Genomic DNA, 70,987 nt, shown 5'->3' with positions numbered 1-70,987 from the left:
GGATAACATGTGCGGCGGAGTGGCGGAGGGTGTCATGAAGTGCTGTGATTACGGCTGTCGGGCTTGTTACAGTTAAGTCATTTATTCCCACTTTGATTGATTGCCGCGGTGGAGTGGATCCAGCAGGCTTTATTACCGGTGAAATCCACCGCGGTGAGAAATGGAAAGGTGAGGTATACTTTCTCCCGTTGCTAATATTTCCTCCGCTTTGATGAACAACACTGCAAAGTGCACCAGACAATAAGCAAACCCGAGCAGAGGAAACACCAGTAAAGCAGTGGGACCTGACAAGGGAGAGTTGGGACGAGCTGAAACGCAGAGCGGAGGCTTTCGCTTAGTTCGGGGTGCTTTGCACGACGCGCCTTTTCGGGCCTCGCGGGTAGCGCCCCCCCCCTCTCCCCCTCCCCGGCACGCTATCGGCCCGGGATGAGGAGAACCTGCGGCTTTGAAAAGGCATAACAGCGAGGGAGAAAGAGTAAAGGCAAACAGAGGAAAGATGGAAATGAGCCACAGAGACGAGAAAGAGTTTCCTGGCCTTCCACCGACTTCCACCATTCGGGGTCGAGTGGGGTTTATCAAGTCGTCTCCGGGGATTGAGGATAAAGCAGGTCAGCTTTTTTTGTGGCAGCGTTGCACCTGCGAGGTTTAAGCGCTTTGGAGGAAGGTTTCTATTAAAACCAGAGATGAGCTTTTCCTTAAGACACAGACGAGCCTTGTTAGAAGCCTGTAATGGTAATATTCAAAATCTTCCGGGTGCAAAAGTCGGCCAGTATCGAGCTAAAAGGAGGATTAAGGTTGCTATGGGTGTTTAAAAGTAGTTGCCTCAGGTTCACACGCACACACACACACACGGTGTTTTTCTCACACTGATAAGGTCTTACATAAAGAGGTTTTCGCCGATAAGGGGCAAAGCTTTGCTCCAGGCATGCCTCGAAAATCCAAGTGAACGTTTCCCATGTGATGCAATCAATTCTGTGAGTTACAGGAGAGTTCATTTCGCCCTTTTTTTAAACCAAAAAATCTTTGAAGGAGGGCCCACAAGCACCTCCTCCCCCCGCATCAGAACAAACGCCGCGTGCAAGAGTTGAAGATGCGAAAGCAGCATCTCGTTAAAAATAAACTGCACCATTAAAGTAAAATCTGAGTGAAGTTCGATGTAATTTTTCAATGAAGAAGAAAATATACAATTGAAAAAGTTTGACATATGATTTAAACAACAATACTTTCCATTCCATTCTTTCATCAATTGCTCGGTCAGATATGTTCAAACCAACCGCTTGTGTTTTGATTCATAACTTTCTCCAAAAGAGTTTTGATTGGCTGAATTCATCTGCGTTACTTAACAATTTGAGGAAAACTGAAAAAACAACATCTTAACTGTCTTTTTTTAAAATTATTCGTGCTCAGTATTAAGATTAATTTATTTCAAAGCTGCATAACTAACTGGTGGTGAAATGCTGCCAAAGGACAGACTCATTCAAGCCGATATCAGAGCTGCTCAGTTAACTCGAACAACGTTTGGATTTTGGCCGCATGGGCAGTTTGTAAATTGCACCAGCGTGTCAGCGTGGGGCTGTGTGTGTATTTGTGTGCATCCATTTCTGGGTTCACCCAGGAAATTGAAAACGGGAGAATACGGTTGCCTTTCCGAGAACTTTTTAGGCGGATAACCTCTCAAAGGGATGGTCTCCTATCCGGGTGGCAGGTGGTCAAAGGATGATGAGTCAGCCTCTCCTGATTAATTGGAGTGCTTTTGCATCGGAGATTTGTCAGTCCGTTCTTGTAATACTCGGTTTTTCCCGACATGAAGTGCTTTTGCTTAATATATTTAAAATGGGTCCACATATATTCCAGCCTTACGGATCCATTTCTCTCTGCGCCCGATGATGCATTCAGAATATTCCGCGCTGATTCAGCGCTAAAGCGTTGTGTAAATGCTCTTAGACAGAGTGCACAATGATCCCCCCCCCCCTTCAACAAATTGTACCCGGATTTCCCCTCCACACAATACCAACTCTTTCTGTGAAGTATAAACCGCTCACTAGTCAGGATGTTTTTACTTCAGCCCGGCCCTCGATCAATAAATAAAGCTTTCAGGGGAGAGACGGAGAATTTACTGAAACTGCGTTGGCACAAAGTTCAACGTTTTTTTTTGCCTCCTTTGTGGCACCAGCGTGTTTGTCTGTCTCTTTTTTTTTTTTTTTTTTTCCTCCTTGGAAAACCCCTCTTTCTAAAGCAAACAGATGGAGCGGAACCCTCGGATGGATACTGAGGCAAACACTAGAATCTCATCCAGCTGGAGGCTCCCGATGACTCAACCTGAGACGTTCTGTTGGGAAACGTCTTTTTTAATTAAGGTCCCCGTGGCACGGTTTTAATTCTGTGCTTGAGTACAACAAACCAGACTTAAAATAACCTCTTTCCCTGATCCTTATCATACAGGGAAGATCTATCTACACAGCAAAATGGACAAACTCAAATTAACACTATCGGAGTTCATTTGAACACTTTTACACTCCACACTGTCAATGTAACACTTTTTAAAGTGTTGTCATTTTAAAACTGTTAATTTTAAGTCTTATATAGTTGAAATTTAACAATTCTCAAGCATAGGTAGAGAGTTAAATTGACTCTGTGAGATTCAATTTTAACTCTAAGCTGGTGTTTATTTTGTCCCAATCTTGTCAGTGTTAAATCAACACTCAATTTAACTCGGAATAAGTGTCAAAATAAATCTGCTCAGTGTTGAATAAGACGTCATTTAGCTGATGCTTTTATCAAAAGCAACTTATGTTGCATTTTAAACACATGGAGTTTACATTTTAGCCCAGGGAGCAATTCAGGGTCAGGTGTATTGCTCAAACATGGGTAAGCCAGGGTTGGAACCAACAACCCTGTGGTTCGTGGCACACCCCTCACCAATCCATGCGCCATATTACATGGAGTTAAGCCTGATACCAAGAAGTGTGACAGTGTACAGTTACATTTCAATCCTATCAAAGAGTTCATTTAACTCTACTAAGAGTTGTAAATGAATCGGATCTTGACTCTGGATCATTAAAAAACTCCAGCTCTTTTGTACAATTGACTCTGTGAGAGTTGAATCTTTTTTGTAGTGTGATTTCAAGACCTCTAAGGATTTTGCTGTGTAACGACATATTTTAAGGCTTCTGATTTCCAACGGATTCGAGAGATCTGCGCGTCGTCTGCGCGCCTGAAGATCCATCTCCTGCTCGGACACGGAGATGTGGCGAGTCTTAAAATTGCCAGTTGTAGATGTCACTGCATTTAAAAAGGAAGGAATTCAGTCCGCCGCCAAGAGTAAACAAGCGGAGGGCGCGAGGGGAAGAGCTCAGTGTGGCTGAAACGAGGAATTAATTGCTGGAAGCCCTCCCGTTGTGATCGTGGCCATGTGTTGGCAGGAGTTAAAACTGTGTGGACGGTAATTGTCTTTGATGGATTTTGTTCAGCTACGGTTTGAGTTTCTGTCGCCGAGGCGCCTCTCTTTGAGTCTTATTTGACTATTTGTAGCTGCTTTGTGTTTTTTTTTTCTTGTCCCTTTGTAGTCTCTTTGCAGCCGATCCACGTTCGTTGGATTCCTTTTGTTATTTTTGTTTCCCCTTTGTGGTCTCTGGTAAGTTTCACATTCTGTGGGTGAAGGTGGGTCACTGGTATTTTGGGCCAGGTACATTTCAGTAATCCATCCATCTGTATACAAAAGCCAGAGAGACCCACGGCTTTTGTATTATTATTACTTAGTGTTCACCATCCACACAAAATGTTGTTTTCTTATTTAAAATCAGCCGCATATGTTAGTATGCTTTCATTTTTGATTTGAACAATTTGAGTCAGTAATCGTTTGGGATTATACAACTTTCATTTGTCTTCCTTTCTACAAAAAACACATGTAGAAATAGGCAATGCAGATTCTTGCAAGAATATTTTTGGCACATTTTAGATTTTTTACAAAGTAAGGCTATTCATTTATAGTGAATAAGTGCTCTGTTATTAGCCAAAACAAGACAAAGAGTTCTTGCTTTGTCGTTTTTTTTTACTGGTGGAATTTGCTCCCCTGAGCTGCCAACCCTCATGTAACTATGACTCAAGCATTGATGTGGCATAACAAATGTGTCTTTGGTGCGTGGAACATTTCCCACTTTCACACCCTGCTCAGCTACTCAGTGTGTGTGTGTGGTTTTTTTGCAGAGATCCGCGAGGCCTTTAAAGTCTTCGACCGCGATGGGAACGGGTTCATCTCAAAGCAGGAGCTGGGGATGGCCATGCGCTCCCTGGGCTACATGCCCAACGAGGTGGAGCTGGAAGTCATCATCCAGAGGCTGGACATGGACGGTGAGGCCCAACCAACCCGCTCTGCTCTGTATCTGCCCAAGGAGCCGCAATAAACTGTCCCTCTCTCTCTCTCTCTTTTTCAGGCGACGGCCAGGTGGACTTTGAGGAGTTTGTCACTCTTCTGGGCCCAAAGCTGACGGCAGCTGGGTTGCCGGATAAGTTCAACGGCACTGACTTTGACTCCGTTTTTTGGAAGGTGCTCGTTATTCAGCCGCTCATTTTCCCGCCTTTTTCAGCCAGACGATGAGACGGCGTCTGTAGCGCAGAGCCACTTTAAGGCAGAAACGCTTCTAATTGCTGCCGTTTACTGGGCCTCTAATGGGACGATAAACTCAATTTTCATGTAAAAATACAGACACCTTGTGACACTTTGACAGCGGGACGACATTAATGGGGTGGTAGTTGCGGCGTAGCGGCGGGCGAGCGGCTGTCAGGAAGTCAGGCTCCGGGTAGAGGAACAGATGATGGGAGAGCGTGGATCGAGCTAAGTAACGTAGATGAGCCACAGAGCCCAGATCGACATATTGACTGGATTTTATTGTACGTTTTGGTCTCAGTCATTCATTAATTCTTTTTTGTTGATTTCTACTTTTACATAGCGCCAGTGGTGTTGTGTAACTGAGTGCCATTAGTCACTCAAGTTAACTTAAATAGTTAATTAAGCTTTGAGGCAAAATGTTATTTATTACTGAATTGTTTTATATAAAATGATATTTACTTAACAGAAACTTACCAGAATCTATTGCTGTTAATGTAAGCTACCTTCTTAACTACAATTAACCGGTTGATATTAAAGGAGGAATCAAATTAAACATTATGAAGTAGTACCCGAATAGTGCACTTTGGATATCGTGCATACGCTTTGTCGATAGCACAACTCCGTTTATTCATGTGAAGTTTTAAATGCAGGACTTACTGGTAGTTTTTTTTTGGAGGGGGGAGGGGGGTATTTCTCCACTCTTTAAAATAATTTCTTCTTTTTTATTCTTGAAGCCAAACCGCCTCAGAGTCATCCGTATTTTAACATCTACATTTTAACTCAACCTGATCTTTAAAACGACTCTTCCTACTTTCTGTTTATTTGTCATATCTTCTAAAAATATAAACTGCATACAAGCCTTGTTCCACGCGCTGTTTTATTTGAGCTGTTATTTTTCACACCCTTTTTTCTGTGTTGTGTGTACGTGTGCCTACATGCTGTATTGTGTCGGTCGATGTCGTGTCCACCAGCCTGTGTCCCAGTTAATGTTCAGTCATGTGTGTCCACCTCCAGTGTGACATGCAGAAGTTAACGGTGGAAGAGCTGAAGAGGCTCCTCTACGACACCTTCTGCGATCACCTTTCCATGAAAGACATCGAGAACATCATCATGACGGAGGAGAACCACATAGAGAATCCCGGGGAATGCCAGGTGGACATAGACAGTAAGGAAGAACTCACACCCTCACAGGGCTTCTGCGGACGTGATGCTATAAAATGTCAAGTTGGAATTAAGCCGGAGACATTACAGTTAGGTTGGAGGCCTCTTCACCCCGGAAGCTAAGATACGCCTCTCTTGAACTTTTCAAAATGTCATTTTTATCTTGGCTTCGGTCACAGTCAAGGGCTGTTAACTTGATCCTCGCGCTTTGTGGGTGTTTTCCTGTAGAATTTGAATGTGTATACAGACCTTTAATTAAGAAGCACTCAGCGCTGTGTGCAGTGACGGGACGCAACCTTTTGACTTTTGCAGACCGCCTTCACCGGCAAGAGGACAACCTTCTAGGATCTGGCCAAACTGTGTAATCACCACTCCTCCTCAAAATCTCCTCCTCTCCACCGATCCACTTAAATCTCTTTCTTTTTCTTAAAATGATGGATGCGGATTGGAGGCATGTGTTTGTTGAAATCACTTCACTGTGTCACTGCTGATTGCAGGGTGATGGAGAGTTGCTAAAGATGATAATGCTTTTAAACAAATATATTCTGTAAATATCCTAATAAATTAAAGTTTTTAAGTCATAACAGTTGTAGAAAAACCTAATTCTGTAGGTTTAATAATTGATGGAACCATAACCAACCTTTTTCACCGATTTCCATTAAAAAAATGACCCCTAAGCCTTAAAAAAAATACAGAAGAATCAAAAACAAAAGCTTTTCTTTAACATCTCGGACAATAAAAGAGGATATATATACATACATACATATATATATGTATATACATATCAGAAGGCAACGCGAGCATCCTTTAAAATGCTAGCCAGGTGCCAACGCATCTGTTTGTGATTCCAAAACTGCAATCATCATTTAAATCTAGATGCATTAACGCAGCACACAGGTGTGGAAACCATTTTTTTTTTGGCACCATTCCTCCATCATAATTGTGTTAGCGTAATTGTCAGAGCCTTGTGATGAGCTTTTCAATCCTGTATCTTTCAATCATAAAATGACACCTGAATAAACAGACCTTCAGGTAATGCTTTTTCTCTTCTACCCCCCCCCCTCCCCCCCACTTCCCAAACAGCTTCCAGCCCGACGCAGCATGTCAAGCAAACATGCGTCCGCAAGAGCCTGATATGCGCCTTCGCCATCGCTTTCATCATCAGCGTCATGCTCATCGCAGCCAATCAGGTGCTGCGGAGCGGCATGAAATAGGAGCGGCGGTACCTCCGGCCTCGACCGCCACCCGACAGGTGGAAAAGAATGACAGATATCAAAGTACACAAAACAACGACAACAAAAGATCAACAAATGAACAAAGAATACAACCAGAGACTCCGGCGTGACAGAGTCGCGGGACTCCACACGTGCAGGAACTTGACTAAACATACATATCACTCTCCGTAATACGACGTTCAGTGTCCATCCGCCATGTGCATCGGAGCCGCGTCGCATTCAGTGCGGTGGAAAGCGATGCAGAGAAGTGAGAAGTGACTGTCCAGTTGTGTGTACCCGGCCAGTTCATCAGAAACCACAGCAGGAAGGAGCCAGAGGCTGGTGGGCTTTGTAGTAGGGTGCGAGGCCTGGAAGCGCACAGAGCTGTGGGGGCTGGGGGGGGCGCTTAGGTGAAGCGGGTTCGACAGTTGTTGTGTTCCCCACGGATCGGTGGCTGGCTGGACATGCAGTATACACACACTCTCTCTCTCTCTCTCTCTCTCTCTCGCTCCACTGCGGGTCTTGGCGGGCCTTCAGAGAATGACCGTCATCTATGCATGAAATGCATGGATTTAGTCGTCTTGACACGTTTGTGAAAAGTTCTTCTCAATGTATGAATCATTGTGACTGTGTAACAGGTGTTTTCAATTCCTCAATGACAACTGTGAGCAACTGTGGGTTCGGTATCGTGGAATCGGCAATTACAACAGAAGCAACGCATACGACTGCATGAAAAACAAGGGCTGCTTTAGTGTATGATCGTAAAAAAGAAAATTTCAAAAAAGATTTCCTGGGTAGCTAATCTTTGGACCCTTTGCCTCGGCCGGGCGCCTGACGACCACCGACTGCAACCCAGGAGTAACCCAGGAGCAACCCGAGAGCCACCCAGGAGCAACCCAGGAGCAACCCAGGAGCAACCCGAGAGCCACCCGAGAGCCACCCAGGAGCAACCCAGGAGCAACCCAAGAGCAACCCGAGAGCCACCCAGGAGCAACCCAGGAGCAACCCAGGAGCAACCCTGGAGCAACCCGAGAGCCACCCGAGAGCCACCCGAGAGCCACCCAGGAGCAACCCAGGAGCAACCCAGGAGCAACCCGAGAGCCACCCAGGAGCAACCCAAGAGCAACCCAGGAGCAACCCAGGAGCAACCCGAGAGCCACCCGAGAGCCACCCAGGAGCAACCCAAGAGCAACCCGAGAGCAACCCAGGAGCAACCCAGGAGCAACCCAGGAGCAACCTAGGAGCAACCCGAGAGCCACCCAGGAGCCACCCAGGAGCAACCCAAGAGCAACCCGAGAGCAACCCAGGAGCAACCCAGGAGCAACCCAGGAGCAACCTAGGAGTAACCCGAGAGCCACCCAGGAGCCACCCAGGAGCAACCCCCTTCAAGATGTTTGTCTTGCCTCGTTTTTCCTTTGTCTGGATGCGTTGCTATAGAGCAATAAATGTGTGTAAAATAGATGTCTCCCAATGCTTTGGACGGACATGAATCCTGAAGAAAAAAAACAACGATGGACCTGTAAACTGTTGAGGTTAAAAAGGTTTCTAATTGCCTTTTCACATTGAGGTTTTTTTTGCAATACAACTGAGACATTGAGCGAAATGGTCCCCTTGTCCGGACAGATGAGTGAGGGACGTGTTCTCCAGAAGCTTCCCAGTGCGTTGAGCTCGGGCCAAATGGTGCAAACCGTTGCAATAAAACATCACTCTCCGTGAAGCACTGCCTGAATTTGATGAAGTAGAGTCGTGCATGCGTCCGAGTCATTATCCATGTGCACTGTACATAGAAATCAACCAAAGCTTCGAGAGGGGGGGGGATGATGGTCAATTGTACTCCCGATCGGATCAATAGACCTTCATCTGTAAAGATACTTGATGCCTAAAACCAGGTAAAAAAGTTTGTTTGTCTGTCTGTTTGTTTATTGGAACATAAAAAAGATAGAGATAAACGCCCTTCGAAACAAGAGACCGCAATATAGAGATGTAAAGACTTCACATTGTATGAATATCTGTGGAACCTTCCAGTGACAACAAAATGAGACCTTCGCCCGGAGCCAGAGTGGGACGACGATTATCCGGCAATTCATCAAAAGTGTCAGCTCTTTGGGGAACGCACTCAAAACAAAAAAGCCCATTTATCAACGGTTTCCATTTTTGCACTTTAACACGTGCTGCAGCGCACAACGGCAACTCACCGCCATGATTGTCCATCCACTTCCTGTTGCATTTTGAAAAGGGACTTTACCATAGATGTCTATTTTTGTGATAGGGACATGAAGGAATCGAGTAATGACTGAATAATACCGTCCTGAACTATTATACGAGGGAGCATTTCATGGGGAATGAAATGATCTTTAGTATAATACACCAATCATATTACTATGATTTATCACCAGAGCAAAATGTACAAGCCAATTTATTTTTACCGATGAAGACAAAACATGTGGATAGTCTCCTGAATGTTCTATTTCCATTGTATTGTACTTTGATACTTGTGTTTGAATCCTGCAAAAATGTTTATTGACTGTGATACGTGTTCATCCACTCAACACGATGTCTGTGGAATGGTGATTCACACAAATAAAATAACCATTACGTGTCTGAGAAACAGTCGTCCATTTGTCGAGACGACTTCGTGAAAGGCTGAGGGTGAGTTTGGCTTCATCGATTGACAGGCTGACGCTCCAGATTGAAATCCGTGATGGATGTTTCAAGGTCAGCTGACTCCGTGGATTGCTTTATTTTCATTTTAAGGAAACCCGTTTGGCTTAGCAGAGGGGTTTGGGGCCCCTTCTGGTCCATTTATCGCAACAGAATAGTCTCTTGTATCACCTACGTTGACCAGCTATTCAGGCCATTCTGTTCTCGCTGTCTAAAAGACTGTTTGCAGCCCCCATTTAATAGAGGAAATGCAGGCTTTATATGTACAGTTATCGCGCATTGCAAAAGGTACATTCAGTAATCACCAACAAACCTACACGGGTACTTTTCCCTTCAGCTACGGTGGCCTGTGATGGCCAGTTAGTGCGAGACAAAAAAAAAGCCCCGCAAATGAGTTTGTAGATGAAGCTGTTAATGCCTCCATGTGTCTAGCAGGTTGCTGCATAATGCAATTTCATTATTGTCTTTTGATAAAACACATCTAGATCGGGACGGTAATTTACACTTAAACCTATATTAGCCTATTGTAGCCTAACCTATTGTAGCCTATATTGGCTACAATAAAAAAATGATGACAACAACAGAACGAGAGGGCCATAAACAGCACAATTCGACTGCAGCATATTTGCATAGTAATTCTTTTTTCATTCCATCTTTGTCACGAACACCATTAAAATCTCTCAAGTGTCAAATCTGCACATTGTTTGAGAGAGTACAACATTCCTGTGAAATCAGACAACAGAACGACAATTGATGTTGCATGTTATTGACGCCTAAAATAGAAAAAGCGGAAAAAGATACGACTGCATTATCCCGTCCCCTCTAGGGAAGTCATACATAAATGAATATATTACAGCAAGAACCTTATGTCAGGAATAGATTCGGGAATGAAATAGTTTTCGGCTGCAAGGACAATTGAAACACAGGTCTAGAGAGCACTTTGTGCGCATGTTACTACCATCATGAAGATTATTTTGTGTGTCCTTTTGTGCCATATTTCTTTCCAGGTTTTCAAATGGCAGCACAAGCCCTTTCCAGAATGAATAACGGTTTTGTCGTTCCTACAGGCAAAAGGAAATAGGAAAAGTGTTTCATTCATTTCGTCTCAGCATTAAATCAGTTACTGAATGCCTCAAGGTGAACACTGGTAATCAAATGACATTCTTCTTTTTTTTTGGTGCGCTGCGTAGAAACCTTTTTGGAGACACAAAAAAAAAAAGAAAAGAGAAAAATACTCAGCCGCCAACGTCCGGCGACTCGTCACACCGGCCCGATGTCGGTTCAGAAGATGAAAATCGCTCCTCAAACACGTGAAGCGTAGCAGTAGAAGAGTTTTCCGCATGGGGCCAGATGAGGCAAAATCATCATCAGTCAGTTTTGATCCCAGATTCCCCCCTTTTTCCTTCCAGTTTACACCACAGTTTACAATAATGACCTCACGGCGTTCCCGAGGGACGGCGAGATAAGGCTTCCGTGTAATATTTTCTTGATGCTGCTTCAGAAGAGGAAGCCAAACATTTATTCCCGCGAGCTCCGCAACCCGTTTGTAGAAGCTTCCTTAATCTACAGTCAAAACAACAAAGTGTTTTCCTCTTCATATCAAACCAGCACTGGGGCTTTAGTATATTATCATTAGCTTAGCCAGTGTGCTTCTCTACTAGTGATGCTCAGACCCATTTGTGCAATGGAACAAGTTCGAGTGCCTGGGTATCTGCGAATCCGCAAAAAAACGTTTTCCCACATTTTCATGCGGGAAATCACTGAATGTTCAAAAGCAGCTGATGATGCAGAATGTTTGTGCAAAGCAGATCGGCGCTTACAGGCTCGGACCATGATACGAATGCACACAGTCTGCATCAGGGCACTTTGCAGCACCAGATGCAAGCAGAGACGCGTCAGGCCACGCGATGATTAGAAAAAGAACTGATTCTCACAGAAAACGCCAGAAAACTGGAGGCATTTCTCTTCCATTACTGAAAAGCGTGTTTGGCCTGCGGAGCTGAAACCAGGGATCCGACCAAGTGGATGGCTCATTATTTCATTCTCAGATTTCAGCAGGGGTAGAGTTGTTTAAATGGGTTTTAGAAAAACTTCTAATAATTTAAATATTTGAATATTAAGTTATTTCGGGCCTTTACTTTAGTTTCTCTGTGCTTTACACAAATTCCATCTGAAAACATTGTTTTAATTGTCCTTTCAAATTCAGAGTCACAATCCGTATCTCCACCTTAGCTAAAACTCCACAATGTCTATAATAAGCCTTTTCCCTTGTATTATTCTAGGCCTATTGGCTGTGGTTCAGAATGGGCTGGTCCCCCCACTCAATAAGTGTTAATAACTCCTACGCCAAGCAAAAAGGATTCAGCGGAGACAGTTTGTTTGTTATAATAGTTTACAACTTCTATGGGTGCTGGAAAATACTTATTTTGCAATAGAAAGGCGGCTTCTGACCAACCCTAAAATTGTACTGATAACAAGTCCCTGCTTTCCCTTCTGCACTGTACATGCACTTATTATCATTATGTCAATTTGACCCTGACGATATGATACGCTTTGGGTTTTCCTTCATCCAAACTGGCCATGGTTAGATGTACAGATACCTCGGAGGGCATTGTGTTAGTCTAGAATTTGTTACGTAGAAATGACCGAATGAATAAAACCGGCTTTTCAAATGTAAACTTAACCAACCCTTAGGAAGAGTTTTGCTATTTTGAAATCATGCATGTAACAAATTAATGCCAAATTCTCTGAAAAAAGGCAACGATTATTAACATTTAATGCTTTCAGGTGAACCTTTACGCAGCGTCCCCAGTGTGCCACGCGGAGATGCAAACGGCTCGGTTCATAAACCTCCATCGCTGAATGTAACAGACCCAAAGCGGCGTCACCGACTCGGCTTATTCAATGCATTTGCTCCCTCGATAAAATATTAATCTGAACCGCATGGTGAGTGGCCATTTAAAACTACCGGGGAGGAGTGAACCCTCACCCAGGTAATCAAACGCAAATTGAAAATGTACAACCATCAGGTTTCACTATTCCCAGCCTGCCAGTGTGATGTCACATTTTCTACTGAGAGCTGCTGGCTGTGAGATGCGTTTTTTAAAATGAGATTTGAATTTTATCGCCCAATGTGTTTTTTTTCGAGGCAGGTAATCGAGGAATACGTATTAGGAGCCGGAAAAAAGGACTCCTCACTTGGATCATTGGAATGGCGTCACATAACTGAGCCGTAGATTTGTCTCCCGTCCCTCCAGATTTCCATTGGCATCCTTCAGTTGCCAATGGAAACGGTCGTGGTGTTGGGATGGTTTTGTAAATGTGTAACTGGCTTAATGAGCTTCCTCACTGGTGAAGAAGATTCTATTAAAAAGGACCGTTTTGCCCGCGAATTAAATAACTATGTTTCGAACCTCTGGTTTATATGCATAGTCAAAAACATCATGATTCTTTGTACAAAACAATAAAATGAAGTAGATGTTTTGAAATAAGGGAGCATCCCGAAGAAATATTGTGATTTAAAGAGCGTGGGAGAAAATAATAACTTAAAAGCAACAAAATATATGAACACAGAACGTTTTTGGTTTAATTGCCACATTATTTTCATATGCAATAAGAGAACAGCGAACCAGATGAGCATTCAATTACACTCGAAGATGGAGAGATGAATGTAAAGAACTTAATGCTCCTGGTTCGGGAGTGTATAACCATTTTTGGTGTATAAACTCAGTTCCCAAACTAAATTAGAGCTTAATTAAAGAGATGTCCAATCTACAAATTAAGGACCTTTGCTTCAGGCAGGTGGAGCTTGAACGAAGAACGATAAACTTTATTTAATGAATTGAGGGAATTTTATCTTTAGCGTGTATGAATCAATCATGTTTTACCTTGATATGTATTTTCTCCCTATGGCCACACACCGAGATAAATGAAATAAGGTTGAACAAAGATATTTGTCTGATATTTCTGCGTCCCTGCAATGAAAGGTGAACGTAATAAATGTGGCGCTCACAGCAGGGCGGGAAAGAAACCAATTTTCTGCATTGCGTTTGAGGTGCTACTGGAGATCGTCGTCGTGAAAGAATAATCAATAAAAGAATAATCAACAAAAGGGGGATTTGGCAAAAGGAAACATAATCAAGCAGAACTAAAACTTTATTTGTAAAGAATTAGCTCATCATAAGAAAACAGAATATCACCAGCCTTATTGGGTCAAACGGATTTCTTCTGAAATCAAAGTCCATCCAAATATTCCTGCTCTGCTGGCAAGAACCCCAAGGACCTGCCCATTTCCATGTGAATGTTTCAGATTCAAAAGCATGCTCAGCGTGAAACTAATTTTTTTCACACCCCCCCCGAGAGGTTTGGCGATGTCCCACATACCAGCAGATGAACCCAAGCAGGCGATGCACTTTCCCGGGAGATGAGCACTAAAAAGCAAAGGAACATTCCATCCCATCTCCCCGAATGGAGCTCCTCCCCTCCTCCGAAAGGAACGCTGCGCACCCCCCCCCCCCCCCACAGCGGGATCACCCAAATGTCACCGCGACGTCTTTGACATTGACATGCTGCCTCCGCCCCATTGTTGCCAAGGCGATGGGGCGCGGCGAAGAAAACTCGGGTCAGAAGGTGCATATCTTCACCACACCAGAAAGGCAATTTTGGTGAGGTGAATTGTGAGGCCAATGTGCCCCCCCGCCCCCCCCCCCCCCACGGGGAATATCTATCCCATTTCCCACCACCAGCTGGTTGCTTCTTCCTCCCCTCCGACAGACAACAGGAGTCCAGAAGGTCTCGTTGGAACCAGGTATCGGGGGGAGGAGGGGGGGGGGAGCCACGAGGATCGTCGGTCTGAGCGGGAAGGAGACGATGTAGCCCAGCGACGTCCCAGTAGCATTTTAAAAATCAATCGACATAAAGATTCATTAGGATTCTCTGCTGTAATTACCGCCGACTAATGAGAAAAAAAAAGGGGGCGACTGCTCTGACGCGTGCAGCTTCATCACGATGGCCTCCTCCCTCGCCGGCGTCTGTCTGCATGCGTCATGCGTCTCCCTTTGGCGTTAAAGAGAGGCCACACGCGTTTTTTTCTCCCCCGGGGCCCGCTTTGCAGCGAAAGAGCAGTCGAGACAAAGTGTCACTCGACACCCTTTGCCACCGAATCACGCTGCGTGTGAAGTAATCATCAGATAATGGGGACTGTACAAAAAAATGACTGCATCACACCGGAACTTAGGCACACTCGGTTATATATGTGTAAACCTATATATTTAGTGTGTATCTGCATCGTTTCTTTGTCTAAATGTCCTCCTGCCGATTGTCCCATTCATTCGATCTGTGTGCTGAAACACCCAAAGCGAGCGGCTTCGTAATCATCGCCGCCTCCAAAAGGTCACGCGCGTGAAATACAAGACGTTCGGAGCGTAATACGTACAAAGAGACGCAATGTTCTGAGACGAACACTGTGTGCCAACCTCCATCTACCATCGTACTCTAAACGGGTCCTTTACGCTCTATGGAACGTGAGACTACCAATTCCAGTTTACTCGGGAAATAAACGACCTGTTTTCACGTAGAATTCTTTGCAATCAAACAAAGAAATAGAAGCAGAGTCATTTCCACGGAGAACTTTTGAGGCACTTTTGCATTGGTATCACCTTTTAGAAAACATTTCCTTACCCCCCGGTTTCCGTGTTTTAACTGTAAGAAAACCCGTAGATAGATAAAGCAAAGTGTCCTGAGCGTAGCAACATTATCACGTTAGCACGCCATCTTCTGAGCAACCTCTCCTCCCTGTGCACTTGTTGCCTGAATGCAGCCTGAATACAAAAGTAGATACACGGACTCTCCCTTAGCCAGCTGGTGCACCACACTAAATAATGTCTCGCCAGCAAAAGAAACAATAGAGCACACAATAGTAGCTGTGAGATTTCTGTGAAAACAAGTGTGACATCCGAACGAGGAGGAAGAGATGGTGCAAGGCAACGAGATATGAAATCGATTTCCTGCAGGTACAGATGATCAAATCACACAACCCTAATATCCACGTGTGGACAGGCGTGACCTTTTATTCTGCTGCCAGAGGGATTCCACGGATCAGCACATGTGTAGCGTGATAATCGGGTCCCTCCTCTGGTCGCGTGCTGCCCCTCTGTGGTCATTAATATTTAACACAATACTGCCGCAGTCAAGGTTTGAAGGGCCTTTAGCACATGCATCCCACTCATGAGTGTCACCACTGTGGGTAGGCAGACAAACAAACAAACAAAAGTACCTTTTAATAAATCCAAAAATCAAAACTCCAAAATTCCAAAATTCAAACTCAAAGTTCCAAGACGAGGGGGGTGGGGGGGGGAATACAAACGAGACGGGGACCAGAGACTAACAAGACACAAGGTTACACACACGATCTGACCTGACCTGATGTGATCTGACCTGACCTGACCTGATGTGATCTGACCTGACGTGACATAAATGCAACGAAGACTACGTCCGTGGACCAACCACAACATGCAAACAATGACAAGAGACTCACATGGCTTGGATACAGGGGGGGGAGGTGGAGGTGATTGGACACAGGAGGAAACAATCATGGACATGGCAGACAATCACAAGGGAAGACAGGACAAGGCAGGAAGTGAAGTTACCCAATGGACACGAGAGACATGACACTACAAAACAAAACAGGTTTATTTGTTGTAGTTTGATGCTTCAATCTTCTGTGTTTCCATCTCAATCCTCATGACAGTTTGACTGACTCAGCGTTGGGTTTGGATATTTAGAGTGGGGCTAAAAAGCCATTTGTCCTCTTGCTAATAAATCAACGGCAAATGTTCACGTTCAAATTGCACAGGCCTCTTCCCAGAGACGTCAAATGCCACCAGGGGTCAAAAGTCACATAGAAGAAACAGCATTGCTGTTACAATGGACCGCAAGCAAGGTTTTACAAAATAATTGAATAGCTGTATATTTATTCTCTTTTGTAGGCTCATTTATAGTAAGCAAATAAACAGAAGTCAACAAAGGTACGTTAACTATGTTACAGCTAACAGCTTGTGTTAATTACAGAGTTTTTTGTATTGGTATTTAACCAGAAAATCCTTCTGCGAACCCATTGAGTTCAAGAGGAGGAAGTTCTCACTTCATGTCTGAATTCATCCTGCAGCGGCAACAATCCCTCAAAGGTTCACCCGAAGGTGAGTGTTGCTAGTTGAGAACATCATGTTTTTCCCCCCGTTAACGGTCCATGTGTCGGGCGGGCGAGGCGGGCAGCACGCCGCGGCGGCAAGGCGACCCGCAGACGGCGCTCATCCCCGCGTGGCCGAAGCTCTCCACCCTGCCGAACTGCCGAACTGCCGCAGGTGGAAGAGCAAGGTGAGCTTTCGGGTCATGGTGCGCAGCGCCAGGAAGGAGGCCAGGACCTGGGCCAGCAGCAGGAGCAGGTACAGGGAGTGGACGGCCCGCTCCAGGGGCAGGACGAGGGTTCCCTCGTCGGTCAGGAAGAACAGCAGCACCGGCACCTGCAGCACGAAGGACAGGAGGCAGAAGGCCGCCAGCTCTGGCACCTGGTGGGTGGAGGGGGGGGGGGGGGGGGGGTGGGTTTACATTCAGGGAAGACGAGTCCAGGGACGGAGATGTTGGTTTGAGTCTGACCTTTTCTTGAAGGTTGCCAACGTAGCCCAGGTAGAGTCGGGCCGCTTCGACGATGGTGAGGAGGGTCACGCCGGTGACGAGCAGGGCCTGGTAGTATCCGGGGAGATAGTGGAACTGGACACAAAGGCGCAGGGCGGGGGGGGGGGGGCGGCGTCATGGACACGTCTTTCGTACTCGCGGTGCACAAGACTTCCCAACCCGATGAAGTGGGTAACAAGCACTCACCTTCACCTCCAACATGAAGACGGCGGAAAACCACCAGCAGGGGAAGTAAACGATGTTGAAGTACAGCAGCATCTGGAGGGGGAGGTGGGACACCAGCTCGTTCACCACTGCGGGACAAACGCCGGGACTCGTTTACATCTGTGACTCGTCAGGGTTTTATTTCACTCATCATAGCAGACACTCGCTTGGTTTTAATTTTCCCGGTATTGCACAGATAGTAAACAGAAGGTCGCTGATTTAAAAGGGACTTTTATCATAACTAACAGTACTTTCAGACCAGAGAGGCAGCATTTGTCAGCTATTGATGAGGTCATGTTATCCAAACCTGTCGTATATGCATTTTTTAGAGTGAATAAATCTTCTAAAACACCAAAGTATGCATCATTTATCGCAGTGTCTTGAACACACAAAGAACGGCGCCATTGATAATAACTTTTCCACGATCGCGCCACGCTGCGGAGGTGTTCCACCTATTGCTACCGGACAGGTGACCAACCGGAGGCGTCCTCCTGCTCCCTGGTGAAGTCGCTGTCCGCCGTCCTGTTGTTGCTGAACACGGAGCCGCCGGCGTAGGCCAGAGCCGCCTGCAGCTTCCCGGGAACAGGTGAGTAAAACACGGGCATGGTGACCGCGGGCCGAGCAGCGCCGAGGCGCAGAGTGGTGTCCAAACGCCCTCGTCTTCAGTCCCTCACAGAGGGGACGTGTGGACGGACTCCAACCGCTAATCAGATTATGGCGAGGGAGGCGGGAGGAGGATTAAGAGGAGACGGCAGCTTGGTTGGGATGTAAGGGGGATTTATTACGCACAGTGGATTTGTTTATCTCTAGAATTGTGTATATGATTTAAATATGTTTAAAGATTCATACCAAATAATGAATCTGCATGGATTTTGCTTGTGGAATTTCTTGGGTTTTTTTTAGTATCATATGGACCAACAAGAACACGGGTGAACTGTACGGCTGACACCTCTGAGAGGAACTCACAAAATAGCACTCTGGATTTATTAACAGTACAGATGGGAGGAAAAATCTTTTCGGGCTGAACACATCTCATAAAACTCAATACTCTTTGATGCTTTGATCTGGTTCATAGTATGAAAACATCGGGCGAGCTTAAAGCGTCAATCCATTTATTGAGATCTCTTACAGGCTTTTTAAATTTTCATTCTGAAAGCACATAAACAGAGCGACGCGGCCTCGACGGACACACTGCACCCAGCCAGCGAGTCCTCAGAGTGGTGCCTGGCCTTTTGGCTTTTGGCCTTGGGGCCCCACTCGTCATTAATGTGAGCGCGGGTGCAGCGGCAGACGTCGGCCACAAGGTGTCATCACAGCTCGTCCCTGGGGGGCCGCAGGGGGAAATGCTGGAACTCCTCCGGCACCTCTTCCCCTTTCTGGGACCTCTTGTAGAAACCCAATGAGTCCAACAGGCTGCTGATCTCCTCAGCCTTCATTTTCTTCACGGGAACAGTCTACACACACACACACACACACACACACACACACACACACGCATGCGTTGAACTCATGGTTTCAGGCGTAAAGGAGCTCACTGTGTTTGCAGACCTACGGTATCCTCCAATTCCCTTTAGTTTATTCTGAAACATTCATTTGGTTGACAAAAAAATAGTTTTTTATTAAAACTTGCTGCTGATATTTATAAAAGTCCCTCATGTGAATTTGTTTTTTTTTGTTTATTTGTCTTCAATCAGTCAGTCTCTGGAGTAAATCTTCATATAAAGTTAAATTACAGTCTCGAAAGGCGGCCACATCATGAAACAATAAATAAAAACAAGAAACATTAGACCCTTAATGAGACAAAAGATGAACTACTCAAGGGTTTATAGGTGAAAATAAAAGTTCAAACCTCAGAGCAAACCCCCCCCCCCCCTCAACTCACCTTCACCACCTCGTCCTTTTCGTTATAGAAAATGAGACGGGGATTCTTCTCCTCCGATGAGTCGTACTCCAAGTTGTGGCTACGCAGGAAGGAGCGCATCAAAGGAAACAACATGTAAGCACATCCGCCCGGTTTCAGGCCCACTCGACATTATCGCAGGTTCTGAAAAAGCTCACAGAGCTGGCATCGGACTCGGCAAACCTGGTAGATACATTGTTTTTCGTTCATTAAACAGATCTTTTTTTTTGGTTTTTAAACCAGCCTGAGGAACAGAAGGATACTATAAAGCCCAGCGCTCCATTAGAAAATGATGGAGCTCGGGCATTTTCTTTATGCCTCATCCGACCACGCTGGGAGCCTGCAGGGACGACACAAACACACGGCCCACCCCTCGTATTACTCGTGTGTGTGTGTGTTTTACAAAGCAGGTGGAGGTGTCCGCGCTCACCAGCAGTTTCCCTCGGGCGATATCGAGCTTCTCTCCGACCGCTGTGCCGTTGTTGTTGTTGTTGTTGGCGTCCGACGCGCTGGCGGCGAGGGCAAAGGTGAGCACCAAGAAGGCCAGCATTCTTCTTCACAGCTCTCTCCCTTCGAGTGACTCTGCACGGGTCACGACTGGCACTGTCTGACCCCCTTCATCCGCATGGGCGCGTTCTCAGGGTGGACGAGACCATGAGGCCTCCCCCGCCCCCCACCCCCCCCGCCGCAGGGGACCAGTGGTCTCCTGCGTTACTGTTTTCTCCCTGTTTCTTGTTGGATTTCAATCACACCCGCCCCCCCCCCCACACATCGGAAACGCAAAAAGCCCCCTGGCTTTGTGGTTTAGTTTCTTCCACACGGGATGTCATCGAGGGGCCGGGGAAAGCACACAACAACACCTGTGTTCTTATCACTTTTTCCCCTCAGAGAGTCGCAGGTGGTCGATGGCCACTAACAGCCAGCCACGCTGTCCTGTCAGCACATCCCTGCATGCGACGTGGGAAACTTCAGGGAAACAATTCCTCAACTTTTTGTATCAGCTAATTATACAAATCTGCCAATCGGACGGGGGGGGAAATGTTGTGTTGTTTAGTTATAGGCTCGGTCTTCAGCAGGATTACGTGTTTGTCTGGCGAGGTTTAATCAGCCAACTGCCCCTCTAGACATTTCTTATTGTTCCATTCATTCATTTAACAGGTTGTCCTAACTCTAACACTTCTTGCCTAACAGGCACAGTGACTTCCCAGAGAAAGCAAAACCCATTTATATCCCAAAACGATTCCTTTGACTCTAAATGATGTATGCAGATTAAATCAATGATATCATTTTAGATTTCTGCCAAAGCAAATCTTGAAACACATCTGTTAAGCTCGCACCGATGTATTCGGTATCCCAAAGCAGTTTCGCAGACCAAAACGTCAGCAACCCGAAACAATGAAAGGACGTGACAGAGCTCTCACAATGTTTTATTCTCGCAGCGTTGCGTGGGGGAGAAATGAATAATTCCTTTGTGTACTCGCGTATCGAAATCAAACCTCGTGACGCCACGGCTCATTTGCAGTGTGTTAACACCCCTGAAGAGGAAAACATCTCTGCCCTCCAAGTTTACACAACTTCTGGCCTCTGAAAAAAAAAGAAAAAAAAGAAGAAGAAGAAGCCTGAAAAGCGCAGTGCACCAGGTCACCACAAGAGGGCGGCAGCAGCCACACGGAGGCTTCGGGGCAGCGTGGCGGGTAAAGTGTGTTCCTGTGAATCCGCAGCCACAGACAATTACGATTCCAACGAAAATAAACCATTCTCGCCTGGAATGCTGAAGCAAAACCATCCCTCCGTCTCTGCTTTTCCAGAGCCCTGCACTCGGCGTGTACTATCCGAGATTTTGTGTCAAATGGCAGTAAAACAGTCCCCCCCCCCCCCCCCTTTTTTTAACAGGGTTCACTCCCCTTGGCAGCCGTCGTAAATCCAGTACACTTCTCTACCTCTGTTTCTTCCCTACTTATTTTTTCTTCTTTTTTTTCCGTTTGCAACTTTGTTTTTTTGAAAATTCCACTCCTGTTTCTCACAACGCGTGATCGGCCCTCGAGGACCTCAAATAGCTGATTGAGAGAACGAAAGGCAGAGTTGATGAGAGAGGGGAGAAAGCACAATGAGTAGCGGTGGGGGGGGGGCTTCTCGGGCCTATGTGCGTGGATGCATACCATATGTGCTCTCATTCAGCATGTTTCAGCTTACATCACGCGGCGCATGCCAACAAAAAAAAAAAAAAGTTGTTGCCTTGAATTTGCTGACAAAGGGGGAAAAAAACGCGGCCATTTATAACCTAGAGGGCCACGGAGCAGAGGAGCGCAGACAACGGACACATTCGCGCCGCGTGTGCAACTCCCACAGTAGGAGCTCTGCGGATAGCGACACTTACAGCTGGCGAAAGATCAAACGCTGAAAACACCCCCCCCCACCCACACCCACCCCCCCCTTGCAGAGCTTGTTATGAGGACACGCACGCTTCCTGTTTCTCCAAAGCACCGGATGCTGCAGCCAGTCGTTTGTGCGTCTGTGTTGTGTTGCGATGTGCTCGGACGTTTGTGAGACGACCCACTCGGCCCCCGGGGGCTGTTTCTCTGTGCTTTAGGGCGGGAGGGGGGGAGGGGGGGTACGTATTTATGTGCTTAAGGATGACCAAGGAAGGTGATGCCATATGGACAGTTGTCTGTGTGTGTTCTTTTGTGTCTGCAGCCTCGGGGGCAACATGTGGGGTGGGGGGGGGGGGGGGGTGGGTGCGCTCCAGTCAGCTTACAAAGAAGAGAGTCATTGTTGCAAGAAGTAAAGACCACGTGGAGGGCTTCATTCAATAAAAAAACAGAATCCAATGCGCTGCGTACTGTACTGGGTTCAAGGCGCAAAACATCATTTACTTTGCTTTGAACTTTATCCAGCTCCAAATACATCAAATAGCATCACATCTGGTTAAGAAAAGAAAAGAGTTACCTTGTGATCATGGAGTAAATAGTCGTAATGATTGTGTTTGCGGTTCTCTGAGTAAAAAACGAACCGATTGAAGCAATTAAAAAAAGGGGAATTGAGTGAAATGTCCGCGTGTGACACCAACCGAATGTAGGATGTAGGATGTAGGATGCAAGATGTAGGATGTAGGATGTAGAATGTAGAATGTAGAATGTAGAGTCCCTGCAGAAGGACGTCACAGAGTTTGAGTGAGTTTGCGGTCGGCTTAAACCCACGACCCAAAAATAAGTAGCTCCAATTCTCCCCACACAGGGAGGCCTGCAGGGGGGCCGCGAGGCGCTGCGGAACAACGGGTGGGGGGGGGGGTGCGGGCGGTGATCTCGCTTGCAGGGTCTTTGTTATGTTGTTGGCGAGGCACCGAGGTTTAGGGACTGCAAGGTTTAGTTCTGATAAAAGCTCCTCTGCACCCAGGTACAAGCGTGAGGTCCAGATGCTTTGGATTCTTTTCGTTGTGTTACATGACGGGATCACGCACTGTTAAACGTCACCATTCGACGCACTGTACCAGATTGTTGCTTCAGCTGATTTGCATCTGTAGTACACTCACCAAGAAATGAGTACGAGTATTTACATAAACTATTTGTTTAAGTAACCAGTCTGTATACAGTGGTATAATACAACAATTTGTGCCGCTGGTAGCAATCATACCGAAAACAGTCATTCTTTTTGTGTGTGTGACAAACTGCCGTGTTGCAACAATGAGTTCCCTCTTCTCAAAAATCGAAACTGGTGTTCATTATCAATGCTGCGGAACAAATTTTTCTTACTTTATTCAATAATCAGTAAAATTTCTGGTAAAAATCCTATTGCTTCCGTGAGGTAAACAATGTTAGCTCTAGTGTGTTGTTGTTTGCACTGTTTTCTCTGCTAGCACCGTTAGCTGCTAGACTAATGTATCCATTTCAGATATTTTGAATGCATGTAAGTAAAGGCCGGTGAGTTTGGACCATTCTAGAGTGTTGATAGTGACGTGAAGAAATCACTTGTGCTTTTGAAAGATAGTTTAACAGTCCGGGTTCGGCTACGTTGCTACTTTGCGAACATTCCAGAGTGTGGCGCATGTCATTGATTGATTTCCACCGCTCTGGTGGCGTCGCTCAGAGTTTCTCTGTGTCGGTCAAATACGAATCACCGAAGCAACAAAAAACACATTCTGAAGTATTTCTGTGACCTCAACAGTGCTTATAAATTAACAACAATAGCTCACCTTCAAGAACACAGCCCTTTTTTTGCACAATGTGTAGGTCCAGAACCAGAGCCCAGGATGAGGCTGTAGCCGGGCCCCGTAGTGACATCATAGTGGTACTTGTAGCTCGTGGTGGTGAGGGGGCCAAAGGCGCTGGAGGGATTTGCACCGATGGACGTCCAGTTGCTGGCCACATCAGTGGAGCCTGGGGAGGGGTGTGGGGGGGAAACCGCTGCTCCCCTCCCCTCTAATCTGTGTGTGGGTAATCAGAAACACATGGCTCCCCCATAATGGCTGCACTGTTTGTCCCGTGAAGTAGAACAGGGCCGTGAGGGCCGGGTACACACCACCAGCACACAGCCACGGTGACGGTAAACATGCAGCTTTCCTTTCACGTGTCAAGGCCCTGCAGCTGCGTGCAGAAGAAAAATACATCCATGCAACAAAAAAAAAAGAAAAAAAAAAAGAGAAGCAGAGGCAGCCTGTGTTATCAAATCGAGCGGCGTGGATCAGAAGGGGTGTGAACAGACCTGACCCGGATGGCCTCTGAGTCACGGGGAAAAGCTGATGCAGTTTTTAAAAAAAAAACAGGGGAAATGTTCTTGCAGGAGAAATGTGTGGAGTGTAAGTGCGCGTCTCGAAAAACAACGGCGTTGTGTCGCGGAGAGGCCTGGACGTAGTGTAGTTAAAAACATGAGCCTTTTTTGCTTATTTTCCTCGGGTTTGGGCAGAAGCATTTGGTCTTGTGATCATTTTCCCCTCTCGATATGTATCTGGAATAAGCGCTCTGCCTCTTTCTCCACAACTGCAGGTCGGAGTGAGTGAGAAGCAGTTAGGAAGGACAAAAAAGAAAAGAAAAAAAACGGTTGGATCAGCCTGTGGAATTATGTGAAAGCCGAAACCTCCAGCCACATTATGAAGTCTGAGGTCCCACTTTTACCGAACAGATAGCGGATGGATGGTTGTGAGTTGGAATAAGGGGTGAATGAGGGGGGGGGGGGAGGGAAAAACAGAGAAAAAAAAGCGAGAGAGTGAGAGAGAGCTTAAAAGAATGAAAGAAAAAAGAGAAGAGAAAGCAAGAAAAAGCCTTTTAACTGATCTGCTTTCTATTAACCATCCAAATCTTCCCCACTAATACACTCATTCCACACAATAACGCTGACCAAGGCGGAAAAATACGACGACTTTCTGCACTCCCCTTCGTGTGAAAGAAAGAGGGGAAAAAAGAAGAAAAAAAAAGAGACAAAAATCCCCATCTGGATGGAGACAGCAACTGTGGCTTAATTACTTTTCTGGCCATTTCTATTTCTACCTTTACAGTTTTTGTCTTCCAGAAAGCTCTTACGTCCTCACACTGCCGGCATGATGACGCGTGGGTCCATCTCAAAGCAGTTTAATGAGGGGACCTGGTTTTCTTCCGTGTGGCAAACATTGAGCACAAAAGCCCCCCAAAAACACAAGTGTGTCCTTCAGCTCCTTTGACCTCGTGGAATAGCGTCATTTTGTCTCAGTGTCCCATCTGGGAGGCCCTGCCGTTGTGTGGCAACCCCTTCATTTGACTTAAATTAAGAGTCGCTCCTCTCGGGTCGGTTGGGTGTTTTTCCGGGTCTCTCGAATCGCACGCAGGCCGAGCAGATGTCACTGGAAAACATGGGATGCCTTTCGCCGCCGCTGCAGCCTCTCCGCCCCGTTGGGGTTGTGCGCCGGGGCCTCAGCGCTCGGTGGTTTTGGCTCGAGGGGGAAAAAGCACCCAGCTCCATTTCCAGTAAAATCTCCTTTCATGAGTTCACTGCATTTCCACAGTGCTCTGAAGCAACAGAGCGTTCGACGTGTGAGCGGCGCTGCGATTAGACGCCGCTTCTCGCCAGGGGATAAACATCATTTTCTAATCTCCTCCGGTTGTTTGTGATGTGGAGAATCAGTCGGGGGGGGTGTGAGTGACGCAGCAGCAGACTCGCACATCCATGTCAGGCCACCCTTCAATTTCGCTTGGGGACTGCGAGCGTTTCAGCTGCAGGTTCTCACAACAAAATCAGGGGAATTGCTTCCAAGGCCGCAGGAAATCACGGCTTTGTTTCTTGAGCATATATATATATATATATAAAACCGCGCACACTAATGGAAGTTACTCTCCACTGAATGCCTCTTTAAAAGATCTTAAGACAGAGTAAAGTTTAACCCGTTGGCCACATCTTACACGGGCACCGAAACACTGCTGCCGACCACGTCCATGATCAAATTCATATTTTCAAACCCCCTTGCAAGTGTAACTCGACTCCACGTCTTTTTTTCTTTTCTGCTTTGCATTGCAGAAAATATTTGTCTTTTCCCCCCTCACTCATAAATTTCTCTCTTCCGTTTCTTGCAGGGACCGAAATGGCTACCAGATGTGGCTCCAATCTGTTCCCGTTGCCGTGGAAACGCAGGGACTGGAATAGGTTTTCTGAGTCCAGGGCTTTTGGCTGACTCACGGGGCCTGCGTCTTCAAGCCTGCCGCTGCCTCCGCAGACCTGGCACAATGACAGCGCCCCGCGCTCCGAGTCATGTTAAGACCGGCAGCCCCCCCCCCCCCCCCCCCCAACGCTGACCCTGCGAATGCAGGCGGGGTACGAAAAGGCCGAGTTTCACCCTCTCTCCGCTCAAGTCCATTCACAGGCAGCCGGGCCACAAGAAATCCATCCACACACGCGCAGGCTAAATCAGCAGCGCTGATTCATCTTGAACACGCCCAGCGCATCTCTATCTGAGCCGGGACCTTCTCACAACGTGGGAAGGATTTAAAAGCCAGAGAGAGTCTTCTCCATCTGATCCAAGTTGAGGACGGGCAGATGGAGGCAGTTGTGTCAACATTCCTCGTCGTCCCTGGACATGAATCAGACTCGAGAGCCGTGGTCACGTGAAAAAAACGGAATGATTGGGAGTGGGCTGGGATGGTGGGGCGGGGGGGGGGGGGGTTGTTGTCTGACTGTTTACAAAGTGAAAAGCAAGATTGCTTGATGGAGACATCGGGGTCGTAAGGGGTGGAGTCCGACTCGTCACAAGACCATCCTGTGTTTATTTGAGCGAAATGGAGCATGTCACCGTTGCAGGTTTATAAACCTTTAGCATGTGGCGCATTCATGCACGTTCCCGGTCGTTTTTGGGGACGCTTACATTTGCTAATAGGGAACATGAAATGCAGATGAAACGTTCACTTACAGGACCTGGGCTGTCTGCGCTCTATTTTGTGCACATCCATCCAGTAGCTGTTGAGTAATAGGAATAAAAGAGTCAAATTTATGGTGATGATAGACGAAATGTCTTTGGATAACCAAAGTTGTCGAAATGCTGATGCTAAACAGTTTGATCTTGCTCTAAAAAAAACCCAACAAGGAAAGGCCAAACTTTCCAATGATTTGTATCTACTTTTATATACTTGCTTCATCAAAGCAGGCAAATCCCTGGCGTGTTTAAAAAATGGATGAGAAATCAGACTTAAGGTCCACAGTTGTGAAAAGTCTTCATCCAACATTTTTGTACAATCTCCACAGCGAGTATATCATCATGTCAAAAGATGAAAAAACCTAAAACGAAGCTGCTTCGCCTCCTGCTTCCAATTACGCATCACATGACCTACCCACCCACCCTCACATCCACACCCATTCATGCTCCCTCTCTGCCTTGTGGCCCGGTCCTGCTTTATCCCCTCTTGTCCCCTCGCCAAACGAGGACACACACACACACACACACACGCAGCGCGTGATTAACTCCTCCAGACAGCGTTTCCACTCGCCCCCCCCCCCCCCCCCCACGCCCCCCCCCCTCATGAAAGGAGGCTTTTGTCACCCCCGTCCTGAAGGAGCCAAATGAACAGTCCCCCCCGGTTCCCTCGGGCTCTTTGAAGAGCCGCCGCGACCGAATGACTCCCCGGAAAAGGTTCAAATATCAATCGGCATTTGTGTGGATCTGTTTTTGAAGGGTCATACAAGATGTGCATGTGCGCCCAATCGCTGCCCTTTGACCTCAGAAGAGTTGATTGCACCCTCGATTAAGACATTTTAGCAAAGGCAAATGGGGTCTTTGTGATTGTGAAGCAACTTAAATAACGACGGATTTCCAAATTTGGGTTTGACTAGAGCTACACGTATTGCTTTTTATTCCAAAGTAAATGAGGAAACAAATTGAATGACCATATACAACATTGAAATCAAAGTTCCCAAAAACAATCCACAAAAATCAAAATATACCTTACAGTTGGTAACGTTTTTTGCAGCTTTTCAGGCCCTTCTTTACAAAAAAATGCACTGTACGCCTATAAAACACAGGCACGGACCAGTCAGATAGAAATTGCCACTTCATAATTACACAATGCTATGGTTTTGAGTATATGCAATTTTTTTCGAAGAGTGGTATCATAGTAGTATTGTACAATCCGTTCTGTTCGACTTTCTTTCTTTTACGGGAGGCAAAAAATAACAACTTGAGGGAGCGAGAAGGTTACAGATTTCCGGTGCAGCTATTAATGCCATATATCTACACTCTGCATCACGCAGCTAAGTGTTACACAAACAATAACATTAACAGGACAATAACAAAGCCAATGTAAACTTGACAAGATGGAAAGTACTCATACTGTAGGTTTGCTTCGGAGCCAAAAATAAGCAACAAATTAAAAAAACGAGCAAAAACAACATGAAAGCCAGTTCATTGAAACCAAGAAAAAGAGAAGAACCAAAACAGTCATATAAGCACAGCTTACAAAGATAATAAAAAAAAGTACACAATGTATACAAGTTGAAAAATAAACAAAATGAGTTGTACCTTAATGAAAGCACTCGAAACCAAGACATTTTTTCCAATTAGGTTTGTTATGCTGTAGTAATATATTCGACTTCCAAAAAACATACCAACGGCATGTTATAATCCTGCCGATCATCCATCCATCAAAAACATTTTCCTTTCTATTCAAGTATCCCCACCCGCTAATCTTTTTGGTTCACTTATTTTAGGATCAACAACATTTAGGAAAACATGGCTTATTTTGCTTAAACTGATCCACAGTTGAGGCACATTTTAACACTCAAGGCCCGGTACCATTTTGTACCATTTTGCACCCTAAAAACAAGAAATGAAGCATCCTTTTGCTTCAGCGTGAATCCACTTAGTTTAAGATATTATGATCCTTGAGGGTCAAAATATCCGGTGCAAGATTTTATTGCCACACAACACCCGGTGGCATAAACAACAACATACGAAAAGAAAGAAGCTCAGCTGGTGATGTTGACCTAGTTTCTGGTGAAAAAACCCCGAATAGAACACATAAAAGACACCCAGTAGTCTCCTTTCGCGGTCGGGTTTGTAGCGAATACTACAAAAGAGTGATTACTTTTGAAAGGCTCCCTTTTGCATCTGATTTGCTGCGGTATGTAGTGCAGAAGCTACAGGTATATGTGATGGAGTTTTAAAGTGAATCACGAGCGCGACATGAAGTGAGGACATTCTGGTAAATTTGGAGTTCGCACAAGTACACGAAAGAGGTTTAAAACACCCGTTTTGCAGAAGTATCAAAGAACATGAATGCGTTTGTCGAGGAAAAAAAAGACTTGTCTGATGGAGTCAAACAAAAGATTGCCAAGGGCTGAAAAAAAAAATAGTTTAAATTCATGCAGGTAAAAGCCTTGAGACCAATGCTGACGCTCAGTGAGTGACTCAGACAATTAAGTCCTAAATGTAGCAAAACTTGCGTACTCTGGGCCGCAAGATTATTTTAATTAGAGAAAATCGTTCCTTCTTTCCTCTAAACCTGAAATGTGCTCGAGCAGAAAGACGGGAAGGCCTTTTTTTCGCTATAAACGTTGTGTTGCTTTTGATTGACGAATTTAAGTTGACCTTCATCTGCAAAGAAAAGGCTCGACAAACAGAAACAAGGGTAACTTAAGGTATACAACTGTATTCATGCTTTTTGGCCCACAAACAAAACAAAACAAAACCAAAAAAAAACCAAAATAGCTTGCAATTCTCAGAGGATCTAATTTTCTTTGGTATTTTTAGTACCCTTGGTACCTTTGGAGAGCGCGCATAAAAAATAACTATTTCTTCGACACCTTAGCAAATTACAGTTATGCAGCTCCAAAAACAACTCCGTATATGCATAAATATAGTGGTGGACACACTGCAGGGGGACGGAGATGAATGCATTTTAGATTACGTCTGTGAACCACTTTCTGTTGTGTCTGGCTTTAGCCGCAGATTGTGGCGTGAGCTCGAAAAACATAGTCATTACGCAAAAGGGGGGGTCCTCGAAGACGAAATACGACGCTGTATAGAGTTCATTATGGTACAACTCACCAACGCCACTCAACTTGACTTAGAAGCATTTCTCTGTGAGAGAATGTTTAAATTCCTCGTTTGACGAAATCCGTTTCGGTCTCTTTGGTGTCCATTACAAAATTGCGTCTACCAGAGCATTTACTTCACTACCTGTGGTGGCATCATGGCTGTCTTTGGCTGGGGTGTTTTACTTTCTGACGTGTCCAAAGTACCCTCCTTGCCCTTCTTCCTGGGGGGCTTTTTCATGGGAGTCTTCTTCGGCGTGGTATCGGACACGGGGTCCCCCGCCCTCGAGCCGTTCAAGTCCTGCTTCTCCGGGCTCTTGGTGTCGGGGGCCACCGTCTTCTGGAGGCCGCTCGAGGCTGGCAGCAGCGGCTTGGTGGAGCCCTGCTGGCTCAGTCCGCCGGACGGGTTCCTCTTGGCCTTCTGCGGGGGCGTCGGCTTCTCCCGGTTCCCCTTGGGTGTGGAGAGCCCGTTGGTCTTCGTCAGGCCCGTCCCTTCGTTCCTGTTGATGCTCTGGGTTTTCTCCTTGAGCTGAGCGGCCAGCAGCGTGGCGGCCTCAGAGTTCATATGAGGCGGGATGACGTTGGGGTTCTTCGGTGGCTCCTTGGGGGTCTCCTTTGGACTCTCGGCTGCCTTCTTCTCACACGGTGAGCTGTGGAAGCCGCTTATCTTCTTGAAGGCATTGTGGACCACGCCATTGATGTGTTCCATGTGGCCCGGGCTGCCGCGCAGAGGTTTGTGTTTGCCGGGGGAGCCGTTGACCTCCGCCTCCTTGCCCTCCTGGTTCTTCTGTTGCTCGCGACTCCTCTCCCTCACTTTCTGCAGCTCCTCGCTCTTGGCCGAGCCGTTGCTGTGGCTCCTCTTTTTCTCCTTCGGCCCAGCAGGCGCCTTCGAGCCCCCCGCTCCCTGTGGCTCCGGCTGGGGAGACCCGGTGGCGTTGCCGTGTATCCACGACACTTTTGGCTTGGTGGACGGGTCCGGTGGGCGCGGTTTGGTCTTGCCGGGTGAAGGCGGGAGCTTTCCGTTGCGCTTCGCCTCCGGGGTGGGAGTCCCGTCACCCTCCTTGCCGGCGCCGTCGTCCTCCTTGGACTGCTTGGAGAGGCGGGCGATGCGGGCATAGAGAGCCGCGGTGTTGGATTCGGAGCCGCTGGTGGAGCCTTCGCTGCCGGAGGACTTGAGCAGCGGCTGCTCGCCGCCCTCCGCTTTTGTGGCGCTGGTGTCTTTCAGGGAGGTGTACTCCCCCGCGTCGTCCTCATCGGGGGCCGCTTCTGGCTTCTCCGTCGCCGGGCCGGGGCTGCCCTTCTCTTTGCCTTCGTTCAAAGATTCTGTGGATTTGTCAGATTATATTCCAGGATGAGATCATCAGAGCATGTAAATATCAATATGAAACTAGAGGGCGCTACAGAGACATTTCTTTATACCCAAATGTGAGACCCAAAAACTTTTTAACCGTCCAAATATCCATGCCAAATTTAACAACTTCTGGAATATGATAAAGGCCCCAAAAAGGCCCTTAGAAGTGAGAATAATAATAATAATAATAATGATACTAATTCCTTGAAATACAATAGGTTCCTCTATGACCAGTCGTAGGGAGGACCCTAATGATCATTTTAAAAGGGAGATAATGGAAACAAATACACATTAAATCCATGGGCGATAAAATTAAATTGTGTCAAAATGACTCAAGTAAATGAGGCGGATATTTGATCCCTACTTGGATGTTGAAGATATTGTTCGATACACTGACTTGCAATTAGCTCACTGAATGACGGTACTATGGATCGATTAAAAGATGCTTCAGTTTAAGGAAGGATGGGCGTAGGGAGGCCTTGGCCTGTTTTATGTTTTTAATTGGAGACCATGCAGGGAGGATTTTGGGGGGGGGCGGATTAGCACATGCAGGACTAACACGATCTTTAACTCAACTTAACCAAGTAACTTTGTTACCCAACGTGAATTGAGAAGGCAGCTTTAAAATGGCATCAAACAAATCTTATTAGACTTATAACATTATTTTGGGTTTGCAGCCTATAGATCTAAATATTGTGATTTGTCTGTTACCTTCCCAAATAGGAGCAACTCACTTCCTGTAGAAAAACAATAACAAACCCAATTCAAAGACTGATATCTGTACCACTTCATTTGCTAATTTGTTTACACATAGTTGAGTCTTGAATGGCTTCAACGCGACTGATCCTATCTCCAACCCCTAAAACCTTTTTGGGATGTTTACAGCAATTATTTTGCGCCCGAGTCATTTTACTCCAAATCAATTGTTTCTTAACCCCCCCCCCCAAAAAACCACAAGAACTCAACAAAAACTACACAGAGAACACTAAATAAAGCATCAATCACACAACCCGCACAAAAATCCCCTCAAAACCAAAACCCTCACTTTCACTGTCAGACATCCTGAATAGAAACGGACGGAACGGGTGTTTTCCATCCAACTTCAAGGAGTTAGTCACTGTTTGGATTCGGGCCATGTGCTGACTTGACCAGTCCATTTCCTGTTTAAATTCCCCCTGTTCTTGAAGCCAGACCTGGGTCTAGATGGCACATGATAAAGAAACTATCTCCATAATGAGATTTACAGAAGCGGGTGAGACACTCAGCGGGAACTTCTTCACAGCGCCTATCAGCGTGCGTGTGTGTGTGTGTGTGTGTGTGTGTGTGTGTGTGTGTGTGTGTAAAGAGCCCATGCCAAAGACAAATTAGGGACGTGTGTGCGTCATTCTAGATAACTGTTTACTCTGGCGATGACTCACCTTCGTTGGGATAAGAGTAAACCGGCCCCTCGTCTCCGCTCTCGCAGGAGGAAAAGGACTCTTGGGAGGACCAGGAGGAGGGGGAGGGCTGCTCCGCCACTGAGGGGGGCTCGATGAAGCTGCAGTTGAAGGTGTTCTCTGGGTCGCGGTGGGCCACTGGGAGCAGAAAACAAACGCAGAAGGCCAAAAGGTCAGCCAGAGGGTACGGGACCATGTTACAAGAACAACAGTCTGTTCTGCCTCTCGCTCAAAAGGTGTTGAAGCTGTTGGTTTAATTGAGTCTGCAGAAAAACTCATAGATAATTGTTTTTTTTTTTCCATGTGAGCAGTGTTGAGGTTGTCATTAAACAGCACACACGCTTTGTCAGATAATTAAATAAAAAAATCACGGTGTTTTATTTATTTGTATTACATTTTTGGGAAAATGCAAGTGGGATGAAAACATCTATACCCAAATAAGTATCAACCTCTTAAAATATGAATACATATGAAAACAAAAGATTTTTGAAAAGTATAAAAAGAAAATATTGTCCATTAGGAGTATTCTACCATAATCAGACATTGTAAGTGTGTATAATCCTTTTTGCTTTTGTTTTGTAGATGTTGTTTTGTTGTATTTGGCACTATGGTCTGTAGTAGTACTAATTTTGGGGATGGCGCCTATAAGCTCCTTTGCTTTGGCCCACTCCTTTTGAGCATGGTTACTGCTCAAATAAATGAATCAATTAGCGTATTGACATAGAGTAACAAAGTGGAATAGAGCGTATATACACCTGCAGTACACAAGAAGCACACTCCCCAAAATGTGAACTGTTCCTCCATTATTTAAGAACCAGAGGCGATGCATCGCAAACACACGCCAATAAAGTTAAACTGCAGCAACTCTCACTCTGGTCTTTTTTTTTTTTTTTTCGTAACAGGGTGTTTGCTGAATGGGTTCTTTCATCCTAAATAGAATTGTCCCCCTCCCCAAGTAGGTCAAGCAACGTTCCCGTCTGCCTTGTGCTCTCCAGTCTCACTTCTCCTCTTCACGCTGCCGTATTCTGCTGACCCTTCTGTCTCAAGGGCGGACGTGGTTTTCTGAGGGAACACTTAGAGAGCGGCCACATCAGATGCCCCGGTTTCACACGCGCGATGAGGTCGATCCGATTGTTTAGACCTCCAAACGAAAAGAAAAAAAATAAGGTGGAAGAAATCCCCAAAAGAGTAGCCAGAAGCCAGTCCAGGTCCTAAGCCGTTGTTGTTGTTTAAGCACTGGAAATGTACAAACTTTACTTATTTCGTCTGTAACATCGTGGTATGTGGACTAGATTTCACACCGGCTTTGTTTACATTCATGTGTTTTCTATCCATGAGCTTTTCAGATGCTGAAACACTCCACATGATGTTATTTTCACTTAAATACAACTAACTAAGTTTGTACAGACTAATCAGAAAGACTATTTTTGGAATGGAACAAACGGTTGGAACACCGGCCGATCTGCATCGATGTGAGAATACATCTAATCAGAACTAGTGTGTGTGTGGACATGATTGCTCAAAGCAATTTTCAAGGTCCCTGATTTTTTCCTTGAGGCTGTAATGCATTGTAATCTACTAGTACAATTAATGATCGTAACTGTATATGCTGCTACCACAGATGAAATATCTGTTTGAAGGTCTTACCGACTTAAGAAATAAGGCAAATCTATACGGTTCTATACAAATCTATGATGTATACACTGATCTATTTTCTTACATTTTGCAAAACTTGGATAATGTCAACACAGGTGCAAAAATGTGTAAAAGAGGAAAAACTCAAACATTTTCAAATGAATTTAGAGGTCGCCTTCCATCCGAGGGCACCCGTTTATTTGATTTTAATGGCACTCATCTCTCTCGAAGAGAAGACTAGATTTGCCCCAAACTTGTCCTTGGCAAGTCGTATTGTGATTGGATTAATTTTCAAAAACAGAAATCAGCTTTCTGTGGCCGTTCTGGCTTATTATCACACGCATACAGACCCCCAGCTACACCTTTCAATGTGTCCCATTCAACGAGACAAAGAAACAGTCTTCGCTCCTGGAATCTAGCGAAGGAATGTCGAGCAGCCAACCTATGCAAGGCCTTCAGTTGGGTCAGTCAACGCGCTGACACATGGGGCACTTTTTTTTTGTGCGGCATCACTTGTTTGCACCGAGGAACAACTGCTGGCCTTGAGAGCGGCTCCTTCCAGACTGGAAGCCACTGCCATTCCCCTCCTCACAGGGAGCCCCCCCCCCCCCCCCCCCCCACACACACACACACAACAGGGCATTATTGACACATCCCAGCTGCGGAGCTCCGCCACCACAGTTGCTCAGTGGGAGGGGGGGGGGGGGGTCGTGAAGAGGCAGAGGTAGCCCAAAGGCTAAAAGGGCTGCGCTGGGACGAAGAAGGCCGCCGGTTCAAATGCGCCACACACATGTCCAACCATTTGCTTTCATTTCCAAATATTCTTAAACTCAAGCTTCTCTCTCTTCATCGTGTCAATAAGGTACCTCAGGGCGGCTCAAGTCTACACGAATGAGGCGCAGAGCGCTGCGTGTTGCAATTTTTTCCCATTCCAAGCCAACTTTGGCGGGACAAATTAAAGACAGAGAAGCGCAGGTGGCCGAAGCCCCCCCGGGGTACACGGGGGATGCGAGGAATGCAGGACGGACGCGACTCTGCCGGGGCGCGGGGGGGAGTAAATTCGCTTGGATTGGAACGCCAAACTTACGAGCAAACAGGCGGATAGGTGACACACTGTCACCTATCCGCCTGTTTGCTCGTAACAACAGCAGCAGGTCGCTGTCTTTTGACCCCGATCCCCCCCCCCCCCCCCCCCCTCTTGTTCACTTCTAATTTCACGCTGCCACATCTGTTGCGAGCTGACCCCGAACTGTGCGGATAAATCACAGTCCTGACACGGGCTGGGGTAAATTTGACCACTTCCTGTTTCCAGCCCCATCGGGCCCCCTCTGGAATGTATGTGTGTGTGCTTGTGTGTGCGTGTGTGTGCGTGTGTGTGTGTGTGCAGGACTGTGAAGCCCCGGTCACAGGCTGAGTTTCTAAATGTTGGCAGACCACACTCCTGTGGGCAGCCTCGCTGAAAGCGGAGGAGCAAACATTTGGATAACACAAACGGGGACGCACACCAGAGGTGATGGATTTGACTGCTATTGAGGTCTGTTCTCCGACCTTAATTTTTTAAAAGTTTGCTCACAGTTCAAACACACTACCCGTATCTATGGGTTTAAGCTTTTGGATTTCACGCCTCCCGGCAAACTGCTTCACGTGGTCGAGGCCTCCACAAACCGGCGCATCCATGCAGCGCAGCGACAAAGGCGACTCTGTCCGAGTGCGTGATTCTATGTGAACGAAATCAGCTGAACACCCGAGGAGGCGCGTGCTGCGCAAGAAATCAGGTCGTGAACTTCCTCCCGCAGCACACTGACATCAGCAGGGCCCCTTTTTTAAAGAACCGAACTGCAGCGCTTGCTAATGAGGCAACGGTACGGTGGATCTGCCTTTTAATGCCTTTTTTAAAGGATTCTAAGGGCCTCCCAACCAACAACAGGCGCGAGACAGAGAATTCCTGGCTCCACCCCCCCCCTTGATGAATGACTTTTTACAATAAATTGATCATAAAACCTGCTGTACATTAGGTTTCTGTCATGCACTTTCATTGGACGCCTAATTGCTTCACCACTGCTGCAAATATCACCCCTCTGTTCTGATGTTTGCTAAAAAATGAGTAATCTCTTACTTGAAAAAGTAAATAAAAACACTTTTTACTACGGTTGGAATGGTTCTGTGCAGCTAAAAATTTAATTCCATTTCTTGAAAATATTGTAAATTAAAGCGTAGTCTTAATCTAAAGGGGTATCAATAGGCGTAGGGACCTATAAGCTTTTGCTTCCCTCAACTCCTTGAACAAAAAGGTAACTTTTTCAATTTATTTTGTGGTCTATGTCTATGTTGATTTTTAAATATCTTATTTGCTAATGTCTACATGTTCAAGAAATAAATGTTTCAATCAATCAATCAATCAATCAATCTTTTGTTACATGACATGGCCAATAGTGGCCAGACGACCCTCTGCCTGTACAAACAGTTGAATTCTGAAAGAATTACAGATAACTGTGCGTTTTTTTTAAACAGTGAAACTTGCTTTTGAACACTGTACAAAAGCAGCAGTTCGTGGTGAACTGCACGTGGTTCGGGTTCAAAAGATCATCACAGTCTCCGTCCGTCTGTTACAAAAAAAAAGAAAAAGTAGAGCGGCTCCGCAGACGGATCCGTCACAGAACCACGAGACCTCCGCACGGCGGCGGCGCCCCGAAACAGTGAAGCCTTTGATAGCGCGTCACTCACCAACCACCCGGTCCCCCCCCCCCCCCCGACCACCGCGGGCCTTCTTTTAATAACACAGACTGCTCCTCGGCCCAAGAAAAATTTTCTTGGGGGGGGGGAAGACGATGGAAACGAGTTTAAAAAAAAAAACCAAAACAGGGGAGAGAAATGAGCCCCAGTTTAGGGTTGTAATAATATGAACACATGGCATTTGAGGGTGCCAAGAATAACAAGGGGCTCCAAAACCCAGCGCATTCCTTTCCAGTGAAACCCCCGCACCCGCCTGGCAAGCCACCGTTCACTTTTCAACCCTATTCATCATCCAGGAGGAAGACTACGGTAGCACAGCTCTCACTCTGATCGCCCTCCGTCCGCGTCACTGTCCCCCCGTCAGGTCGCTCGCTACCGGTGGAAACCGGGGCGCTTCGTTTTCCCTCCTAAACACCCCCCCCCCCCCCCGCCCCCCGTCAAAACGCGTGTATCGGCGTCCGAGTTTGTCGGAGCCGCCGAGAGTGATGCAGCGTTTGCAGACGGCAGCTCCTGGCAGCGCCGCGGCGGGATATGAGAGAGAGTTTTGAGGCTTACCGACTACTTTGGGCAGTTTCTGTCGCCTCAGTGGAATACGGGGGAGTTTAGTGCTGATTCGGCTGAATCGTCCACACAGGATCCGCTTGGCTTTTTTGCTGTTGGTAGAGTTGTGTTGGTTAGGACTCAAAAAGGGATGACGCCATGGAAAACCCAAATAAATCATCCAAAAGAAGCATGTTGAAACCTCCTCTGAGGGCTCTGCTCACATCGCTACTTGCGTTGCAATGTCAATATATGTAACGCAAATATCTTAAAATGCATTCATTCATGTCATTTTTTGACAACCTTGCTCCTGAAAACATTTTCATCTGTCGCCATAGAACCAGGGGCGAGGTGCCTAGGGCCCCCTCCGGTCGGAGACACCCATCTGCCACTCACTTGTGGTCGTCTTTGTGTCGACACAGGCAGCAGCAGCACAGCAGCGACAGCAGCACGGCCAGCAGAAAGGAGACCAGGGTTCCGGCCGCGATCACGCCCATCCGCTGGTTGCGCTCTGAAAAAAGGGGACCAGAAGCAGGGAATTCCTGGGTGTGCCACGCCGTAAACTCTGAGTGCCAGTTTGAACCTGTTGACGTTAACAGTTGGGTTTCGCTAGCTTGCTATGGCACGAAGCATCTCCGAGGAGCGCTGCAACGGGAGTGAAATCCACTGCTAATCTTCTCTCCCATGCGGGGGACCACTTAGGCTTCCCCTCGACCCCCCCCCCTCTTTAATGCGCGCCTCGCAACATCGGCTCATCGGTGATTTATTTATTTGCGCCCCTCCCTCTCCGAGTGGGACGGATGACACCGAGAGAGAATGCGAAGCGTCAGTTAAGGGGTCTTCACACTGTCACGCGGGGGCATTTGTGGGCGCCGGCGTGCTCTCGCTGCTCTGCTGAACAAACGAAGGGGGAAGCGGGCTGGTCGACGAGGCCTCACGAGGTCACCGACCAACTCGGGACCTTTGTGTCCTTAATGAAGCTATTCAAAGATCTCTTTTTCTTTCCAAAACAGTGTATTTCCCCCCCCCCCCCCCCCCCACCACTGCACAAGTTGTTTTTTTCTCCCATAGCTTCTCTCTTTTTATTTCTTCTTCCTTCCCCTCTCTCTCTCTCTCTCTCTCTCTCTCTCTCTCTTTCTCTCTCGGGCTGGACAGGAACAGAGCCAACAAACACAGGCACAAAAAGGACACCGGTCTGGGTCTGGAAACGCTATCAAGGCCTCGCTACGTTAACTCTCCGAAGCTGAATAGATGCGTTTGTTGGTACTGGTAGGTTAAAGCCAACTATTAGACATCTAAACGCACAGGCAGCCGTAGTGGCATCTGGTTTCTTTGACAAACAGTTTCATCTCGGTGTGTGATGTCACTCAAGAGTAGGAAATGGTTGGTCTTTAGAAATAACAAAAAGAAGAAAGAGATTTCCTCACGGAGATAGCAAGCACCGGACACAGGATCGCAGTTCTTGTCATTGCAAGAGCAGGTTTGGTTGCAGTTCACTCCGTACTGCCCGGGATGACAGGTCACATTGCAGCTGAAGTACACACAAAAACAACATCTGTTTAATGTTCTACCCGAGTGACAGATGGATTAAATGGGACACAGAAGAAGATAAAAGGCATTTGTGGGATCAGTTATTCGTTCCAGGGCTAAATGTCTCCTTTGATGAGAGTTGGTAGGAATTTTAAAAGTGTTATTTATCAGTATCTGGAAAAAATATGCCTCAAAACACATGCTTGCTCATTCAATTGCCAAAATATACAAGTGCGTGACAGACCTAATAAGAAAGCCATCAACCATTTTCCCTGTGCATTGTAATGCATAAACATGAGGTGGGTTTTGAGGGGGGGTGGTACGAGGTGTCTTGTGACTTACTAGGTGCCATAAAATCCCCGGTCACAGAGGCACTCTCCGGTGACAACATGACAGATGCCGTTGAAACAGTGGCTGCAGTTGTTGTCGCAGTTCTCTCCGTACGTGCCGTTGGGGCAACGCACCTCGCACCTAACGCACACAAGGGGAACGCGGTGATTACAGTCAAGTTAAAGCTCGGCAGCACGCGTCACAGTAATTATCGCAGTATTTAAAATGGTATTACAGTAGCTCCTTGTTAAAGGCACTGCCGGTACAAAAAACAAAATGTACACCAAATGTTGTCGTAATGCGCGACTTTCTGGAGGAGAGTCTTTCGTTTCTCTTTAAGCCCAGTCGGAGGTTGGAGGCACACAACGAAACCAGGTTCAGAAAAAGCATGACAGTTAAAATCAATACGTCCAGAACATCAGACTCGTTAAAAGTTATGTGACTTTCACCCCCACGACCAAAAGTATCTCAGGTTACGCAATCCTACTCACAAGCCCTGATCGTGGCATTGTCACGTCCATTTGTTTAATTTGCGTGTCCATGCACACAAGGCAAAAAATGGATCTAATTTTATTTGAATATCTCATGACCTGCGGTGACACCGTCGGGTTTATTTACACACTCTAACTCGCACTCTTTGTGTTTCATTACCTTTCCCCAATCCAGCCAGGGTTACAGTGAGAGCACTTGCCATGAATGTGGTCGCAGTGGTGACCGTCCTTACAGGAGGGACACACCTCTTGGCAATTTTCACCAAAGAAGCCTTTGGAGCAGCGCTGGTCACACCGTGTCCCGTTCCAGCCCCGGTCGCAGGTGACGCAGCGTCCCTCCGTCACCTTGCAGGGCTGCTGGCCCTTGCAGTTGCCACACCTGTGGTCATCCAGGGAGAACAGAAACCCGGATGTTAAAGGATCTGGAACCGGATGAAATGAATCGGTTTTGTGATCATTCAAAGAGGCGGATGAACAACGCCGAACTCCAACCGAGCTCATTTTATTTGCGACTGTTTCGTGGGATGCTGTCACAGTCCATTGGTAGTAGAGTAGAGCACTTTACCTGAATGGCTTCAGCATGTTGGCCGATGATGATGGAATAATGTGAATACAAACAACCCAATATCACTATCTTATAGCTCCATTAGGTAAAACAGTAAGCTCTTTTAAGGATCATCAACTGCAGCATGAATCTTATTTCCTACTAAAACCACAAAGATAAACCGTCCTACGTATCGGACGAGGGAATTGAACATTAGGCATCTGTAAAACTGCTTTCTCCGTTTCATGAGGTACGTTTGCTCTCTGCCAAGATCTTTCCCCCACCTGTTCCGACAGTTCTGTCCGTAGAACCCGGCGGGACACGGCTCCCGGCAGAACTTCCCACGGAACCCTGGCGTGCAGGTGCACGAGCCGTCCCCCTGGTTGCACCTGCCGTGGATGCACTGGCAGTAACGTTCGCACCGCGGGCCCCACAGGCCCTCTCGGCACTGGCAGCGCCCCGTGAACTGGTCGCAGGGCGAGTTGTTGCAGTTGCACTGGGTGGCGCAGTTCCTCCCCGTCCAGCCGGGACTGCACATGCATCGCCCCGTCTTCGCGTTGCAGACGGAGTTGATGCTGCAGTAGCAGTTGTTGTTGCACAGGGGACCCCAGATGCCCGGGTGACACGTGCATTTGCCCGTCTCCTGGTCACATTTGCCCTTTTGGCACATGCAAGCATACTCGCAGTTGAGTCCCCAGCGGTTGTGGTTGCAGGAACACTCGCCGGTCAAGTCGTCGCACTGGCCGTTCGGGTAACAATTACACTTCCCCTTGCAGTCAGGACCCCAGAACTGGGCTGGGCACTCTGTTGAAAGGCAGTCCATTAGTCAGGAAGTGGGAAACAATACTCTGATGTGTCAAATATGGCTGAGCAATAGTAAGATCAAACTATGACGTGTGGGCTGGACATATTTCTTATACAATTTTTGCGTTTATATCTACATTACATTTTAAGTGGGCACAATGGCCATCAACAGAAACGAAAATATTTGGCATTTCTGCCAAATGCACATCACAGCACAATACCTTTCATTAACACTAAGGCCATGCACTCTATAAGACCTTGAATGTCTTAAAAACATTGAGGTAACACAAAAAACAGTAATAATTCCCGTAGAACACACCAATAAATCACTGTTAAGGTTGAAATGCTGATTAAAGATGTACAGGAATCCCCTTACTAGTGTCACAGCTCGCTCCGAAGTATCCATGGCGACAGCGACATTCATTCGGCCTGACGCACACCTCATTTTCCTTGCAGGTGAAGTTGCCTTCGCAGAGAGCTTGGGTGAACAAGAACAGGGCCGTGTTATTTCACGCGGCTCGGCAGGAGGATCCCTGCAGATAAATGACGTGCGCGTGGTACGTACGTGTCGCGCACTCGTCGCCTAGCTGCCCCCACCCGCCGCAGCACACGAACCCCGGCGAGCTGGAAGAGAAGGTGTGACAGTGAGGGGCCCCGGCTACAGTGAATTAAACACAGCCTCCCACCTCATGCCTCTTACACTTCAAGGCTGATGGCAAATCGTGCAAACGTATATGCGAGAGATCGTACGCGGCGCATGGACTGAGAAAATTGTACAATCATCTGAAAATGGGTGATGTTTACACTTAGAACCCCAGAACCCCAGAACCCGTGCAGCCTGTGAGTTTCTTCGGGCGGGGAAATGGGAACATTCAGACACACTATTTTTGCGGCCAAGTTTTTAGGGCCTTGTCAAGTAAGGACGGATGCGTCGTCTCTTCCTCCCACGTCAGCCCCCCCGTAAGTGTTTGATGGTGGCAGTTTGGCCTTCAGTCAGCGAGCCGGGAGCAACGGCGTTATTGAGGCTGCCAAAATAGGCGCGTGGTAGAGAGCACAGGTCGCTGCTCTGTGCGCTTTTCATTTTTTTCTCATTTTGTAAGGAATCGGTTTCTAAAAGAGCCTTTTGACAATCTGCAGTCAACGCGTGTGGAGCGGCCTGCGGTCGACCTTTTTGTCCCAGCCAAAGAACTCATCCGGTGATTTGCAGGCAAAGCTGCACTTATAGTGCTGTTTGCATTTCATTGTTACGCGAAGAATATACTCTTTAACTGATAAAAAAAAAACTAAAATAAAACTTTCTGCGTCAGTGCTGAAAGCATCGCATTCAATTCAGAAATAAGAGCTGACATAATGGAGAAAACAGGTGAGTGGAAAGTCCACTGCAATAAATGTTGAATACTGGCAGGAGGTTAAAATGTCAAACTTATAGAGCAGTGGAGGCCAGCGCTATTTATACTACACTGGAAGCTTCACAAAGCACGAAAGGCAATACGTTTCCGGTGGAAGGACGATTTGTTGCTCAGTGAAGCAAAGAACATTCTGCGAGACGACAGCACAACTTCACCCTCCGAAAAAGCAGCATTGCTTTTTGCTCATGTTTTAGGAAACAAAAAGGGATCCCGGGCTGCACAAGGTTCCTTATCACTCATCTTCTGTGGCATATTGGAGAATGAGCACTGGAATACATTTGCTGTTTTTTCTCATAACACAATTTCAATATCCAGACAGCATTTGTGGCCCCGGGTTTGTTGTTTTTTTTGCTTTTCCACCAGTCACTCCAAAAGGTTCTGATATAATCAAGTCATTCAGACACCTTAACTTTTGAGAGAGAGAGAGAGAGACAGATGTTGCTTCCTAGAATACATTTCTCTCGAATACATTATTTTAAAATATCCTCCTTTCAACATTTCACAAACGTCCCAATCCAAAAAAAAGGGTACTTTCTAAATGGGAACCGTCAACCACACATGTGTTATCAAACTGTGCCACTAACACTGTGCCGGCCAGTGAGAGCGCCCCCTACGTGCTCCCGTCCCAGATGTACACATCTGTAACTGGACTCCACCTCCTCCACATCGGACCGGGAACACGTTATAGAAAAGGAAGCGCTCGCAGTGAGCTTATGTATCCGATGTGGTAACTTTACTTTATATAAACACGAAATACACCTTTCCAGAATGAAGTCGGGGGTTGATATTCCACATTAACGTCGAGGTAATTCGCTTTATAAAGTAAAAAAAAAAAAAACGGCCCGCTATTCGTGCAACAGGCCAACACTGCAAAAAATGTCAATTTGTTTTTGTTTTTAGTGTGCTTCAGTTTTGAAATACACAAGAAATCTGAAACATACTTTAGCCATGAGATGAAGAAATGTTTACAGCGCAATTTCAAGCTTTGACTTAAAAACCAAAAAGTCGCGACCAGAAGTGCGAAGCGATCCAAGCGTGCTGGTTTTGCATTGAAAAGCCCACAACCATTTAGCACTCATCCTTACCCGGATTCTTTGCAAACATTCCTTCCTTTGGAGTTGAGTTCTTGGCTGAAAGTCGAGCAAAAGAAAAGACAAAGCAGCGCAGCAACAGCGAAAGAGTTCTTCACTTCCATTGTCCGAGCAGCAGCATCCTCCTGGACGCCGTCTCCACTCCGCTTTTCCCCTTCTCACTAAAAGTCACGATGGTTGTCTTTTTTTTTTTTTTTACTACTTTTAAACACTCCGGTGGTTTTTTGTGCACATAATCCAGAATGTGTATATGCTTGGGCTAACACCAAACCCTTGTCCCCACAAGGTGATTGAAAAGAAGAAGAAAAAAAAACGTCCTACGCCATCGAAAAAAGGTAAAAAGCGTCGAACGGCGATGGAATTCCCGAACAAAAGTTGGAGAATAAGCCACAAAACCAAAAGTTGGAAATCATAGTATTCTTGAAAAAATGCTGCTGCCTTGCAGTGCGCAGTTTTATTCCACCAAAGTTTCAAAAAGAGTTAAAGACTAAAGGCAAAATAACATTAATGTAAATTCCCAAACAATGCGCTCAAAACGCGTCGATATGATTATTTTCTTGGAGAAAACAAATATTGTGGCGAATCAGCTGCCTTTGCGTTTGTCCCCCTCTGAGGAGAAGCGCTTAATCCTCAACTTCTGTCCTCTCTTGCGCTCTCAGGAGTGGCAGGAGGGAAATTCCTGATTTGTTACTCTATCCTTGGCGTTGTGCGCCATGCGTGCGCCACCAACTTCACGCAGGCCCGTGTGCTGCAGGGGCCTCGGCTGAAAAACTGTCTTCTGGCACCATTTGTTATTTTAATAAACAAAAAGTTCACGTGGGCGACGAGGAAGGAATAACACATCATTTTTTTACATAATGAATATTTCCACTACTGTCATTCTCATCACGGATAATTGCGTAAGTATCTACGAATAGTCTAATTAGTCTAATTTAAATTGACATATGTGTGGAAATAGATTGTTTGAATCAAACTACTGAAACAAATTGCTGGAAGTTTTTAATTGATGCAAGCAGGGATTATGTGTGTGTGTGTGTGGGGGGGGGGGGGGGGGGTTAGAAGGGGCAGCGGTGTAATGGCTCTGTTAGACAATGGCTCCCCCATCTGTTAACACCAACGAAGTTACTCTGGCACATGGCACCTCCTGCACCGAGAGCGAGGTCTCCTGACCAGTGGAAGGTAATTAGCAGCGGAATAGATGTCTTTACTAAATCAGATTCACTTTAGCATCCGGCCCCATGTCTTTTCCCCCGGCACAGTGCGTCTACACTTGGTGCAATATACTGTATATATATTCCATTCTTACAACGGAGGAGTACGCATAGAGCAGAGCTGTTGCCTAGCAATGAGACTCGGTACGGCAACGAGTCTCCGTGGACATGGACACGGTAGGTCTATAAGAGCCTGAGACTGTGCAGAGCTGCTTCGACTTCCTGGTTGGAAGTAATTCCGTAGTTACTCGGCTGTTAACCACTTTTATGTGAGTTGCTATGGTTACTTCGTGTCCACAGCATATGCTTGTTTCCTCATGTAGACCTTGAGGTGTGCACACCGGAACGCTCAGGTCTCAGGTCACGAGCGGCTCTTCTGAACGTGCAACCTCCCTGCAGTTGATGTTACGCAACTCACATCATTTCAGCACACTATACACCTGTGTCTTTGTGCCTTGATAATGAACGGGAGCCTGTGAAAAAGACCAATGCACTCGTGAGGGAAATAAGCACATCCTTTTTTTTATTTGAGACGTCACACATCTGTAGTTTTTTTTATAAAGGTTAGACTTAGTGAATAAACAAGGGGGTTAGGCAGTGGGTTTATGTTTCTATCTATTGACTATCGTAAAGTGAATCTAATTTCAGCTCGTGCCAGACATAATCTCCCCAAACCTTCGCTTTGGCTGTTTACACCTTACTTTTATTTCATCTCAGGGTATGTTTTTTCTTTTAATACGGCACCACTGGTAAGGAGACGCGGCTTTGATGTACTTTGACTTAAGGATGTCTGCTTGGAAACATCAAAAGGAGCATCAAACCTCCGGCGCGAAAGCTTTTGTTTTAGGGAGCATGCACCGTAAAAAACGGGCACAGCAGGAGGACACGATACTTTAAGCTCGCTGGATCGCAGACAGCAGGGTTCGACAGGATCTCACGATGATCTGTCGAGACATGCGACAACAACACCGGTTCCTGACAACAGAAAGAAGATTCGAGGAACCCGAGGCCTGGCTCGATGGTTGAGAACACGATGCTTGTGATGCGAAAACTTCCGCTTTTAGGCCTGTACCTAAAATACAAACCCCTGATGTTACCGTTTGGATTTCATTAAGGCAGGCTTGTGAAGATGAGTTCATTCATTCATATTGTAAAGCCCATACTGAAAATACCTCATTAATATTATTTATATTTTCCTATGTGCCATTATTTACCAATTGTTTTAAGTATGTCGGACACTAATGAAGAAATGGCCATCTCAATTGTTAATCTTTAGTAATTTGTTTCATCAAACCAATGGTATGAAACAGAATTCTTCCACAATGTGTGACCTCAATAATTATTCAATATAAATGTGAAATGTAGTTTATTCCGTCCTCTGGCTAAATTTGTTTAGGAAAATAACGTTTAGTCTAATGTCCAACGGCTGTCAGTGCATTCAAATTTACACAATAAAAGTTCCAACCCAAAGAGGCATTTATTGCTAAAAGAAAACTCCCCCCAGTGACCTTGCTTTGAATGCTGTTGACATCCCTAACGTCGAGCACCCCGAGTGTTCAGTCATTCGTTTGGTTACATGAGCTCCCCAATTCCCTGTGATGAGGGGGGTGGATAAGGTCAAGTGCGGTGTGATGCCACAAACTGCCCTCTCTAGAGGGTCGGCGGGCTTGACAGCAGGACAGTCCAGCTTGTATTGGTGAAGTAAACACAAAGTCAGCCCTTAGGCGTGCACGTTGCCACGAGGCCAACATGTTCCCAATTTAAAATAAAACTAAAATTATGACATTTGCTGTATTTCTGATGAAACATGTTGCAAAAATTGACCAAATACAGAGAAATGTAACCTATTTTTATCCCTTTAGTAGTATTCTAGTATAACTCTTTTGTATCTGCTGCAGAGAAAGGAAGCAAATGTAAGGTTCCTTATTTTTCGTCTCATTTCCAGCTGCAGAGTATGATGTAATTGGAAGTAATAGGGATGCTAATTTGTTTTCACCTTTCAGGGGAGGGCCACAGCGAGCGAGAATACAAAACACAATGTGACCAGCATATGTAAACCTTGTAAATCGAATATGTAAATCCAATGTATTGAGGCATCCGGTCGGTTGACAGAATACCATCAACCAATCAATAGAATACTCCTTGTAACTGTATCCTTCTCAAATAATCAGTTTTACTGGGACTTTCTAGCATTTGTCTACCATAATGTTAATTATTTGGCTTCAGATATTTCATTTGTTTGACTTTTAGGCGTTTTTTTCTGCCTGTCAAAATGACGGCTTTTATGGCCTCAGTTCCTGGTAGGCAGCACATGATGATTCATAAGGTCAGCACTCTAGTTTACCCTGTACTCTCGAGCTGGTGGACTGACATTTTGTGTTTCTATACCTCCAGTTCTCACAGGTCCCGGTGAAATGGCGGCAATTTTTCACTTTCCTGGCATCACAAATGCACGGAGGCTTTAGAGCAGAGGCTGGAGCTGAAAGAAGTGCAGACGGAGTTATTTTTCTCATCTCTTATATCCAATGTTATAGATCATCTTCACTTCACCATTTTCACCCGCAATAAGAGGGAATTGCAACCCAATGGCTTTTGCAGTTCTCGAGATGTTTACGTCAACCTTGGAGTTCCTGACCAAAATGGGTGCAAAGGGAGACTTTAATAGCTGGTTCAACGTAAAGAAAGAGGAATCTCCAGGGTAAGCATGCACACAGTTGTTAAAATAGATAGAACAATGGCAGTGTAACATGTAAAATACTGTCACATGTGCTGCTTTTTGCAGCGAGAATCCTTCAAACTCTTACTATTATATACCACCACCATTTTTCCCCAACATGATGGTGAGACACGCAAAGAGGCCAATGAACATGGATCAAATATCTGTACATACATTGTAAATGAGAAGCCACTTAAGGCACAGTAGAGCTTCATTTTTGAGAACATCCTTTTTTCCATCTCATTATCATTCTATCAAACCGTCTCAGAGAGCACTAGACAACATTGAAATCTGGTGGAAATTGGGTCAAAATGACAAATAGACATTGAAAAAACCTGCAACATCGTTTAAACATCGGGGGCCAAAGACATAAGAACAGCAAGCACCAAGGCTCATTTCCTTGATTATTAGTTGTTGGAAGTTACCTCCACATGCAAAGTTTAACCTTTTTTTATTCTCAAGCCAGGCACTAAGTCTGCTACTACAGCCTTTGCCATTGGAAAGCAGTTTTGAGCTAAATATATCTCACACACTTTAAAAAATATGAAAAACTTGTGCCGCCCCAGTTTTCCCGTGAGGCTCAAAGATTAAAAGTGGTCACCTTGGAGACACAAATCTGCTGCAGGGGACAGCACAGTTCATTTTAAAAAGTGAGCGGCCCTTAAATCAGAAGGTTCTGGGTTCACCTACTTGCGTCAGCAATCTTCCACCCTGTTGAGTAATCCTAGTACGAGCTAGAGAGAACCGTCCAGCTGCAGGGCTGCTGTGTTGTGACATTCCCAACAGAATATGTAGCCAATCTCAAAGTGAAAATATACATGTTTCACCTAAAGAGCAAAGGCCACCCTTAAGCATTTGATTTTTAGGTAAACATCAACAAATGAGAGACACTGAGTTGAGCTGATTTGCTACGGCACAGCAGGATTTAATATATGCACATTCCTTCCTAAATGGATTGGTTTTGGATTTTGTATAAATTCAGTCAGTGTTTACTGTTTAGTCAAATTTCCTGCAACACACTTTTAATCATGCCAATGAGGTATGAGTTTGGACGAGCTATTTAACAAGGTAAATCCTTTGATCTAAATGATGAACTACAGTCACGTTTAGGGGAAAACGATTCTGATAATTCCCACTTAACAGCTCACAATTATGACAAAGTCAATAGTGCCATTAATTTACCCTCCTCTTGTGCATTCGTTGTCTGTAATTGTGCAAGGTGTCTGGACTGTTTGCTGGATGAGAATGACCTCGCCAGAAACGTCAAAGTTATGGTGGCTTCCAATAATGAAAACACAGTGAAACACACCTTGAAAGAGGGACACTTCATCATACCGCAGTTGAAAAATACACTTTTTTTTCACTCTGTACAAATGAGTTTTTCGTTTTACTCCCTCATTCAAAATGAATGAGCTGGGTCCCTCGGCCGGAGAGAACACAGTGTGCTTCGGTCAACCCCCCGGGCACGTGTGATCCGATCAGCTTCACCACTGGGTGAGAGAAAACACACTCAAACGCAACCAACGGTGTTCAGGCCCGACCGCTCCTGCCCTACACGGGGACGATTTGACGGTTTGAGGTCAGCCATTCGCAGGATATGTATCCACTGCCCTTCCCCGTAACTCTCGGCCGTGCCTCTTGAAAGCTGCCTCTTCAGCTGCACTTCTATCTACCCTGCGGACCACTCGGACTGCACGGAGTGCACGTGCTGAAGTCAGTTTGCAGCCAGCGAGGTGATGTATGAACCGAGGATGCTTCGGCATTGATGAGCTGTCCTCAACGGAGCGCTGCTCGCAACCGCTTTGTTAGTCAGTCAGAGACGGAGAGAGAGGTGGCTGACGGTTGTCTGTCAAGATGAAACGGCCTTGACCGGCTTTGAAGGGAAACAGACAAGTGTTTATTTGGGGTTTTCTCACAAGATAAAGCAGTGAGTGCTGCGTCTTTGAAATCTTTAGAAGTAGGACGTTGCGTAGGAGTTGAGATCTTTGTTATGTGTCTATCCTTTGCCCCCACATGGCTATGTGTATATTTCAAAAAAGGTGCCATATTCAGCTTTCATAATATTTGTCTCGCTGTGTTTTCCAAGGGATTGTGGATTAGTCAACAAGACATTCATTTCAATTTGTTTCAGCAGAGGGAAAACGTCACAGTATAAGAGCCAGACTGGCAGACAGCAGCTTCTCCAATGCAGTAAACTGAGGTCGCCTGTGCAAATGCTGCATATCTGCCTGATTAGAAGGATTGCAGCAGTCGACGAGGGAGCCCTTTAGAGATGGCGTCCAGTCGGGATGTTGTCCCCAGAGCGCTTCAAAAAATACATTCTTCTAAAACCGCCCCGACTGAGAATGTAGCTATTATATCAAAAATGACATCTCAACAAAACCTCTGAAGATATTTAGAGGGAGAGGAATTTTTCTAAACATCTTGCCATCTTTATTCATATCACGTTTCTCATTTCTTTCATTTTCTCCCGTCCCATCCGCCGCGACCGCAGGCCAGGCAGCCTCCCCGGTCTTTAAAGTACGTCCACAATGCGCCGGTGATGGCGCACCTGTCTCGGGGAGCCCGGGAGAGCCGAGACTTCACGGGGGGAGGCTGAAACGCCGACTCGCCTCTCTGGGGAGCTTCAGGTTCTGAACAAACACAGTAGAAGAGAGACACAGTGTGTCAACGTGCAGAGTTATTATTTTTTTTTTTTCATCTGGTCGACGGCTCCCGCTGTGGCCGTCTGTTCTGCGTCTCTCAGCTCTGCTCAGCCCCCCCGTGTACCGCCCTGTCCTGGAGTTTTCATGCCGATGGACTCTCTTATTCTGTCTCCTCACAGTGTTTCTTTTGCCCTTTCTGTTCCCCTGCCGTTGCATCTTCACCCCCATATGCTCTCTATTTTCTTTTCCTTATCCACCTCTGCATCCATAAGCATTCCTCATTTTGTCCTCACGCTGTCTGTAGAGCTCTGGTATCCATCAAGCGGGCATCTTTACTGCTCCGAAAGGACTCCCTAAAATGTCAACTAGACCGGGGGCGGGCGTCTCTGTTTATCACTCCATTCATCTCGGAGAGGGACAACAATAATAAAAATAACCATCTTGATTTAAATGGTGGTAAAGGAAACATCAATATTCCCCAACAATATTAAGCTTTTTTAAGTCTTAGACAATAACTCGTTCCCACTGTATTTGTATCTGTGTGTGTGTGTGTGCGCTGTGTTTGAGGTTTGTTTCAAAAAGAGCTTTTCACAGCACACAGCTTTTGTTATTGTATTTACTAGAGGAAGGTACCTTCTGAGGCGTTACAAGGGAACTCTTGTTTTCAGTATTTAGCGGGTGGATCTTCTTTCAATGCGGACTCCTGCCAGTCCGGCAGGTTGTTTTGCACAAGGGAATAATGAGTCCGAATTTTGCCTTTTGCACTCATTGCATTAACACAGCAGTTGCTATCTTTGACATTGTAAATATATTTGAATTGGGTAATTACATTTGTCGCTTTTACATGTCTCACTTTGATGTTTCTCAAGGAATAACTATGCACTGTCTGAATAGCAAAGGTCTACTAACATAATTTTGTGATGAAGAGAACTGGGTGTTTGACTTCACTAGCTGTGAGTTGTTTTCACAGCTTGGCTCGTTTTGGGCCTAAATTCCACATGGTTATTGATAGATAATTAGTATTTGAGTCAGAGGGTAACCAAGCTTCGTGATAATTATGGCCTTGTCATTTTATGGGAGCAGTCAGCGCTCTGTAGACCATCATTTAATTACCCATGATGCTAGGCTCAATACAGATCACAGAAATTGGATGCATTAATCATTGCTCAGAAGAAACTTTAGTGGCTGTTAAGTTTTACTGAGGCGAAGCGCCACGAAGCTGTCACCGCTGCTGTGTTCTATCGGTTTAATTAAGAATCAAGTCTACTTCTGAAGTGAGATGTGCCTTTGGGTATGCATTTGCCAACAAATCGGGGCATCAGAGTTTCCCTCGTTAGCTATAGCTGTCAAGCTGTGTTGGAAGCTGAGAATTATTTCTTTCCTTCGAGTTCGAAGTCAATCAAAACAAACAGGGGCTCAGTAAATTCTTTGGTACACATCAACCACCCCCCCTTTACCTTAAGCACACAGGGATGTGATGGAATCAGCTGGGAGTGATGCATTATATGAGATGTGAGGGACGGCGTCCAGAACAGATTTCTTTGTGCTGATTTCAGCAACATTTACGCCATAGAAAAATAAATTAGCGACAATGCAGTATAATCCTACATTTATCTGTAGAAATGAAACGAATTGCAAGAACTATTCTGCACTACACGTCACTGGATGTTCATATCGGCATAAATATAACTTCAGCACAGTGGATAGAGGGACAATTCAGTCGAGATTGTATTTCCTGACATTGCAGCACAATTGCAACGTCATTTCTACATGGCCGGAATGACAGGGACAGCATAACTAAATACATTGGTGTCAGTGAAAATGGTGCAAGAGGTGTCAATATTGTATGTCTACATCTGAGGAAAACTTGAGCTCAAAAGTCTCGACAAGGACAAAGAGTGTCAGTAACAAGAGAATGAGATTTCACAAACCCTGACTAACCAAACCACAGAGTCCTGAAGATCTGTTATATACTCTAAAGTTGGGAATACATTGGTATTTTGGAAATATAATGATCGGACCAAACACTAATTTGCTATTTTAACTAATACAATTTAAAAAAAAAACAATGTGAGAAGATCTTATATAACAAAACAAACACATTTCATAAACTTGCTGGCATCTAAAATCAGTAAAGGGGATAAAAACAATAGCTGCAGGGATGGATGGACAAACCAACCGCCCGTGGAAAACAGCTCTGAGGAACAGACAACTTCCCGTCTGGAATACATTGAATATTTTATGGTGGACAACTTTTGGTTTGTGAGTTGAGTTTAATTTGACTGTAAATGACTCCAGCTGTGTCCGTTATAATCATCCACATAACATGAGGCTGTTGCTGGCTTGCCTCATTTCACCACCTGTACTGTTATAAAACATCTTTGCAGTCATTTCCCTCAAGTCAGCGACCACGAGCGGGCTTGTTGAGTTTTTGGATTGTGTTTGGTAAAATAGGCCGTGTCAGTCCCCGGTTAAGTACTCAAGAAGCCGACCAAACAGCATTGGCAAAAACAGAAATTCAGTCAGCGATCGTCCTTTATGCTCCGTCACGCGGCACTTTTCACACCGATATTTTCGTAATGGCATTTGGAGGCGAGTGAAGTAGTCCGAGAAGAGTGAAGAAGTCACCAGCGGGGGAGGGGGGGGGGGGGCGGATGACACATTTCTTTTCTCTCCTCCCCGATCACCTAAAACCTTTCGTTTTGTTCCGTTCCCTCCGTACAATAGATCGTTAAGGCGCTTTCATGTCTCCTCTTTGAGATGAATGCTGGTTTCCCTTTTGAAAGTGATGCCTCGGACTGGGTGAGAATTAAAGGCAACACGAGAATTTGTCACAACATTGGCATTGTATGTTTTCCACAATAGCGACATAGAGGGTTGCTGTCTTATTCATTGCGTCTTGTGTCAAGCGGCTGCTATTGTGGGGTTAAGTGATGGAATGATCCACTGTCATCCATTATCAGTGAATGAGTCAAACATCTGAATTTCACCCAGGAGACCTCTGTCGATGACTCACGTTGAATCAAAAGTCAGTGTTTACTTTTGCTCGTCATGTAACTATTCTAACACTATTCAGGTATGTTTTCCTAACCTTAAAAGGTTATCAGATCGAAAAGCCCTTCGTAGTGCTAATGGCGCTAAAGTGTGCAATCGGCAGCAGAAGTGCTGATGGAGAACCCGGTCCCAACCCGACGCCGTTTAAAGATTTTTATCAGCCGTCTCGTAGAAACGCAAGCGCGAGCTTCAGGGGGGGGGGGGGGGGGGGGGGGGGGGGGGTCGGTGCGTCACGGTCACCTACTCTCCCAGGCTGCGTAAACAAAGAACAGAGAACCTGACACACGAGTGCTCTCAATGTCACATTCGGCTTCTCTCACCGTGTGTCTCTGCCTTCACCCCAAACCAACCATCATCGCACACATGGAGACGCGAAGGGAACGTTTGTTCACGTCGGTATACGAGCACCTGAACGGGGGGTACAAAGATCCTGTAGACATGTGTGAATGCATTGGGTAGTGGGAGTGTGCAGGTCTCTTTCTCTGCCACATGCCTCGCGGGTTCCCATTTTCTTCACAAGTACCTTTCCCCCCCCGGTGAGAAATGTTTCATTATTAAAATTGGGTTCTTAACACATTGCTCCAGACTAATTACAGTTTAGTTTTAAGACGTGGACTCTGCAAGCATGTCAGAAATGTAGCCGGTTTAGCATTCCTCCTTTCAAAGGGTTCTAGAACAATGCGGCTCGTTGCGTGTTGGTTTATGAGGACAATAAGTCACATTTGAAGATGTGAGTGGGAGGTCATGATTTGAAAGTAAAACAGCCTTCTCCTTATCATGGTCAGATCGGTTTATTAAAACCTCAAATGAGAACACTTATCCTCAGAGTAGCCCAGTTTAATTACACAAATATTGGACTAATTATGGCTTTCAAATTTAGTTTGCAACCAACGCTCTGTTGTGGTCTTTTCCTCTCACTGCTGTTGTGACGTTGTGTGAATCCAATCGACATGCATGCAGCTGACACTGATCAAATGCATTGCATTATTTGGAGCTTTTCCACAGCTGTTAATTATGGTTTGTGCTGTTGTTTAGCTATTTTTACTCTTACAGTTGGAAACATTCATGGCTCCAAACAAATACACGTTTGCACTTTTGAAACGTTTTGTTGCACGGTGAAAGAAAATCATTATGTGTCCTAGCATGCATTTTGATTTACAGTGCAAAGAAATGAGATGGCACGAAGCAGTTTTTAAATAATAAATATTATCAATGTTTGCGACTGTGGCCCTGTGCTTGATAAAGGTCAAAAACCAAACGCGGCCACGGCAGCACCCCACAAATGTCACGTGAAATGAATGTTGCTGCCGTGCACAACATGATTGAAATCTATATAAAGAAAAAAAAAAGATTTGTTCACACGCTCAACGCTTAGTGAGCCACGGTGGTCCGCTGAATCCCGACTTCACTCCGAGGCAGAAGCCGTGTGACGTTAATTCGTTGTTCGGGATGGTCAGAAATCGCTCATATGAATAGTCGCTTTGTCGTTTAGTTCTGTCGTTATTTGACACTATGACCGTCACCCTGCTCCGCATTGACTTGAACTGATGTGTTCGCGGCCCGTTTCATTGGACGCAGAGTGCTCCCACGATGCTCCTCGGTTTTGGGGTTCCAATCGCCATGCCAGAACAGCAGGAGGAACGTCTACCGGCCCGGTGATGCTGAGATCAGAGAGCAGAGAGGCTGGTTTTCATTGCTGGGGACAAACTGTGAGCCACCAGGTTGCTGCCTGGGTTCTTTGGCCGATATTTGGTGCATTTGTTGAGGCACTAGAGCTTAAACCAAAGTAATACATGTTCATCTTAATCTATTGGGTCTCAACTAAAACGAAAATGGCCTGTTCCCCTCTCTCTTTTTCTTATTGATATGTTTTGGGTTTGTATTTGGGTTGAGTCTTTTTTTTAAATATTATTTTCAGTGTCTAAAATAGGATTTGTTGAGGTTTGTGTGGATTAAGTGGAGGTGAATCTAGAGGGAGTTGTTCGTTGGCCGGTCAGTGTCGGAGGACCCTGCGGGTTCATCAGGAAGCGGCAGGTAACATGATCCATTGCTTACAATTTAGCTTTTTTAATTGTGTTAAATGTGTCATCCACTGCATAATTCAATTGCACACTGATGAGCAGAAATTTGATTCTTGCATTTTGCCCTCCCCAAAGGAAATATAAATTTAACCGAAGAGACCTTCCTAATCAAACAGCATGAATAAATGTACTGAGCCGTTCTTTTTAGAACCCAGTGAATAATTCCATGATCTGAATGGACGTCCTGAATGAATGCGACTGATTTGACCCTTAAATCGGAGGTCTAGTTTCCAATAGAGATGAGACTTTAGAATGAAAAGACTTGCACTATACAGTAGATGCATTGAATAGAGTTAAAAGAAAGAGCAATTAGGTTAGCGCAGCGTCGTGTCAGCAGCATTAACTTATTTGATTCTCCTCCGAACCGAATATGAATAATTGCCCGTTTTATTTCAGGATGATGAGTCATGGAGCGCCTCCCTATTCTTACACAACCTCAGGCGGAACGTGACGCCGCAGCCTACAAGAGCTCTGTTTTTTTTTTTTTTTTTCTTCTCCTCTCTGGATAAGAGAGCCGAGTCTGGCATATCCACATTGATTTCTCCCTCTCTCCCTTGTGTTTGTGTAGGCTCCCATCCTGGGAGCTGCAGAAAGTGGGCGTGTAGAGGGGAAAACAAAGTGGACATCTTATCCGCTCTCGCTCAGCGCTTTGGACACCCACAGCTTCATTGTAGCCGTGATCATCCTGCCCACATGAGGATGCTTAACCCACACGCTGGTTTTTGGGAGCCTCGGGATGGAGACCCAAGCGTGAAAGAGGAAAAGCTATCATGGTGGCAAACACTAGGGGGCAGAAGCAGTCTTCACGGCACTCAGACAAACCTTGACTTGGTGTGTGTGTGGGTGTGTGTGTGGGTGTGTGTGTTTGACTGAGAAAAAGAGATTCTCGGCCGCATCTTCTCATCCACGATCCTCAGTTCTAAAAAGACTTTTTAAAAAGGCTATGCGAAAAATGCATCGTGCCTTCAAACTGACCCATTTCGGGAGATTGGTGGCTCGGCTTCTCTCAATCTTTCCTCCCTCATATTCTCTCTCTCTCTCTCTGCCTGATGAGGATTTTGAGAAGACAAGAGGAAATATTGGCAAGTTGCTGGGGTACGTTTAGACACACGGAAGCACCAGCGATAGTTTGAGGCCTGCGGGTGCTAAAAATAGAGCCGTAATACCCGTCTCTTGCTCTCCATGAATTAAAGAACATATGGCAGCAGCGCACACACGCGCGCACACACACACACACACACGCGCGCGCGCGCGGCCAGGCTGCCTGCACGCAGAGACACACTTTCTTCTCCTCTCGCTGCAGTTTCATAAAGCTCCTTGAAGTCCAAACGTGCCACATGGCGGAGAGCACTCAGTTGCCACAGACATTCATCATAGTAAAAACAGTAATCCCCTCCTCCGTGTTTTAAGGATTAATATCGTATATTTATTCACTGTGAGAGCACGGGCAAAGGCCCATAACCATTGGGTGCCACGTGTCCTTGTCTTCCCTATGTGATGGCGGGACGTGTGGGTGGCGGATTGATTCGGGCGGGGCAAAGGAGTGAGAAACAATCAGATCAAAAATGGAAGAGGAGAGAAAGAGAGAGAGAGAGAGAGAGAGAGAATAAGCAAACTGGGTAGAGAGAAAGAGAGAGAGCTATTTCATTTTCATTTGATGGATTTAAGTCTCATTCAAAGGGACAGACTTATGACACATGGGAGAAGGGTTCTCGTTTCCTTGCTTTTATCCGTGGGAGTACTACAGTGTCTCCTCTACACGCAGAATACACACACACACACACACACACACACACACACACACACAGTGTAGTGAAATCACCCCCGCACTCTACTGTCCTCTCCCTCTCTGCTCTGCGCACAAACACACACACGCTGGTCTTTCTCTCAGATGCGGCTCGGGCTAACAAGCCCGGGCTCGGGGGGTGGGGGTGGGCGGGGGGGGGGGGGGAGTTGCATTAGCGAGGTCCTTGGTCTCTGGTCCCCATCAGTGAGCTGGAAGGAGGGGTTTCAGACCGATTGCCTGCGCGATAAGAGAGTGAAGCTGTTAGGGGAGGAGGAGGAGGAGTGTCGTCGTGACATCCAAGAGGGGCTGCAAGTTGGGCACCTGGGGGGGCAAGATTGTGTGACTCTTATTTCCCTGCATGCTCTGTGGCTGGACTGATAAGACACAGGCAAAGTTAGGGGGGGGGGAGAGTGTGTCCCAGACGAGGATTACCTTAGCACTCATTGTCACTCATGGTGAGGTTCATCATCACAATGGCTCCCAGGCCTCCCTCCAATAGCCACACTGGTCTGAGACCAGCGGCAAAAGGGCGCGCAAGGAGGAAAAAAAACAAAACTGCGAGATAACACAGAGTATTGAGCGGCTCATCCGCAGAGGAGCACACACGCCCCCCCCCCCCCCCGAATGCAGGCCCCGCTGCTGGTATTGTTTCGTCTGACCGAAAGCTGCTTACATGCTGCACCAGCAGTTTACAAATCTGTTTTCTGGAAAACAATTTCCCTCTCGCAGACCTCCCTCACTCTCATTGTTCTCAGGCTCCCGCGTTCCCGCGTGGCCATTTCAGCCAGCTCGCCCCTTGATCTCAATTTCTACATCGGACGCATTGTCTCCCCCCCCCCCCCTTCTTCCTTCCTTCCTCCGACGGAAGTCTCATTGAAGATCCATCGCTTTGTGATGTAAATGCTGCTGGATGCGCCGCACCTGTGTGGGAATAACGGTGATGGGAATTCAATGGCGTTATTGTTGTTTACTGCCGTTTCTGGCAAGGTGAAGATGAAAACATTTCGGCATCCATTTAAAGGCTCGGAGATAAAAATGTCAGATGGAGATGGAGTTCTACTGTGCTCCGGCACAAATGCATTAAAGGGCGAATTCATGAGGCTACACTGTGGAAATGTCATCATCCAATTCAAACTGTGACTAATGTGTTTGTTGTGGTCTGGTTATTTGGACCAAATAAGTTCAGTTTTTCTTGAAACGAAAACTACCTCTGTGTGGCAAGTGAATACTTATTAACTATATGGCCCTTTCTTCACTGTCAAATTATTCATAAAACGCTGTCATTAGATCAAATTGCTTGCAACATAAAAGTACGACAGGATTATTATTCGTGAGTCATCTCACCTTTGTTTTGATGTTGACTTTGGTGGGTTGTGAAGAAATGTCATCTCCAACAGTTAAGTCATGTGATTATCGTGCTGCACAACCCAAGAATAATAAGATCAACCCGACAAGAGCGAAGGAGAAGATTTACTCGTGCTTTTAATGCGCCTTTGAGACGGTTTAATGAGAACCTGAGCTGTGGAACATAATGTTTTTACAGCCTGGCCCGTATCTGTTGAAACTTCCAGACCACCCCGTTCTCCTCGTGCTTTAAAGTACCGAATCGGATGAATGAGCTTTAATCACTCATTCGACGACCCCAGCACAGCAACGCATGCTTCAACACCGTTCCTTTTAAATGCGGTAAACCTAAAAAAAAAATTTAAAAAAAGGAAAAGAAAGATGTGTATTTAAATGCGTGTCTGCTCGTGTCGCTGTGACCCAAAAGAAGAATAGAGCCGAGCCCAGAAGGCCAGAAGGAAGGCAGCCAGCGGTGGTTATTATCTCATGTCATTTGACAATGACACGCGGAGACGTGCGCATAGACGGGATGTGTTCCAGCGCCTCTCCCCCCCTCGCCCCCCCCCCCCCCTTTTGTGCTCTCTCCTCGACAAAAGAACCTGTGCTGTAGCACCTCAGGTGTGGCCGGGTTTCGAAACGAGACTATTTTGTGAATCTAAACAGAGGCTCCTCCTTTGTCTGCGGATCTGCGACCGTGTCCCCCCCCCCACAAAATATTCAGCGGCACGCACGCCCGCACGCAGATTCATCTCGCCCCCCCCCCCCCCCATCCCGTCGCGCCAATTCAACGCTCCCTTTCAGTTGTTTGATCGCTGCGGAGGATCGTGGGACGCGATAGATGGGGACAGAGGAGGCTCAGATGTTGAGTCACGACCTCAGCCGACCTTGAGGGGCCCCTCTCTCTCTCTCTCTCTCTCTCTCTCTCTGTCACAAAAAACTACACACTCAATTTGAATTCAATTTCCCCGTCTTAACCCTGCAGTATACAGTGTTTTCTCTAATCCGCCCACCTCTTACCACGTCTCTCCCTCCCTCCGTCGCACACACCATCGCACCAGACTAATCTCATCAACTGTAACACCGAGCGGAAATGAGTCCCTCACTGCCATTACCGCCTGCCACATGCACAAGGATCTTCCCTCTGTCTTCCGTTGAAACACATGCCCAGTTCTGTACCGAGTTATCTGGTTAGCTGTCGGGTGAAACACCATCTAAGATTTTTCCTTTAAAACCTTACGATAGATGGTAATTTAACTGGAAAGTTTGGGTGTGTGCAAGTCCTACTGACACATCTGCAAATAAATCTTCTATGAGGCAATAGCTTTAATCTGTGGGTTTGGTACAATAGATGTATTGTAACCATTATTATGTATTGTAACACGGGTAGATGACATCCAGCGTTCTCATTGGTTGAGAGCGAGTCACGGGAGAGTTGCATTATTGAACGATAATGTGCCGTTTCTGTTCACGCTGACCCTAGCGTTTCATATCACTGCGCACTCAAAGTTAAAGGTTAGCTTCTGCGCGACCGTTAGCTTTAGCGTTTGTTAACACACCAGCAAACCAAAAACTCATCGACACTCAATCAACCAACAAAAGGCGAGGGACACACATGGTTTAAAGAGACTGGGAAGGTGCAGGTGATTGGACACAGGAGGAAACAATTAGGGACACGGCAGAGCAGGAAGTGAAGTTAACTCAGGGACACGAGAGGCAGGAAACTACGAAATTAAACAGGACAAGAACCCACACCCTGACATTTTTGGCCCAAACACATTTCGAGTCAGCTAGATGTTTTGCACCGTGCTGTAAACACGATGATTTTAGCTGTAAAATTGGGCATTTTCCCCACGAGGGTTCGTGGCTGCCGACTCACTTTTGGATGCAGCCTCACGTGGACATCTGAGGAACCGCGGTTACCGTTTGCACGTGCCATGTTGAACTAACCCGACAAAGAGCTGCATGCACTAAAAGGCTCGACTTCAGAGAGAGAAAGGGAGTTAAACCCCCTCTTCCAAGAGCGCAGGGTACTCGACGACTGTCTTGAGTGTGTGTGTGTGTGTGTGTGTGTGTTTGTGTGTTTAGGGACAGCCTAATCTGTATTCTGCAGACTTCCTCTGAAGGTGGGATGCAGCCAGTAGGTGGAAGGTGGTCTGGCATTTAAGTGTTTGACACCGTCAGTGGTGTGTGAGCGAGTGTCAGGCAGTGTGCGAGTGTGGGCAAGAGGAGGAGGAGGCGTGTTGTTTGCGTGAGTGGTGTGTGTGTGTGGGCCGATGGCTGGGGGGGGGGGGGCCAGAAGGGACTTCCACTGAGCCACGAAGCAGATGGTGCAGATGTGAGTGGGTGTTCTCTCACAGTCTCAGCAAGGCCAGGTTCATCCAGCACTCGCGTTCAGTCCGAGGAGTCGTCTCCGTCTCCGCCTCACCCTCCGTTGAGGCTTCCCGCCGCCTGCTGTAGCTCGTTAGCCTCGCGATGAGCCGCGCACGTTTGTGCAAAGTGCAAAAACGACGTGCGTCGCATTCTGAAGAGGTGTCGAAGTGATGCAGGAGGAGAGCGGTTAGGTGTAGGGTCGCGTGTCGAGGAGCGATGCTTGTGTGTGACGGTGCTTTGCGAAATTATGAAAAAAGGGGAGGCTTGTTCCTCTTAATTTCGACCTGTTTCGAACGTTTTGGACCATTGTCCAATCGCAATCAACTAAATTAACTCATCCGGCATTGTCCCTAAGTACGTATTTTAGTTGACGTCGCTGGCGCCTTTGTGGTCGAGGCCCCCCCCCACCCGCACACTTTATTAATAAATGTATGAAACAATTACTCCACAAGTTAATTATTCAAGTCTCCCATGAATTAAGCATCCAAGCAATCAGCCACTTATGAGTCAGTCAATCACTGTTGATCCTGCGGCCCGCTTTGTGCCCTTCTCCCTTTTCGATAGGTAATGCAGATGGTCTGTTGTTCCCACCAACACTCACTGTAGCCTGGGGGCAATTTTCATCATTACTTCCATGTTCCCAAGGTATTCTGCCGTGGCCTTTTCCCTGACACCTTGGTGGTTTTTTTTTTTTTTCAGTACCTGACATTGTCAGGTAAAGGATTGTCGGGTGTAATCAGCTCAGACATGATTTGGCCTCAAGAAATCCTGTCTTCGTGGAGGAGCCAGTCGTTGCTCACCTGGCTTTTGAGGACAGATCAACGTGGAGCTGTCTGGCTGCAGAATGATGGCCTTCCTCCATGTCATTGTATCGGCTGGCATTTGGAGATGTGGTGAGTTTTTTTGGAGGGTTTCATTTAAAAAAAAAAAAACATTGCATACAAAAATAATTATTATTCAGATGCAGAGTGTTATTGCTGCTAATTGGACTGTAGAGCGATATTTTACGTGTGGGCAGGAAAGTAAACAGAGTGGGTTTCGAAATAACAGAAAAATGTCTTTGACAAAGTTAAATAATTAAGGAAATCATATTTGTTAGTGCATCATAATACAAACAGGGAAAACACACAAATCTCACAAAGGGTATAGCTTGGCTCACGTTACAGGAGTTTGGGCTTAATTTAACCCTGATCCTCCCCTAATTGTATTATTAATTGATGGATGTTATCATATTTGTATTATATATTCCTCATGGATTATTTAAAATAGCATATTGAAAATATTCAAATAGCAATTCCATTTAACAATTTTTAAATTGTCTGTAATTGGATTGAGTCTGTAATTGTTCTGTCACACCTCATGCTTCATAGTTTCTACTCACACAGCAGAAAGCGCACAAAAGAGAAGGAGAAGTGAATTACACAGCCCTGTAATGGACATGGACAGAGAAGTTCGGTAAGTGCTCTAACGAGACATGAGTCAGCAGCCTAATTAGGACAATGATCCAACAAAAACATGTCAAAAGGAGGTAATGGCCTAGTTTCATTCTGTGTTGAAGGGACTGTAGGCAAATTATCAAAGTGCAGCTTTTCCTCCAAACCACGAAAAGGTGCGACGGTGAAAAGGATCAACGTTAAATCTAATTCCATGAAGTAATTGAGTCACGAGATTATGAATTTCTTCTGCTTTGATTGACCCAGTGAAATCTGTCAGTATCACAGCCTCTTTACAACATAATAACCAAACTGATTAAACCACTAAATTGCACTTTAGCAGCATCTGATATGCATCATTGTGTGCCGCTCTATGAAAAAACTCGGCCTGCGGTCATTCCTCGCTTTTCTTCCTTTCATTATCTCGCTTTCATTATGATTGTCATCCTCCTTCCTCCAATTATTTTACTCTATTTTTAATTTCCATTTTCTCCAGATCTTCCCTTCGCCCCCACTTTGGCATAACACTTGGCTCTCTTCCATCCCCCCCCCCCCGTTTTCTAATACAAACTCTGGCGAATCCCTCGCCCCCCCCCCCCCCCTGTCCAATGAGAATTGCTGCGACCAATCAGACGGGCTCCTGTGGTCCGGAGGACAAACGCACACTGGCTTTCCTACTAGACGTTGATTGAATTCAGCCTTGATGCTTTGTGCCTGAAAATTCAAAACAGATTTGGCAGAAATGTCCTTAAAAAGTATGAATATGCTTTTCAAGCATATTTGGGAGGAAAGGCAATTGCTGCATTGATTACATTCACTGGAAATGTTTTCTAACAATCCAATGATTTTTCTTATCCACCTACGCTGCCTGCGTCTGCATTACCTGTCAAAAAAGAGACCTCTAATAACATCAACGGGGGAAAAAACGCACTGATTTGGAGGGCCGATAAAACTGCAAAAAGACACCCGTTCACCCATCAGCCTCGACGACAGGCTCAAGGCTCTCGGGGCAAAAGCATCTAGGAACATCCGGTTGTGTTACTAAAAGTGGGAATTGTCTCTCAGAAGTTCAGCGCACACGTCCCGTGTGTGCACGCTTGCGCCAGCCTACTATGGCCGTGTGGGAGAAGCCTTCAGCTTGTCGGAGAAGCTGCGGCCTGGTGGATTTTGGATATTTGAGGTGGAGCGAAAGCGGCACGGTTAACACGCATTAGCATTTTATGATGGTGCATCAAAGGAAAAAACCAACATTCTGTGACCATTTATTCTCTTCATCACGGCCATTGAATCAACTTTTTATTTTCCGTTTGGAAACTCTTGTCAGTGTCTCTTAGGGCTGTAACATCTCACATGTAAGCCATTCACTTTAAGGTTGCAGTACAATGCATTTTTCAGGGAATGATGCTATTCATTTGATGTCCATGCAGGGAGGGACTATTGCAAAGTGTAAGCCAATGGGAGAGCTAGAGGAGAAAAGAGGTTATGTGTGAAGTAAGCACATGGGGCCCGATGGTATAACACATGACGTCTGGTTGGAAACGTTTTGTGGTGGGTTGTACTCATAACTAAACATAATCACTTACTGCAGAGTTCAGTCAGAAATCTAATATCTACTAAAAAAAAGCAATCAATGATGTACTCATTAATTAAGAAAAACATCATCTGAAAAAAAAAAAAAATCCACGCTTGTGTGCAATAAAATGTCACGGCACATTAGGAGGACACTTCAGATCACGCTCGCAGGCTGATCGCATCTCTGTCGATACCAGCAGACGGTCCTGTACCAAGAGCCGGAAAGCCACGCGTCACTCATTTGCAGCCGAGCTAAACTCGTAAAAAGTGCCACTGCAGGGGAGCCATGGCACGCTTTACGCGCATAATCCGCCAACTGTAACAACATGACACGTGCGATTTAGCCGCGCCGTACGGGTGCAGCGGAGGAGCAGAGGAGCGGGCCACTTCCAGCCGGGTTTTGGCACAATGAGGCTCATTAATTGCACGGACATAATGTCGGCGTTAAGTGTTTGACATTAAGAAAAGTGACAGTCGATGAATTGTTGTTTTAATTTCTTGATTTAAGTGCCCATCTGAAACAAGTTCACACTCGGCTGCTATTGACGGAATTATGAAGCAACATGTCTGTTCTTGAATAATAGTGATTTCATTCCATCACACTTTGGCACCTAACTAAGTCTCACATAAAGCTAGCAGCTAAAATGAGCGGGTCAGTGTGTAAATGCGTGTTAATGTTTTTTTAAGCTCGCTGTTAGACAGCTAGAGGGACGGATGTGTGTTTTTCCACACATCACACATCGTCAGAGTGATGATTAATGGCATTTATTAGACCAGGCTGCTAAATTGTTCCCGCTGGCCGTTAAGCAGACAAAGGTTTAACGTCTGCTCATTCTCTTCCCCGGACCCCCCCCCCCCCAAAGACCAAATTCTGCCTCGGTGGGACTGATTACGCCAAGAAACATGCATAAATCATACTTTGTCAATTGTTGGTCCTATTCATTATGTGTTGGACCCCACTTGGCTTTGCAATTACATTGATTCACAAGTACAATGCACAATAGGTCTGTTTACCCTCGGTATTATCCATGCAGGTGCCAATTGCTGCACCTGGTCGGCCGTAATGCTAAATGTGGAGTTTTCGCAGTGCTTGGTGTGTCTGCAAAAGCCCGACAAAATGTATGGATCATGCACATATCAGCTTTGTGTGGGTGTCTTTTCACTTGGGTTTGTGCGTCACAAAAACCCCCTCCGCAGTAAATGTCACCACACACTCCTCCTCTGGAGAGGACCAACGAGGGCCGAGATTCCACGTCGAGCCAATTAAGCTGACGGGTAGGTGCTTTGGTGGCACGAGCATATGTTTACGATCTCATTATAAACACACTCCCACGTCCTGATTGGGGCCGCCTCATCATTATTCCGCATCTGGAGGAATTCCCAGGTCCTTAATTTGGCGATGCGCCGAAAACAGCCGGCCCACCCGGAGGCTAAGGGTAAATTGAGATTGTCGGTGGGTCTACTTGTGAATCAGAGGTGGTGGCTGCAAGTCGTGACGCCCCCCCCCCTCTACATCCAAATAACTGCAGTCCTCTTTCACACGCATGAGTTTGGCCAGGAATGTACCGAGCACATCGAAGGAAAGATGCAGTGTTTCCATAGATTGTCACAACTGGATTTTGCTGTAAAAGGAAACAACAAAAACCAAGATGACCACAGCCCCAGGGTTCTTTTTTTTTTTTTTTTGAAGGGGCATGCAGACTCCTAACATCATCCTTTCAAGGGTGCAACTGCAAGTGCAGATGCACTACCTCTCAAAATAGATGTGGGAGCAGCACTCCGAGCAGCCCCGGTCCTCTGTGTTAATGCTTTTCCCTTGTCTCAGGGGAGCATCTTTCTTCCCACAGTCAGTGGGTTGCCACCTGGTTGGAAAGAAAAGAAAATACAAATTTCAACAGAGAAAAAGTTATATTTACTATACATATATTTGTACAATAATGTGCAGTCATATCAACATTATTGCACAGTACATGTTCTCAACAAGAACGTGATTCAAGAATGAAAGGCAGAAAAATATTTTGAGGGGGCAAACTGGTATAATAAGCTTCACGAAGTGTCGGTACTGTCACGGTGTTTCAGTTAAGTTTTTTCACAAGTTAACCATGCTGACTCAGTGATTCTAATCGAACGCATGTTCCTCATCTAGGAATACTTTGCACAGTGGCCATAGAATGGTTCCACCTGACACTGACTCCCGCCCGTGTGGACAACCCTATGGCGGGGATGTTCCCGTCAATGTAGCTGGTACACGCTTTCACGCTCTGCTGCACAGACAGCACACGGGCCTCCGCGCACAGGTCAGCCCAGCGTGCACGAGACGGGCAAACACAGAGTTTGAGGTGTCCACATGGTGGGATGAGAGCATATAAAGTCGTGACATGTCAAATATACAACAAACAAAGGGAAGTGTTCTGCATGCGACTAATTGCACGCTGTAGAAACAATAAACATACAACAGCTAAACAGAGAGCGGGGTGAATGTTGAGAGCAATGTTTATGCAGCTAACCAGGTTAATAAAGATCAAATATAGAATCACTCATTAATATTTATGGCTGTGAAGCATGCCGGAATCCTGTGAGGCATGAACGTAACAACACAAGCAGCAGACTACGTCCCTGTAAAGACACCCAAATGATTTATGCACATGTGGATATCACGAGAGACAAACTATTTGAACTAGAAATATAATTTTAAAATACTTTTAAAATAACTGGGGAAGTCTTCCTATGTGATATAGGGAGGGCTTCGGATTAACCCAGAAACGAGCCGTGTCCGGTGCCGTGACAGCCAGTCACTTCTCCCTGGAGTGGTGTATGACAGAGTTTAATCTTCTGACTTCTTCTCAAACGCATTGCTTTGATGTGGAGAAAATATGAGTACAGTGGAACTGCGCCAAATTTTACCCGAGACTCCACAAAAGGTTTCGGTGGCACCTGACAGCAGGCTTTCTGCAAGGCCGCGGAAACCAGCCAATGGCGGTTCGCATGCAGTTCCCCATTTTTTAGACTTCAGCAGTCATCCAGCCGTCCAGTTGCTAAGTGAAAGTGAATCTCCATCAATAATGATTAGTCAGTGTTGAGCGCCCCGTCTCACCCGTCTCCTCTCCAGCTGTATGAATATAGATGGCTGTTTTCTCTCCCCAGATATACAGCGTAATTACTCCTAGTGAACTGTCCAGTGCTGAAAAGAAAGCCTTAGCCTACTTTCCTGAAGCCTCGAATGAAACCCAAACTCTTGGTTGCTTATCAAAATGACTCGCTGTAAGATACAGTGTTACTACGCTGCTTACATAATGTAGAGTACTTGCGTAACATCATGTCATCGCATGTAACTTTGCCTACTTAAAACCGGAACCTTTTTATGAACACACATCTGAGCAAACAAATACGAGAGTCCCCAAGGCTCCATTCTGGAGCCTCTTCTGTTAAACATCTAAATTGGCTCAGATTATGGAAAACATATTAAGAGTGCATAATTATGCAAATGACACATTTATATAATTATCATCCCCTGTAGTCCAATGCAAGCACTGAATAAAAGCGTTGAACTATTCTGGATGTGCCAGAATGTGTTTGTAGTTTGAGCCAAACAGGACACATTAGGTCAGCGCTGATCTGGCAATGTTTAAAACAACACACAAGTCAGAAATTTAGGTAAATTTTTATTCATGGACTCCGACTTGAATTTCAACAACCACATTAATATACAAACTCAACCCAACATTACCTTATGAATGTATAAAGGATTAAAAGATTTATGTCTCAGCAGGATTTGGTAAAACTTTCCCATGCATTCATCTCTCGCAGACTCGACTTCAGTCGACACTTTCAGGTGTCCCTCAGAAAATCGATTCGACAGCTGCGGCTGATCCAGAGAGCTGCTGCTCGACAAAATTAATCGCAAAGCGCCAGCTTCTTAGATTTTAAACTGGCTTCCACTGTGTCAAATAATTTATTTCAAAATGCCACTGTTGGTTTAAGTCCAACGTGCATGTCTGAGCCACCACGCGGACCTCTCAGGTCTCCCGTGACAGGTCCGCTATCTGTGAAAATCGAACACAGAAAAGCAGTGTTTAGTTTGTACTCGCAGTATATCAGCTACTCCCTTTTTCTCGTATTTGGACGTCCGTTTGTGGCGGGTTTCTTTTGCACGTAATGTGTTCTATTTGGAGCACTGATTTCCTTGATGCTGAAATGCGCCGTATGAATAAAATTTTCCTTGCCTTCATTTCTCAGCTTGGTTCAAACATGCCCTCTGAGAATACAGTGTGTTTGCTGCTTGTCTTTTGTCAAAATTAAATCTCACCTTCGACCGGCCTCCCAATGATGCTGGTCCCCGAGGAGTTGCCGGGAGGCGAGCAGATATCGGCCTCTGAGCTGTGAGCTCGCTGCCCACCGGCAGCTAAGCGGGCTCCACGGACACGGCTCATGGCGTGGGAGCTGCAAATAACATTCCCTCCACGCTGAGCCCGTGGAGTGTGATCGTCAAGGTGAACGGACACGAGCAAATGAGCCTCTTTTCCACCCACTGAGCTATGTACATACGTTCCATTTTCGATGCAGAAAGCTTTAATCCATTAAAAAATCCATAGAAAATACAAAAAAAAAAAAAAAACTTCAAAAGACCCATTAAATTTAAGCTGGGTAGTCATTTCCAAGGCACTAGCCATATCAAAGCATATTAGGCATCTGATTGTCACATTCATATTACTCATTTAGCTTCAGACATGATACACAGCTACATTTTGCACAAATCATATTTAATGCCTTGCCGTTTCGTACATATGCACATACAGTCAATGATTCAGCTGGAAAGGAAACTAATTTCCCCACTGCACCGTAACTAAAAGCGTTTGTGGGAAATGGAAAATGGATTGCATTAACGTGCAACGCACACTGCGTGGCAGAATGAATATTGAATTATTCTCGTGGTCCCGCACCAGCACCGAGAGAGAGAGAAAAAAACGGAAAGTCGTAATGCCACCCAGGGGGGGGGGACAACATTAAAAGGCCACATATGTAACCCTCACTCTGCGACTCGATGCAGTGGTCAATGGAGGGGAATCCGACGCGATGATCATTCCAAAGATCAGTGATGAATTATCAGTTTTCCCCTCCAGCTCCGTCTATCTACTTCTACCTCTCTAGTGCGCGTGTTTACTGAATGCAATCTTTTCTACGGGCCCCTTCTGGCGACTCGGAGGCCAGAGGTCCTTGGAGAGAGGGCCTGCCTTTAATTCCTCTAAACAAACAGACCGCGCGGGTTATCCAGAGCCGCCTCTGTGGTGGCACAGGACCAACAGCGCGCAGCTGGATGGCTGGATGGCTGGCTGGATGGCTGGATGGCTGGCTGGATGGCTGGCTGGCTGGCTGGCTGGCTGCGGACAATATTTGCCTCCAAGACACGCTCAGGAGGATGGAGATCAGAGAGAGAATCTGAAAAGGAGACGGAGAGAATGTGTGCGCGAGTACACGCGGCGCTGTGACGGGGAGGAAGGAGGCGGAGGCGGACAGACGGACGGGGAGGCAGCAGAAGGATGACGCGAGGTGGGAATGTGTCGGTGTGCGAGAGAGATGCAGCAGACATACCCTTTCAAACCGCACTGCGCATTAGGTTTGTCGGAAAACAATACGATTTATTAGCTGTTTGCGATAAGCAAATTACCCGAGAACTGTTTGATGTAACTAATGTTACAAGAGTTTTCCTCCAAATTCGACACAAAATGATATTTTTACTGACCGCCGGAGTCTCAAAATGATTCAACCCCTCGATGACAAGCATCTCCAGTACTTAGTAGAGCACCTGCAAACAGGACGTGTAGCAGGACGGCAGCTTCTGACAGCGTTCCTGAGGAGTCTCCGCCTATTCCCCATCGGCAAAGGCCTCCGCTCCAGTAACCCTCCGTGCGCTTTGCCTTCTTTTTTTTTCTTGTGCTATTGGGTCAGTATTGGTGTACGTCTCCAGGGCTTTGTGTGCGTCTCGCTGTGCAAACTGAAACCTCAGAGTCTGCTGCCACCGCGTCTTCTTCTGTTCCTTTCAACCTGTGAACTATGCTTCCAGCTGTATCTCCAGGGACACCCAGTGCTTTTGCTAACTTTTGGTGTCCTTTTCCATGTTTGTGCAAGGCACGAGGATGTCTTCTCTGAACTTTTTGGACGATTCGTGTCACAGTCCAGGTATTTTTGTGTTCTGTCTCAAGCACACCTGAACTAAGCAAGGCATTGACTGGTTGCACCAGTTGTGCTTGAATCATTTTAAAGGGGTCTCTAAGTAAAAATGTGAAGGGGTTGAATCCTTTTGAGACCGCAGTAGTGATTTAAAGTCGCATTTGGTCTTGAATCTGGATTAAACGATTAGTTTCATTGAACTAGTTCAACTGTTTTTTTTGTTTATTGCAAACAGCTTTAAAATATTCACAATTTACAATAAGCCTGTCATTGGCATTTTGGATGAAATTATTTCACTGTAAATGCTTGAAAATAGTATGAGAATTAATTTTTAGGGGTGAATTGTAATTTAGCAAATGGACTCGTTAGTTATAACCTGTTTGATTCAGAAGTAAAGTCAAGATGTCAAAGAGTTCAAACGTATTACATCAACGGACTCCCAGTTGGCTTTGGGTGACTTTAAGGTCTCCGTTATATAATCTGAAGTTTTTTTTTAAAAGGGATAATCACAGGACAGACAAGAGCTTCATCTGTAGACACGTGAACGAAGCCCCAAAAAACGTAAATGAGAAAAGGTTCAAATGCTTATTTTCCGCTTCGGTAATTGCAATTTAATTTAATCTGATGAAATCTGAAATCTAGCCATCATGCAAAATATTTGGTATATTTGGTAAATATGCAGTCTCAGTTGGTTTTGGAAAATCCTTACAAACACTTCCACGTCGAGTCAATTCAGTTTAATCGATCCCAAATAACGAATGTGGGGGTTACACACTTTTAAGACTCTCAC

At 45.9% G+C, this 70,987-nt stretch overlaps 4 protein-coding genes across 5 annotated transcripts in view; 1 reads left to right on the top strand and 3 right to left on the bottom strand.

The window, feature by feature from the left end:
• The window catches only part of LOC119225380 (calcium-binding protein 7), a 13,676-nt gene extending 5,892 nt beyond the window's left edge, over positions 1 to 7,784 (top strand). Inside the window, exons 3-6 of one of the 2 annotated variants that reach the window (XM_037483193.2) lie at positions 4,207 to 4,350; positions 4,434 to 4,546; positions 5,624 to 5,774; positions 6,854 to 7,784. In XM_037483193.2, coding sequence (XP_037339090.1) covers positions 4,207 to 4,350; positions 4,434 to 4,546; positions 5,624 to 5,774; positions 6,854 to 6,984 — 539 coding nt within the window. In that variant the 3' untranslated portion in view covers positions 6,985 to 7,784. Of the gene's footprint in view, positions 1 to 4,206; positions 4,351 to 4,433; positions 4,547 to 5,623; positions 5,775 to 6,082; positions 6,176 to 6,853 lie in introns of those variants that run through there. The other variant, XM_062562527.1, reaches the window with a different exon arrangement.
• Positions 7,785 to 16,416: 8,632 nt separating this feature from the next.
• Positions 16,417 to 18,225, bottom strand: zgc:112294 (transmembrane protein 17A). Its single transcript, XM_037482818.2, has 4 exons — positions 18,020 to 18,225; positions 17,524 to 17,630; positions 17,299 to 17,412; positions 16,417 to 17,210 (listed from the first exon to the last, which is right to left on the bottom strand). The coding sequence occupies exons 1-4, from the start codon at positions 18,144 to 18,146 to the stop codon at positions 16,953 to 16,955; spliced, it is 606 nt and encodes a 201-aa protein (XP_037338715.2). The 5' UTR covers positions 18,147 to 18,225; the 3' UTR covers positions 16,417 to 16,952.
• A 422-nt stretch (positions 18,226 to 18,647) lies between these two features.
• On the bottom strand, positions 18,648 to 20,080 carry selenoe (selenoprotein e). The gene is made up of 4 exons (XM_037482967.2): positions 19,872 to 20,080; positions 19,705 to 19,781; positions 19,424 to 19,502; positions 18,648 to 18,995 (listed from the first exon to the last, which is right to left on the bottom strand). The coding sequence occupies exons 1-4, from the start codon at positions 19,989 to 19,991 to the stop codon at positions 18,852 to 18,854; spliced, it is 420 nt and encodes a 139-aa protein (XP_037338864.2). The 5' UTR covers positions 19,992 to 20,080; the 3' UTR covers positions 18,648 to 18,851.
• A 7,647-nt stretch (positions 20,081 to 27,727) lies between these two features.
• Positions 27,728 to 44,566, bottom strand: scarf2 (scavenger receptor class F, member 2). Its single transcript, XM_037483319.2, has 11 exons — positions 43,812 to 44,566; positions 41,883 to 41,941; positions 41,694 to 41,795; positions 40,798 to 41,317; positions 40,130 to 40,348; positions 39,491 to 39,619; positions 39,046 to 39,149; positions 38,015 to 38,129; positions 37,634 to 37,731; positions 32,693 to 32,848; positions 27,728 to 31,246 (listed from the first exon to the last, which is right to left on the bottom strand). Exons 1-11 carry the CDS (start codon positions 43,919 to 43,921, stop codon positions 30,057 to 30,059), a joined length of 2,802 nt encoding a protein of 933 aa, XP_037339216.1. The 5' UTR covers positions 43,922 to 44,566; the 3' UTR covers positions 27,728 to 30,056.
• Between the last annotated feature and the right edge of the window lie 26,421 nt (positions 44,567 to 70,987).

This window comes from Pungitius pungitius, chromosome 5 (genome assembly GCF_949316345.1).
Source record: "Pungitius pungitius chromosome 5, fPunPun2.1, whole genome shotgun sequence".
NCBI classification, from domain to species: domain Eukaryota; kingdom Metazoa; phylum Chordata; class Actinopteri; order Perciformes; family Gasterosteidae; genus Pungitius; species Pungitius pungitius.
This window is presented reverse-complemented; position numbering and strand designations above follow the sequence as displayed.

Bases quoted from the DNA above. Each gene is read 5' to 3' on its own strand.
- zgc:112294 (XM_037482818.2), bottom strand. From the start codon at position 18,146: ATGCCCGTGTTTTACTCACCTGTTCCCGGGAAGCTGCAGGCGGCTCTG. The intron at 17,413-17,523 runs GTGAGTGCTTGT...CTTTGTGTCCAG, and splicing joins TCTTCATGTTGGAGGTGAAG to TTCCACTATCTCCCCGGATA. The intron at 17,211-17,298 runs GTCAGACTCAAA...TCCACCCACCAG, and splicing joins TTGGCAACCTTCAAGAAAAG to GTGCCAGAGCTGGCGGCCTT.
- scarf2 (XM_037483319.2), bottom strand. From the start codon at position 43,921: ATGGAAGTGAAGAACTCTTTCGCTGTTGCTGCGCTGCTTTGTCTTTTC. The intron at 41,318-41,693 runs GTAAGGGGATTC...GCCTTTCAACAG, and splicing joins CGGAGCGAGCTGTGACACTA to AGTGCCCAGCCCAGTTCTGG. The intron at 38,130-39,045 runs GTGAGGAAATCT...CCCTTTTTTCAG, and splicing joins GTCCGGTGCTTGCTATCTCC to AGCGCAACCAGCGGATGGGC.